We start from the raw sequence: 64,868 nt of genomic DNA, 5'->3' as shown, positions 1-64,868 counted from the left end.
ACAATGTAACTTCAGAGCAGTAAGGAAAATAATACAGAATACTATCAAGAATTGCAAAGGTTGCAGGGATTGGAGCAGAATGAGCTATAATATGAGGACTTCAAGTATTAGTAAAGTCTATATACAAGTTTGCAAAGTCAATAAGTGTTGAAAAACTTTCAGACAAAGTGCAAGTCAGGTTTTATAGCAGAGAGAAATTTTAGACCAAACACAGCTCACTTCAGTGAGACTGCAGAGAGCAGGATGGAGCTGATGGACTTTAACTCGGAGGACATTTTGAAACTCAAATTTGTTCTGAGGTCCAAACTTAAATCCTTTTGGCATTTCCGACCTTTGAGAGAAAGGAGATGTACTCAAGAGTTTGAAGTAATCCTGCTCTGCTGTAGCACTGACTGCTCCACAAAGGAGATTGTTGGCATGTTTATTGGCCAGTCATATCAAAAGGATAAATGATGTTTGCTACTTGGGGTGAGAGCACCGAAGTTTAAACACAATATCGGTGTTTGCAAAGTTAACGTTTTTACGTGTGCCCAATGGCTTCAGCCAAAAACTACGGATTTACAAACGCAGCAGACGTGGCACAGCGTCCATTTGATTGTTGTCATGTTTCTTGCCTCTCAGCCAATGAAAGACTAATATTCAATCCTATTTTAGCTCTGTTTTGGTCTCCAAATGTCTGTCTCTTAGCAGTGAGGTTTCTGGTAATAAGTGGGCGGGCGTAGTGTCCTCTTGCTGTCGGTCAGATCCACCGCTCGCTCCTCCCCAGCTCGTCCAAGTACGGTCACTTCAGGCTCCAACAAAGCAAGACGGCGACGGACAAAAAGAAAACGCCAGACTTCAAACCTTCAGAAGGACAGTTGACAAACCAACGGCTGGTGTCACAATGTGTTGCTGCTCGGTTTGTCACCACTAGCGACCGCTTTACCGTGTCGCCATTTAAATCATTGTTACTATACAATTATTGATTAGCATTGCTTCGAGAAATCACCAGTCCATTTGATTCTTATCATTTATAAATGGACAAGACCAGTACAAATATTAGCGCGCTGTTACATAACTAATTAATGCAACACAAACACCTCAGTAGACGATTTCCATCACAATCCAATCCTTATGAAAGCTCAACCTTTATCTCCTGATAAAGTTTATGGCTCTCATCTATTAAGCATAAGGTAATGAATGGTATCCCATTATGCCCATTTAATTTCACAAGAAGCTCAGTTTCATGAATAAAGCATAAGCTCTTGGTTGAATATTAATATTTATATGCCTGTGCCCTAGCTAATAAAAGTAGAGAGATTTTTACTTTCCAAAGACCATCCTCGGGATTCCCTGTGGAGTATGATTGGCATGTTTTCTTTTACTGTTGTTTTTAAAAGGTTTGCAACTTCAGGCAGGACTTCTTTTTTTTCACAATTTCATTGTAGATTAAAGCAACGCAAGAAGCAAAGGTTGACTGCTAATGCTCCCAAGACTGCAGCTGCATTTGTTATTCAGGCCTTAATGCAGTATTTAATCTCCATTTAAAATCCATTTGATGGTAATTAGTCATCATACACTTTTAGCATCAGCAGTATAATGATGAAAATCGATTGATTACCGAGATAATCAGACTGAAAATGAATGAATGTTGATTTATTAGCCTGATACTTTTGTATGATAATGTGGTGCCCTGGTATCGGAAGCCCTCGATCCCACGGGATCTTCAGAAGATGTCGCGTGTGAGACTGTGGAAACTCCTACCAGTCAAACGAATGGAAATCTGATACAGTACAAGGTTCATTTTGCTGCGTACAATGTCTCAGAACTTTCGCAGCTGAATTTGAATGCAACTCCAACCAGATATATCAAACATGTCCTCTACCATGCTCATGTATAACCATGTCAGTTAAAGCCCGTCCTGGCAGTCCTGTTACAACACTGCAGAACTTAATTTATGACTGACAATTAATCTGAAGGAGCCCAAACACTCCAGCATGGCCGCTGGAGCGTGACGGCGTTGGCAAAAACAGCTCTCGCCCGATTCGTCTCCCAGCCGACAGTCTGGCCCCGTTGCCCAGCATTTATCTGCCTCCATACGCTTCGCCAGAAAAACTCATTAATCTCTAATGACTTAATTCTGTGTTCCCTGTATAGCCTGCGTATGTTCTCTGTAATGGCTTTTCAATCTTATGCTATAGAGCAAATGCAAGATTATAAAATGTCTTAATTTTCACCCCAAAAAAAAGAAAAAAGAGAAAGGCTTAGATTGGAAATAGGAAATGTACGTGTAAGACTTGCAGTTATTTGATGTTGAGTGTGGCAGATAATCAAGTATGAGATCTGGTAGGGATGATGACAGAAAATGAAAATGTATAAAAGCTTCAAGCAAGTCACAGTTCAAACAAAAATTAAGGGCTTGTGAAAGACACTGAAAGACACAGGGCCAACTAACTTTACAGAGGGCAAAGGATTATTCCCTGCAGTGTGGCAGTTTGTTCACAATGCTGAAATATATCCACAGCTGGGGGAAGAACAACCATGTTTAATATTTGTTAAATGAGTAAATGGGGAACCTCAACAAAAAAAGAATTGTCCAGAAGTAGCTCTGCCTTAAAAACTTTGCAAACAAGACACAGAGTTCTGCAGTGTTGCTCTTAACTGTTGTTGGGATTATGGATTCACACACTCCCCCTCTGGGTATTTGCTCTGTGGTGAAATAAACACAGTGTACCATATTTTATTTCACTCTTTCCAATTCAAACTTTCAGTTGTCAAAGCAACCAGAGAGCCTCAAAAAAGAAAGAACGCGTGCACTTGAATAGATCTCTCATGGCTGGTACACAACAGCTCTGAGGCCAATTAGCGAGGGAATTGCTGTTGGGGAAAAGAAAACAAAAAGAAAAAAACTACACAGACAGAATGATGGCTGGAGTGAGCGAGGTGAAGACAAACTTGAATGACATATCGGCTGCCCGCTTCTGTAAAAGTAACTTTGTGTCGTCCAAAAAGAAAAAAAGAAAAAAAAGCAGAAGGCTCTGTACTCGAGCTGGAAGCGTCTCAGTGTTCCCGGCAGTCACCTTTAACAACGGGATTAGTGCCAAGCTGAGCAGCAAAAAAAGAGGGAAAGGGAAGGGAGGATCAAAAAAAGTGCCTGGGATCAGTGCTATCACTGATGGAGCCTGAACCCTGAGGGAGCACTTGTCTTTCTGTTTGATTTGTTCTCCGTCATCTACTGTGTAGCCAGTAGGCTGAGGTCTGTTTGTTTGGCACTGGCCCGGCCCTTTTATCTGCCGATTGAGAGTGAGAAGTAAAGGAAATAGCTCTGCGACCAAAACGCTGAACTGTCCTCGTCCGTCTCCTCGGAGGAAAAGCTGGAGGAAAGAGGCACCGACCTGAGGACACCGGGCCTGGTTACCGCGAACCCGATGCAGGATGCATGCGTCCAATTCTGTGCGATACAACTTGCTCTGAACGAACGCCTCGCCTCAGAACTCTTTGCAAAGATGATGTACCAGCGGTACTTAAGTGAATTTAGATAGAAGTCAATATCCTCATACTCAGACACGTTTTTTTTCTCTCTCTAGCTGATCACTGGTTGTCAGTGTTTGGAAGGGCCTCGAGCACTAATCGATGGGAAAATAAATTACGTCTGGCAGACTCAGCAGAGAGGCCGAGCCACAGCTGCAATTCAACCACAACTGACCCTGTTTCCAAAGAAAGGGCTGAAGAAATATTTGCAGTAATAAAACAGCATCTGGGCGACAGGGACCATATGCAAAAGGTATGACTTTGACTGGATTTTTTTTTTTTTGTGGACTCCCTCTTATTTAGGGGGATTTAGCGAGACAACTAAAGTGTTTGTGATTGGCACTGGGCCCTTCTGCCTCATTTCTCCAGTTGCGGGCTTCTTTCCGAGTCAGCCGAGCGTGTAAACACACATCAGCTTAGCGGGCGCTGGTCCTGCCCTTTGCAGGTGCTCACTGTCAGTCCAGGAGGTGGTAAAGTAAATAAAAGTCCATCTGACAACACAGCTCGGACCATCTGCAACCAGCGCTCTGCAGACTGCAGGTTTAATGTTTTTCCTTGGTCGCTAACATTATAGAAGTCCTACTAGCGAAGTGCAACATTAAAAACAAAAACAGCAGGGTGATTGTTACAAGCTATTAGTCTTTTCATTAAATTTGAGGATTTGCTTCATGCTTACTAGCAGTATTTGATTTGGAAAGGTTGGAAAAAAATAAAATAAATTTTTAAAAAATCAATCAATTTCCTTCATTCAAGAACACATAATCAGTCTTGATTAAACGTGATTCACTTGTTAGTGAATAAAAGGAAAGCTTATCGAGTTTAAGAGGTGGTCGTGATGCCAAGAGAGAAACCTAAACACCAAGTTCAAATTACGAACAAGACGAAGTAACTTTATTTAAACAGGGACCTAACTTTGATCGCAGCACTCTCAGCTCATTTTGATCAACATCAATTTTTAATGAAGCCACATGCAGCCCCCTCACCAGAAACGTGCTTCAGCACTTAGCAATTTGTCACGGCTGGAAATGGACATTCTTGCGAAGATAAAACGAAAGGATTAACGTCTGCATTGCAGTGTGCCATGCTTAATGCTTGCTGATGAGCTTTCATCTATCACCAAGGTATAACAATGCTGTATTCTCATTAGCAAGCATTAAATGTGGCCGATTACAATGCAGCCTCCCAAATGGTCTCCATTACTGTAATTGGACGGGTGGGTTTTTGACTACAAAAGCAACATTTTTTTGTACCATTTCAATTTCCCCCAAAACTTCTCAATGTTTTCTTTTTTTAAAAGATAAGGCTGAGCCTAATTGTGTCTTGCATAAGTAATATGAATATTGATCACAGCATTAAAAATGAACCATTCTAAGGCATTTGCACGTTACATTTTCTGATTGGTACCGTGTGAGAAATATACCGAGCAGAGCCGCTCTCGTGTTACGCCTTTCGTTTGTGTTTTATTTGGGTCAATTTTAGCCGAGCAGACGGAGCAGAGCGCCAGCCGCATTGATGTCTGTGTTAGTGTCTCCTGGCATACAGATGAGAGTGCGTCTGGTCCAAGAGGAGCTCTGGTGAGTTCCACTTAATGAGGTTGAGAAATTGTCCCAGTCCGAGCAGGTTAGGCTCGACTCTGTCGACCTTTAACACCCCATAACTATCAGTCACAAGAGCCTGTCAGATTGCAAGCAACTGACCAAAGCACTGGCCTGGTGATTCATATGACTCACTGTGAGGAGTCTTGAAACTGTCGTCGTGGCGTCAATTCCCAGTTGATTGAAGTTATCAATCCATATCAATTGAAATTTTATACACATAGGAAATGATTGTAAAATGTTAGAATGTAAGGACCCCCGTGATCTCCATCTTTAACAAGACCATAGCAGCCAAAACACAGCCACAGAAAAAAAAAAAAAAAGTGAAAGAGTTTTTCAGTACGGTCTGTGTCATTAGCTGCACTAAAGAGACGATTTGAATCGTCCAAGCAAAGCCAGTACGGCTGTTTCTTTCTACATAAAATTGCTGAGGTGTGCTACGAAAGAAACTTAGAATTTGACTTATCTGCTGAGACCGGACTGCCGATAGCACACGGAGAAGACCACCAATGAGACAGACGGGCTCATTAACAGCTTTATGGTATTTTTTTTTAACAGTCCACCAATGCAGTGGTCCACCGGGATTTGTCCCAATATTCCCAATGGCAAGTGCACCACAAATGTTTTGTCCGTAAAAGCTTTCACAACATAGCAATTGTTAGCAATAACAGCTGTTTATTGACCACTCCAGAAGAAACATTGCGATCAAACGTCATTCTTGTGCTCACCAAGAGCTGCCTCCAGTGGTGGAAAGCAACACCAATGTTAACCCTTGGTTTGCTCTAATTTTTACACGGGGAGAAGCGGAGCGTATTTAACTGTAATTTGGTCCAACGAAGAAAAAAAAAATGCTTAAAAAAAAAAATGCCAAAATTTCTAATTTATTCTCTGAAAAGAAAAGAAGTAACCATAATATACCATAATAATTATAATAATAATAATAATATATTGCAACAAAATGAATTAGTTCATTGACTTTTCTCGAGTCAAACAACGTCAGACGCCCATCTGCAAACCAATCAGTGTCCAAGTATAGGGACGTCATGCACAGTTTTTCAGTGTGCTCACAAAATTGCAATGTAAAACCAAAACAAACCGAATCTAATTCATAAGATTTAACAAAAACATTAACCTTGGTTAATAACTTTGGTGTGAGCTTTCACTTGTGAAAACACCCTAAAATCCATTCCTCTCAGCTGAGGGACTCGTTTTTAATATGCCATTTCCGAATTTTAAATGTAAAAACAAACTGTTGGAAAGCCTCAAACAGCTTTAATCAATAACACTATTCCATGTAACTGCACGGTTATGGTCAGAAGTGCTGCCAAACAATCAATAAGGCATGACCTTCACCGAGGCCACGGTGTGGTCATGGAGGGAACATCAACACAACAATTACCTTGGCTCACCCACCATACTTCCTTGTTTTATTAAAATCGAAATGGCTGAATACAGCCAATGAGAACTCCTGCGTCCAGGGATCGATTGCTGATTAGAGCTCCTCCTGTGGTTTAAACACCTCTCATCACAAGCCAAGTCGGTCCAAGCAAGCACGAGTCGATACAAATGGTTGCAATATTAGAGGCTACATTATCGCTATCATATTAATTCAATGGAGGTTTAAGTTTGAGTTACTGTCTCTCCTACATATGAGCCTATAAAAGAGATGTAAAAAAAAAAAAAAAGAAAGAAATGCTGCCGTTTAGAGAAAGTTTCCTGACGTCAGATATCTTGAGGAAGCGAACGCAGTTCAGAGCAGAGCAACCTCCTTCAACTAGATGTGACATTCATTAGATTTAGGCCATTGCAAAGTTATTAATATTTGAAAGGGGGGGGGGAAACAAAAGGACCACAACAAAGACTTCAAACGTTGCATTGTTCCGTCTCACCCATGGTAAACCTGTGATTTCTCAAGTCGAGAACTCAGCGAAGCTTCAGGATAGTCTCATTATGCAATTGCTGTTATCTAATGCACGCAGTCGGGGCTTCACTCGAAGAGTTTGCTGTGTCTCCTCTTCTTGAAAGGCACCGCTGTGATAAAAAAAAAGGTCTCTTATCAGTTCCTCCACTCGTCCCACAATTTTCTAGAGCATCTCCCTTTCCGCTTTCATAAGCATATTAAAACATGTCAAGACATAAAAATCATTAGCCCTTGTAGTCTGACATTTAAACGCAGCCAATTCTCCGAGTCATCTGGGGACACCGTGCTCCTCTTGTAAAAATGTCAGACTAATAAGGTACAAACAGCCACCGTAATCCGATTCAGTGTACGTCTTTAAGAATAAGATGCAATCAATGTATTCAGCCCTCTGGTATCCCGGCAACATGTCCTTGTCTCTCTGCCCAAGCCTCCAAGTGTTTGCTGCTATTCTACGCATAAGGGAATAGGAGGGGGCAGGCTGGTTACTGGGAGGAATGTATGTTCATTTCTGCCCAGTAAACAGGATGTCGATGTTAAAAGCAGCAGCACATGTATAAAACTCATTTTAACAGGTCATGAGCAGAAAATATGTCAGCCAACCTCCTCTGACGCCCCTCCCTCTGACTTGGAGGCAATTGGTTGACACGTGGGGGCCGTCCGCGGATCTAGTTCACCTGGGCCTCCGGGCTATAAAATGTGGCCCATGTGCTCCCTCTCTCTTGCTTCTAGCAGCTGATTTTCACCCCGTGGCTTCCTCTTTCAGTTTGCACCTGCAACACATCCTTGTATTGCTGTTAATCCCTAACACTGCTGATTTCGACATACTATTTTTTTTTATTTTTTTTGTGTGTTGGCTTGAGTTTTATTAGATTATGCTTGTTTTTAAGATTAATCTTTTAATCGCATTCTTTGAGCCAGTTTGTAACACAGAACAAGAGTCAAAATAGGCTGTATATAAAGGGGGAGGTAGTCGCTGGGTCTGAAACGTGAAGCCAAACCACAAGTGCCTTTAAGTACAATACCACTTAGGGCCACTAGGGGCTAGCTCCAAAAAAAATTTCTCCATTAAAGTCCCAATTTAAACAGAAATAACTTCTCTCATGAAGATCAAAGTTATTATTTTTCTAAAACTCATTATGGTGTCATTGGCTTCCCCTTCAGATAAGTGATCTGCTGGTCCTTAATAAATAATATCATTAGTGAGACATCAGGGTTTCTGCCTTTCCAAATATGGTCATTTCTGGCTCAAAAAACCAAGACGGCGACAGCCTAAACGCCGAGCCTTCAAATCAGCAGCTGTCATTTGGTAAAAAGACTTTGAACTCTTCTCAGCAAAAGGATTCTCTTTTAAGGGTCCAGTCAGTCGTAAAAAGAATTAAATAAATAAATAAAACTATACTGGATATCCTTGCACATATATGGCATTTGGTTTTTAATTTTGACCTTTTTCAGTCTCCTAAGAGTCCCATCCATACCTCTCCTTCGGTGAATGGGGCTGGTTTTGTGCTCCTCATGTTTTAATCCATAGCCCATTAAACGACTGCGGGCAGCTCCTGCAAAGGATGTGAAATAAGAGCCCATTTAGTTGTGCATGAATGCAGGAAACTGGAAAAAAATGCAGCTGAAAACACAATATTGGAGGGAAAAAGGAAAATGCAAAGTGTTGCAGACCCAGAATAAACATCATTTTGAGCTCACACAGCAACCGGATGATTTTGGCTGAGGACAAACGGTTGCTGGGATAAAGTAGAGCAATGCGAGGTTGGGATTTGATGACAGACGACATGTGGGCGGTGGTGTTGCTGGTGTTGCTGGTGGCAGCTATGGCCTTAATGACGAGGCAGTGTTACTGTATGAGTCCGTGAGAGCTCTGTGTTGTACATACTGTAGTAAGGACCTTTTGCAGTGCTGCCCAGATTACAGGATTACTGCCGTCGCGGACTGTTTGACACCTTTAAGTCAGGCGAAAGCTCCAATCCTTTTTCTGGCAATTGGGGATTTATATCTTTCAAATCCTCCCTGTGGCTAAAATAAAATAAAAAAAAAATAAAAAATATATATATATATATAATCTCACAGAATTGTAACTGGCTGAAATCATCCTGATGTGTGCAGCCCCAAGAATGTTAATTAATGCTGATGTCTAAAAGAAAAAGGCCCTATCGGGAGAAGCAGGGCAGATATTTGAACCCGAGTAGCCGCGTCTGATTTATCTGCCTCACACAAATAACCACTACAGCTCTCGTGTATCTTTAAAGCAGCCTCTGTGCTCCGCCATGGTTTTGTCCAGGTCACGACTATCAGCAAATTACGTACATCGCAAACACTTCGATATGTTGTCCTGTGTTTTTATCACTCCCAACAGGAACACATCCAGACAACCGCACACACACACACACACACACACACACACACACACACACACACAGAGAGAAGTTGTAGGGGTCAACGGGGGATTGTGTAGCCGCCATCCAGCAATCCATATCTTACAGTTGCACCAGTATAGAGCCATCGAGGGCGGGGTATCCGTCTCCCACATCAGCTCATAGCGGGCACCATCACGTGGCCGAGGGCCTTTGGGTGTCATACTGGCAGAGCAAGCACATCCATCTGAGCCCTAAAGAGACCCAGGCCTGCCTTCAGTCGATGAAATGAACGGAAGCCCGGGGCCAATTTGTTCCAGGAGAACAAAACCATATATACATGCTTTTGCACAAGTCCCGTAAACTGCGGTTTGAAACGGCAGATACGGTCCGCCGTGATGGGCCCGATGATCACATTTAGCATTCTGTGGGGCTTCGAGCTCAACAGTGTCGCTCTGACTCTTCCACCGCTGAGATCCCTGGCTTCAGCCCCACAGCCAGTCATGTCACGCCACAGCTGATTTGACACATCGATGGTGACAGACGGCTCTGGCCCGAACTGAGCCAAATGACCCACATAGGATGGTCACTGCACGGCCCTCCCGATGCCGCACACAGCCTCGCGGAGCCATCGCAAAGATTCAAGCCTACAATTTTGTGTAATTTGAGATTCGTCTTTATGAAAACTGAAGGAACCAGAGGAATTCCATGACTATCCCGCTTCACTTATTCAAGATGACACAAAATGCTAAGATACAAGAGAAAGTAACAAATAACTCCCAACACAAAGTGATTGTGAGCAATTCCCTGACACGGATACAATTTCCTGACTCCTACACTCCCATTTTTTGATAGCAGAGCAGTGGGGTGGAGGAACGTAATAAAGATTTGGGTCATCGCAGACAGCAGATTCATCCGGCTAAAACAAAATTGTCATCACTCTGCTTTGCTGAGCCAGAGTTTAAAGGGAAGGGAGGGAACCAGGAGGGGAAATGGGTTAGCAAAAAGATGGAGAGAGCAGCTGTGTTGGAGTGTGCTGCCGTGTCCCTGTCAGGCTCGGGCTTATTGAATTGATGTCGCTCCTTTACATTTCAGTGGGTTGGGTTGCTGTGTGCAGGTGTGTGTGTGTGTGTGTGTGTGTGTGTGTGTGTGTGTGTGTGTGTGTGCGTGTGTGTGTGTGCGTGAGAGAGAGAGAGAGAGAGAGAGAGAGAGAGAGAGAGCGAGAGAGAGAGAGTGAAATAACTGAGGTTTTCCTGTGAATCTGGAGGGCCTGGCGACCTTCCAGAGACTCAAGGAGGTTTCTGAGCCCGAGGCTTTCCAGCAGGCTCTCCAATAAGATCAAATTTACCACCAATTCAGTGCACATTTGCGTTTGTGATACTGCCAGGCCGCTTACGTGTGGGTTCTGCTGCATGCACGTTTGGGTGTAGGTGTGTGTGAGCAACATGCAAGTGTGTCTTTTCAGTCAACCCCTCCCACACACCTACGAATACACACTGAAAATAGCTAGCAGGGAAAAGACCTAAACTTTGTTACTCAGATTTCTTTTTTTTTAACTACATCACACATGCCTTGCGGTGTCTGTGTGAGAGCTTGTTGTTAAAAGTTTTTCCGCCATTACCAAGTGGAAAATATCAATAAGTGACCAAAAAAAAAAAAAAAAGGTGAAGACAGGTGTACCTGATCTTTGAGAGTGCCTTGCGCAAGCCCTGGTGAAATTGTGCATTTAATCCAATTTATATGGAGCACTCACTTCATGTGTGAAGGAAAAGATAAAATAAAAGCACCCTCTAATGAAATGGATGGTGCTACAGTATTTCCCTTTGACGATAAAGCTCGCTGCTCATGAGTCACCATGTGAACAGCATGAAAATGGTTCATGCATGCGTCACATTTTAATCTGAAAAGATCAAATATAGCTGTGGCAGAAAGTAGAAGTCAGTTCTGCCCTTGTCCCTCTCGCTCTCTTCCTCTCATCTCACTGGTTTCAATTACAACACAACTAAACTACGAGATTAATCTCATGACGTCTTCACCACACTATCCACTGACTCAGCTGCTGCAATCCTTTTAGACTGCAGAAGTTTCAATATTCAGTGGAATGATATAGTCAAATATAACTGAAGTACGCACACACAAAAAAGCACAGCAGGGCACTTGTGTAGTCATTTAGGATGTTTTGCAAATTGGACATGCCGCAGCTTAAAGTAAAAAAAAAAAAAAAGTAACTTCTAATGTGAGGTGAATTTATGAAGTCAAATGAAGCAAATTCATCCAAAAAGGTGAGAACTGAGGCGAAAACGTTACCGACTACAACTTTAAGCTTTATTACCTCAATTCAGGTACAAATAAAATAAAGAGGCCTGACACAACTTGAATTCCTGATGAGATGAGATCCGTCTGAAAGCCGAGGTCAGCACACGAGTTCACACACACACACACACACACACACAAACACACTATGCAGTTGGGTTTTTCTGATAAATAAATAGTTATCTTTCATGTCAATAAAGTGCAAACACGTTAGGTCCAAACTTGAAGGGTTCAAAACAGAACCGCGTGCTAACAACATGAAGAGCCAATCGTTTCAGCTCATTTTAAAAGTTAATCCATCATTTAAATTCTGTATTTGTATGTTTGCCATCAACCCGCAAAATAAAATGTCTACGTCTCTTTCTCTGCCTTTCAGCCCTCTTCATTCCCTCCTCTTATGGCCTGCAATAACTCACCGGCTTGAGTTCACGTTTTACTGTCCGGCTTAACTGCGTAGAACAGCAGAGTAATAGACTATTGACTTTTTGTCACGTATTTGCAAATAGGCTTGCAAAAGGGTGAGAAAAAAAAAAAATCTAAAAAGTTATGCATTGCTGATCGTGTTTTTTAATGCAAATATTTTATTTTTTATTTTATTTTTGAGCTGAGTTCATCAATACCTTCGGCGACCAGAGCAGTTCATCTCCTGCTGCTTTCGGTGACGTGTGAGACGGGTCCGACTGAGGTCGTCCCTCTTGTTTGTTCATCTGCCTGTCCTCATTAGATGAGGTGAGATTGACACAGACCCCCCCCCCCCCCAGCCCAGATGAAGCTCCTTGAGCACTAGCTGGGTGTGAGCAATAATGAATCACCATTAACCTGGGTCACTGCGGCTGACAACCAATTTACAGGGCAGGAGGCTGCAGACAGCGACGTCCAGGTAAATGTGAGCGTTTAACTGCTTCTTTCAGGAACCATCAAGGTCAGATAAAACCAGAGGATTATATGTCACCACTCCATATTAGTTAGTTTACCTCGAGTCATTCTGGTGCAAAGCAACATGAACTTTGAAGCACGAATGCTGCAGCACAACTTCAATATTTTTTAAGGTACTCAGCTCACCAGCTGAAGACGTTGCCTTCAGTGGGTACATACTGACATCTAGTGGTGTTATACGGTCACAGAAATAGTTGCACACTGGTTTCATTTCAGTATAAAAAGGTGTCAGCTTTTACTGCCCGTTACGTTTGTTATTTAAAAGGAATTAAACTTCCTCCAAAGTAAAAGCAAAAGTGCAACAGGATATGTAAGAAATGACAACAACAAAAAATGAGCAACAGATGATGTGACAAACCCTGGTAGACAATATTTACTTGACATATGGCTCATTGAGAGTCACGAGGGAGCACGAGAGCAAGAATATAAATTAATTTTATAACGCATGGTGTCACACAATTCCACCAGGCACTGAAACCTTCGATCAAACTCAGTATAATTTAAGTAAATCATTAAAAATGCATGTGATAACACAAACAGGCTTGTAAACACATTATCGTGTTTGTGATGTTCTGCACTTAAACAGAAACAAAGTAAATGTTTAAGAGGGCAAGTAAAGTGGAGCTCAGTAGCTACGTCTTAAAAAAAAAAAAAAAAAGTCCTTCCAGGAAGGAAAGTTACAACCAGAACATCTGCGAGAAACTCAAACTCTCCTTTATGGATGACAAACAGACCATCTGTGTTGCCAGTCTGACATCTAAAAAAACAAAAAAAAACAGAAGAAGCATAGTTCCCATGAGTGCCATCAACTGAAGACAATTAATCTGAATTTGTATTACCTTGTTTTTATGGTGACTTTACACAAAAAGGTTTTTCTTGAAGGTGACAGAACGGCCGCCGGCTCCACCAGTCAGAGGTCTCAGAGGTCTCTTTTTATTCTAATCGGCGGATTCACCATCTAGGTCGAGATTAAAATAAGTTCACAAATCGAGAGCTGGTGATGTCAGTCTGCCGCTTGGTTCACCGCTTTGGTCCAAACCTAAATATCTCAACAACTTGCTGCAAACTGGCAAAGAGAGAAACAAAAATTAGGGAGTGTGCGCAAGAGATTTCCCTCAAAACAGGTTCAATTTTGTCAAAGATAAACTAACACAAACCAAGACAGGAGTGCGGAAATCAGCAGTATCAAGCAGTGGATGGATGTGTGTCATGTGCACTGTGGAGTTGTTGAAGGCGCAAACACCAAAGAAAGCTGGTAACAGATGGTAAAAGGAGAGCGATTGAACACTCGGGCCGGCTTTTATAATGCGACAGGCCTTTGAAAGGCCCAAGTGAGCTGCATCATCTGACGACACCCATGTCAGCCAACTGCCCTCGAAATTCTCATAAGTCCCCCGATTGTTTTCATGAAATCTGGCACAGTATATGCATGTCCCCTTCAATCATAACAACATGCTTATCCCTTAACGTCTCATCCACCACAATCAGCTCCTCTTTGTGTTTTCTAGGTAATGCTTCTTTTTTTTTTAGCATGCCGACAGCTTCTGGGCGCGCTGACCTGTTCATCAGTGGTTCCGGCTGAGTTCACTGTTCAAATGAAAATCTAATCAATAACAAATAATAAAACTATGGCATTAACATCATTTCCAGTGTAGCTACAATATAAATGGAATATAAAGGGAGAGAGAAGCAAATGTGCGGTATGGAAATGGTTCAATTCTTTCGCCGTTTCCAAATTAAACCTTTAAAACTTGTAAAGCCAGTTCTCACCTCTTTCATTACATCCCAACTACAAATTCAATATCTATATTTGTGACTGGCACCACAAGCTACATTTCCTCTAAACACCAACTGCAAACTTTTTTTTTCTTTTTTTTATTATTATACTTAATTTGTTTTCTGGCAAACACAAGTAGCCACATGAGACCGTTCATGTCTTCGTTTTCCAGCATTTCTAAAAACAGCTCCTGATTGGCCTCCCATTAAAATGCAGAGTTTAGCAAGTGCTTTGTTGCTCTCCAAAGCGTTCACGAGAACTTGTGGTTCTGACCCGGTGAGAAGCCCAGGCGCTCTAATCAGACACCGGAGAGGGACACCACATGTGCTCACTGATAGCGACGCTTTCAGTTCATCAAGTTACAGTCTCAGAAGCCACGTGGTGATTACAGACGAGTACAACTGGACTCCAATTGGACATGATGGAAAATTAAGATGTGCAGATCCCACGCACTGATGCTCTAAGGTTGCGCAATACATTTATCAAGGAGAAAATAACCCAAGCGAGGAGGCTATTTCTGTCTGTCTATTTGTTTTTGTTGTTAAAAAGAAGCAATAAATACTGTAAAAGCTGTCTGGACAGAGACGGCATACTGTTTTATAGAGGAAGAGTATCACAAAGGACAAACAAACATAATAATAAAATGATAAATCCACACAAGTTTAAATAAAATCAAATTTCCATTAATTGGAAAGAAGTAAACTTTTTTTTTTTTTTTTTTTTTTACATGACTGTTTTGATGATTAACCAATGACTTTCAAAAGAAACTTTTTTTTTTTTCAACTCCATAATATGCTTAGTTGCTGGCATTATTTGTACAGTTAAGGTCAAAGTTTTCCACTAGATAGTGCCACATGTTGGGAGCTGTTTGTAGGGCAGATCACAATCCACCACACACCACCCTGAATGTGCATACCAACACTGCTGCTCCCTTAAGATACCAAAGCTGTGTTTTCAGACTCAGATATCGGTGAAGATGAAGAGAGAGGAAACGTGATAAATACCTTTCATTATAAATTGTCGACTCTGCTGCGATGAATCCAAAAACAAGCCAAGGAGTTCTGTGTTTATCAGTGATTGATCACGTGGGTCGGTTTCTTCTGGAGGAAGTGCAACTGAGGATGCCCAGAAGTTCCTTCAAAAACAAGTGAGGGCATCCTGTGTGCCAGAGAAGATATGATAAATAATCAAGTCTGTTTTTATTAATTTAACATATTCAAATACGAGAAAAGTCTACTGCACAGCATAAAACAGAATAAGGTAGCTTTGAAACACACAATTAGGTCATGTATCATTGGATAAACTGTAAAGCTTCATAAAAAAAAAAAAAAAACAGGTATATTATGTTTACCACGTCTCATCTTAGCCAGCCAAACTAACATTTGTTTTATTCGTCATTTAGAAAGCGCTTAAGTTCCTCTTCCTCCATCGGGAACTATTGCTTCAGATGAGACGTCAAGGGGTCAGTCAGGGGTTAAAAACGCCTGCGCGGTCTCCGAGACTCCGCCTCCTTTGGGTGACTCATCAAAACAGGAAGCAGGAAGCGCCCAGACTCGCGTATCTGTCACAAGACTGTGGAGTGTCAGGTAAACTTTGACTCTTTGGTTTCTCTTACGTAAAACTTGACAGCCAGATTACAATTTGCATGCGCAGGATGATTTATGTTCGGCAGTTTTCACAGGGAGACGTAAACGGGCTATTAGACGAGTGATTTTGAGGGGTGGAGGGGATAAATAATAATAATAATATATATATATAAAAAAAAAAAAAAGAGGCTGTGTATAGTAAATACATGCACCTTTGCCCTACTTTCACTTACAGGGTAAAAAAACCAACAACGTGTCAGGATGGCAGGCAGGCTCTGTCTCCCCGAGCTGGACCTCACCTGTGCCATATGCTGCGACATCTTCAGGGACCCGGTGGTCCTGAAGTGCAGCCACAGCTTCTGCGCCCCTTGCCTGCAGCAGTACTGGTCCCCAAGAGGACACGGCCGGGACTGCCCCCTGTGCAGAACCCAGACCCTGGACGACCCCGTGCCCAGCCTCACCCTGAAGAACCTGTGCGACTCTTACGTGCAGGAGAGCGAGGGCATGGAGGAGACCGCGGGGGACCTGTACTGCGACCCGGGGGAGGAGTGCCCTGTCCACGGGGAGAAGCTGAAGCTCTACTGCCTGCTGGACCAGGAGCCCATCTGCGTGGTTTGCCACACGTCGAGGAAACACAAGCAGCACGATTGTTGCCCCGTCAGCGAGGCGGTGGTGGATGCGAAGGTAAAGTTTAAGCCGTCATTAAAAAAAAATAAGTAAATAAATAAATTAAAATGAAGAATTCGTTCCCTGAGTTCCCCCGTTGTGAGCTATTTAAAGATGTTACAAGACTGAAGTTCTTCCTCTTTTTCAGGAGAAAATGAAGTCCGCCCTCAGCTCATTGCAGGACAAGAAGGCCAGTTTTGACAAAATGAAGAAGAACTACGAGGACACTGCGGCGCACATTCAGGTGTTGTGTCATTTTCTTTTATTTTGGAAACCTATTCCTATAAAAAAAATAAATCCTCCAGGTTAGAGGCTCTGCCGGTCATCTCCAAGCCACACTTACAGCCGTTTTTCTTCCAGGTCCAGGTTCGCTTTGTGGAAAGGCGAACTCGTGAGGAGTATGATAAACTTCACAACTTTCTGCTAGCTGAAGAGAAGGCCAACATGGATGCTCTGAAGAGAGAGGAAGAGCAGAAGAGCGAAGAGATGAGGCAAAAGCTTGAAGAGCTGGAGAGGAACATATCATCCGTGTCCGAGTCCATCAAAGTTTTGGAGGAGGAGATCGCTTTGGAGGGCATCTCTGTCCTTCATGTGAGTTTGAAATATGAATATATACACAGATACTTGCCTGAAAATATATATATATATAAATGGATCAAATATTAAAGAGAATTTGCTTTTTTTTTGCTTTTTTTTTTCAGAAAAGCAAGAAAACACTGGCAAGGTAAAAAAAAATAAATTGTAAACTTCGATTTTTCTTTGCTTTGCTTTCCTAAAATAATATGCAAACTGCTTCTTTTTTTCTGTTTCCTGCAGAGCTAAATGTCCAATCGAAGATCCAGTTATGGCTCCGGGAGCACTCATAGATGTGGCCAAATACGTGGGCTCCTTGACGTTCCGCGTGTGGGAGAAGATGGATAAGATCATCAATAAAGGTTTTAGTTCATCATAATAATAATAATAATAATAATAATTCAGACCAGAAAGAGAAACGTGGTTTACTTTGAAACTTACAGCTGCGGCATTGACTTCTCGGTGGCTTCCCCGCGGCGGAGCGCCGGTCGGGTGATTTTTTTTTTTTTTTTTTTCTTCCGCATGAGCCGCAGTCAAAAGTAACCGCTGCCGTCTTCCCTCAGCCGCAGTCAGCCTGAACCCCAACACCGCCGCCCCGTGGCTCGTCCTGTCCGACGACCTCACCAGCGTCCGCGACAGCGACGAGAAGCAGAAGCTGCCCGACAACCCGGAGAGGTTCGACCCCGACACCGCCGTCCTGGGCTGGGAGGGCTTCAGCTCGGGCAGGCGCGAGTGGGAAGTGAACGTGGGCGATAACACGGCCTGGGTCGTCGGCGTGGCCAAAGAGTCCGTCGCGAGGAAAGAGAAAGTGTCCTCGGTGCTGAAAAACGGCTACCTGTGCGTGTACTTCTACCACAAAATGTACTTCGCCGGCACCTCTCCGCTGACGCGGCTCAACTTGAAAAGGAACCCGCGGCGGCTCCGGGTGCAGCTGGACTGCGACCGGGGCCGGGTGTCTTTCTACGACCCGGAGAACAAGACGCAGATCTACACCTTCAAACACGCCATCGCTGAGAAAGTCTTCCCGTACTTCTGGGTTGGATGTCAGAAGTGTCCTTTGACAGTTGAAGCAGTGATGGATGTTGAGGAATGTTGAAAGTACAACCTGCCAACTCCTGATGTTTTTTTTTTCCTCAGCGCAAAACTTTCAGAAACATTGATTTAAATCAAACTGCATCATTTCTGCACTTTCTCTCCCGATTCAATGCAAAATTGTTGGGTTTTTTTGCATTATTTGCTTTGGAGTTTTTTTGATTTTTAAAAACAGAATTTCAGCATATATTTAGCATTTTGTTGACTGGAAAAAAAATATAGCACCAAAGAAAATTTAAAGCTTCATGTATTTTAGTTTTTAAAAATGATGATGCATGTCAAGGTGTGTCCGAATAATCCTCTTTCTTTGTTTTTTTTGGAGTCCAAGTGGTGTTCATCACTACTAATATATGGAAAACACTTAATATGCTTTATGTGCAAATACGAATGATGTCTGACACCGCTATATAACAAATAAATGATTTGTAAGTAACATGGCTTCCATGTTTGGTGTAAAATGATGAATGTGTGAAGTGGTGCGGGAAGTATTCAGGTCCTTCACCTGAGTAAAAGTAAATATACCACAGTGTAAAAATATTCTGCTTCAAATAAAAAATCCTGCACTCAAAACTTTACATTTGAGTATCAAAAATAAAAGTGCAAAAAGTGAAGACATGTAAGCAGAGGATTAAAATGTCAAATGCCTTATATTTTTCAAAATGTCTTTATTTTGGTTAAAGATTTTACATAGACGGAAATAAATACTTTTGTTTTTCTCTTAAATGTGTTGTGGATCCAATTGACTTCTGTTGTGTTTTACGAAAATAGTGTTTCGCTAAAAACATTCATCTCTCAGTATAATAAAATGACAAACATCGATCATTAGTTATATTTTCACACGTTGAAATACAGCCGTACACCTGGTTTTATAGTCCTCGAAGTGGAATGTTTCAAAGTCTCTTGTATTAAAGGCATAAACAGTATATTTCAAAATATTTTCGATAACTTTGTTTTCTTCAACACTTAATTGCACATTTTAGAGTACAAAATGAATATGCAGATTTTTTTTTTTTTTTTTTTTTTTTTTTTTTTTTAATCAAACTGCGAGCACAGTTACTTTTGTAACATTAATATCTTTAAACAAACTGGATATTTGTAGTTTCACGTATAAAGGAGGGCTGTAACAGATTCATGGTTCTGATTGGGCATTCAAGCGGGAAAATACAACTTGAAATAGTTGGGTCTTTTCCTGAAAAAAAAAAACATTCCCAACTTTTTTTTTGCCACTCCAGAGCAGCCGTGACCTTCAAAATAAGAGCACTACAAAGATATTCTCGGTTCCGTTTCCTCGTGTCCTTCACAAACATACACTACACTCAATGGACAACATATTGAAGGCACGTAAAAGACACTTTCCCTTTTCATTTACATGTATTCCTTATAATTAAGATAATTTTTTTTTTTTTTTTTTTTTTAAGTAAGGAGATGGAGCTGAAGAGTAATAGGCAGTTATAATTTTGAGACGGACTAAAAATGTGAACTGTACAAATCTGGCTCCATCTTAGCTCAAAACTGATGTCACACGTCTTGAATACTCAGTGTAGATACGACAGACTTTTAGGTTTCTTTTCATAAAAAAGTCTTGAGACGAAGCTCTGCTGTATTATAAATGCTAAAATCTTTCAACTGTTATTTTTAAATTCTAAGTGTTGAAATGACATTTCGTATTTTATGTTGTTTGGACTCTGCTGGAACAGATTAAAATAAGAAGGTATTTCTCTTGTATTTTTATGTACAGTATGTTTATCTTTTCTCTTCAAATGTGCAATTCTGCAGTCATGTTTTCTTTTTTTTTTTTTTTATGACAATCCAACTCATCAAGACGAAACGAAATCACAGTCACGAGATAAAAATGACACTTAGTCACGAAGAAAACCACAACACAAAACCCATAAGACAGGTCTGCTTTGAAGAACACCTTCCACATTAGGAGAAAAGAGAGAGGACAACATGATCAGGAAAAGATTGACGTGAAAATGAGTTACACATAGATGGCAGATTAAACCAACATTTAAAGATGTAAACAGATTTTTTTTTTTTTTTTTTTTTTTTTTTTTTTTAAATGTAGCCACACTAGCGCTGAGTCTATGATGCCCATTACTTACCAGAAATGACTGTCAGATGGGTGGAAAATAGAAAAGCTTTTCTCTGCTTCCTAGAAATCTAAAAACAAAACCTAAAGTTTGACCTTCAGGTGGCGCCAGAGAAAAGGCCATGATTATTCAAACTGGTTTAGGCTTTGTGGAGTGATCTCAGCTGACTTTAACATTCTTGGACCCAAAACACTGAGTGAAATCAAATTTAAAGGCAACAGAAGAAACAGAAAATATGCGGTTTCATCGCATATCTTCAAAACAGGGTCATAAATATGACATCAGTTCTTTTTGCACTTGGTGTCTAACAAGAGCACCTGACTCCAGCACGGATGAAGCTCGACTTTTTCCCTTTTTAAGTCTGTGCACTTGCGTACAAACAGTATACACATCGGCACGTTGGGTTAACTGGTATTAAAAAGAACTCCTGCAAAATGGCGTGAGACAAAAAAACAAAACAAAAAAGAAAAGAAAAATAAAAAAGCCAAGCAGGAGCTCCGACACTTCTGATCAAAATTTGATTCCTGATGCAGTCAACTTCCAAAACAGTCCCGTGAAAAGAGAGATTTGACGGAGGACAAGGAGATGTGGTGTCGGAGGTTCAGGCTTACTCACAGGCCAACTTACTGTCAAAGCTCGACAGGCCGATGGCGAAGGCTTGAAGAGCGCACATGGGGTAGTTGTAGTCCAGAGTGAAGGTGTCTTCGGCCACTCTGCCGAACTGCATGACGATGTAGTCGGCTAGAGTTGGGAGAAGTAGAGTGTCAATCAACAGTGTAATCATCACTGATCAGAGTATACTGCATATGTTTGAAACATCCTCGTGATCTCTGCTTCCTGTTAAACGTCAAATTATTACACCGTGACTAAATGAATAAAGAGTTGATATAAAATTGGACTGTCGTTTATGTACAGAGACGGAGACGGAGATACTCACGGTCGTTGTCGTGAACGATTTGAAAGTTTTTGACAGAAGCTTGAGTTACGCGGCCGTGGAAATTCAACACGTAGGACTGGGTGTCGTCGTTCCACACGGGGGCCTTGTTGTGCAGCTCGATCAGGTTATCCAGCGAATGATTCTGCCATCTGCTCAGGAGGCTCTCCTGCTCCTGTAAACGAACACATTCAAGTTCAGCTTTCAGCCTTCGAGCTGACGCTCTTATTTAGAGCGAATCGAAACGACACATTGAGCGCATCCACTTTTAGCTTTGGACTAAAATGACCGGCGGGCCAGACGCTTCGACAACGCCGCGGATGTGAAGCTTCGCGTGACGCCGTGACAGACACACTCACGTTTTGCGGCCTTGCGGGGACTCTCTCGAAGTTCATGTTCATGCCCGGGATGATCACAGTCATTTTACGTGGTCCTTTGAATCCCAGCACGTTGGTTTCCTGCCAAAAAGGTGCGGAGAGTGTGACAATTGTAGCAATGACGCAGCGGATCACACATCGACCAGCCTTTGTCATCCACTCACGTAGCAGATGGCGGCCAGCTCCTGCCGCGTGTTGCTTTCTTCCAGCAGAGCCCCGGGGTTTTTGCAGGGGTTGGTGCCGTTGTCGTACACCGTGAATTTGGTGCCCACGAGGTTGGACCTGAAAGAAAAACACTCCGGTGATGAAATGTTTACACCATGTCATATTTTTTTCAACCGCTGGCAGCATTTTTTTTTTTTTAATATATATATATATATATATTTGAGTCATGGGGAGAGGCCAGTTACTGACAACAGTAATGACTGAGAGAGGCTGCTCAATGTCTGAAAGCACAAACTAAAAGGTTAGCACCTCTTCAACCGCCATGATCATCACATGGTCTAATACAGATGTCAGGACGGCCTGTTAAATGTAACTTCAGCTATGCTGTCAACTAATGCCAGTTTAAAGATGTCGGCATCAGTAGACACAGGTAGGTTGAGGAAGGAGCGCAGTTTTACCTCAGTTTACCGATGAAGCTCTCCGCCTCTCGCGACAGATCAGTGGCATCCACTGAAATAAGGTAGTTGGACGTTTTACTCTTCTTCCTCTTTCTTCCTGCCAGCAAAAACACCTGCAAAAAATAGAAAATGAATTAAAAAAAATTACGTATAAAACATAGGATTCTGTATTTCAAGTCAATACACGTACACTGATTTTTCCTTGACTTTCACCGACTAAAAAGCTGAAATGCCCTGATCCATGATAAACAGAAAAACAGGCCGTGCTACTTTACTCTCAGCCTTTCTCTCATCTATTTATATCACCCAGTCTTTGAAGTCATCCTTTTGTAACCAAAGCTATTGAAATATTGACATCTTCCTGGCAGGTTTGACTGCCCTAAGACACATCGTCAACAAAGTGGCGATCACTTCAGTAAAGAACAGAAAGGGACTAAAACCACTCGAGCAATACGGGAAACAACTGGTACAAGGCTAATACAAAAAGACTAGATGGATGTACGGTATCATAATAATATAATATAATGTTGTTGTTTTTGTATAAATGGCAACTAAAATTGAAACATGCAAACAAAATTCCCTGATATTTCATGACTTGGCTGAAAAAAAAAAGCTCAAATCCCCTGACTTTCCTGGCCTGGAAAAGAGTTGTAAAAATTCATAGATTTTCCATGACTTGTGGGAATCTTGGGAACCATGAAAAAGTTGGATCAAGTCCCTGACATTGTCAGTTTTTTTAGTTTTTTTTTTTTTATGTCTTAAAATCACATTTCATATTTACTTAACAACTCTGTAAAATAACAATTCCTATCCCTAAGTTCAAGGCGCCTGGCTCACAGCTCACCCTCTTGCCATCGTCTCTCTCCAGGTGCATGAAGTAGGTGGGGTAGAGGCCGCGGTCCATCCCCCGCTTGTCCCGGGAGATTCGACATTTAACCGTGAGGCCGCGGGGCGCTGGACGCAAGACAAACTCCTCCAGGTTGGCCACATCCGCCAGTAAGCTGTCTGCCGTGGGCGATCCGGGGGTCACCAGCTCCTGGATAGAGTGAACACGGTGCGTGAACTTTGGTCTGATAGACCAAACGTGTATGGATAAGACGTGTATTGTCACGTGGTCAACGTCAGCGGTGAGTGAACTCACCGAGCCACTCACCGGAATGTCCTTGCCACTAGCGGCCGAGGACGGACTGTTGGTGTCCGTGTGGGAGGGGAGGGAACGCGTCCGCTCTTCCTCCGCGTCTTCCTCGTGCTCGCTGGCTTCGTCGAAGTTCATACTTCCACACAGACCTGGCGGGAGACACGACGCAAAGGTGCGAGAGTGCTCTTAAATGACACATGACGGTCTTAAAGAGGCGCGGGAGGTGAATCCCAGAGGCTCCGTGTGCATTAGACATTTGATTCCCCCCCCCTCCCGGAGGTCTCTTTGGTTTTGGTTCAAAGGTGAATTTAATCATTCTTGGGTTCATCTGTGGCCTTTGATATGCGACAACAAATTTCTCGCAAGACGTGACACAATACTTAGGAAACAGTCGGAGCAAAAAATAGTCCATTACACAGTTAAAAGCACTCCTTTTTTTTTTATTTCTCTGAAATATTCAGGGGGGGGGGGGTTTCTTTTCCACGAGGGAGATTCCTTTCAGCTCTTTAAGACCAAAACGAAACAAATGAAATGAAAGGATGAAGCTTTGTGAGTCGGAGTGTTTTTCCGTAATGTATTTCTTATCAAAACAAGCATCATGATCACTCAGCGTCGCCTCGTCTTCACCCAAGGTGTGACCAGAAGGTCACATGTCTTTAGTAGCCTCAACTGCAGCCCTTCATCTCACAGCCTGTGCATCTCAAGTCAGTTTCTGACAGGGTGATATTAATGTCGAGAGATGAAGCCGTTGCCGCCGTCTGCGGAGACAGCTCGGTGCATTCACGCATTTGGGAAACGGGCCTAGCGGACTGCAGCCGGTCCGGACAGCTCGAGACATCCCGTCTCTTCATTGATAATTGGATTTATCAGCAGCTCTTGGCTGCAGCTATGGTCCACTTTAAATGTGCTGTCAGAGGGAGCCAGTGGCCCACGCGGGTTTGGAAACATCTCAGCGAGCAGAGGAATTTCATGTTATTCATAACTTTGGAGAGTTTTAAGACGAGTTCAAATCTGTTGGGTCGGAACATTTTTAACCGATTAGAATTTAACGTGTAAGTTTCTAAAAAAAAAATGTGGTTGCTATGAATTACGGAGTATGTTACAAAAGTCTTCACTTATGAGGACATATTTTGATCCCAGCACTTGTAAAGCCTGTACAAATAGAGCCTTTTCTGCTTGGCAAACATAAAAGCTCTCTGTCCTCAGAGACTCTGCTAACCTGCTGCTGCTGCTGCTGCTGATCACCTGGACTAACATCCTGGACGGGTTGGAGGAAGTTGGGAAAGCGTTGCAGTATTGAACCAGACGAATAATGCGACGGACAAACACAACATTTAAAGCAGGGTATTTACAAGAGGTGAACCACCGGATGTGCAGCTATTCCTGAGAGGAAAGCCAGAGCCATCGCGAAATACCGACTGCAAATGTTAGCTCCCCTCTAACTGTGACTCCAGGGCTCCAATTAAAACACTGCACAAAGCTGTGTCGGCCAGAGGCTTATAAAGTCAACCATCTGGAAATGTCACTGAGGACTAGCCAACAATCCGCTAAGCAAAACCCAAAACAGACGTGCACACCAAGAAGTCAAGAATATTCAAAGGTGACAGTGATCTGGACTGATATGAACGTGCACATCAAACATGAATGCACCTCAAAATGTCCTTTTCTTGCTTTGGCAGCGGGGTGATACGCGAGGACAGGGAGCCAAAAATACCTGCTGGAACTCCTGAGGACGTACTGCTATGCTAAACTGGGCTGACATTAACAATGAGGCCCCGCATTATTGAGGAGGACAATGACATTTAGTGCCGCGCCATCACGTCCGCACTGCAGCCTCGAAAAAAGATCCGATACCGAGAGCTGCCTTTGAGAAAATTCAATCGGAATCCACCGAAACAATAAATGTTATGTCTCCAGCCTGCAGGGCAAAAAAAATGGCGAGACAACGGCACCGTTGTGACACCTGTAGAACTGTGGGAAACTTTTTCCATTCAGGACAGAGAAACTTTTCTTTTTCTTTTTTTTTTTTTGCTCTACAGCAGCAGCTGCATCTAAAAAGTTCACAACCCGTTCTGAGCTCGATTTTAATACATCTCACGTAAATTTGTATTAAGTCTTGCCAGCTGGCTGGCGAGATAAGTCAGTAGTTTTAATGATGCCGTAGATGAGCACCGCAGTGTGAACAATTGCCCCCGCCTATTATTAAGCGACTCATTTCTCATTGCGCCGCCATCAATCGCAGCACTCACAAGCAGCAGCCGAGTGCTTTCAATTTTAGGGATGTCAAAAAGTCGGACTTTGCTGAACAATACCTGCTGATTTTGGAGTGTCGATTCATTCACAAAAAACAGACGAATACTGAAAACACTCATCAGGGTGACATTTCATATGAATGACTGTCATCCCCACCGTTCCTCCTCTCATGCAAATCTTCTCAGTATCTCACATTTATCTTTCCATATGCAGTATTTTTTCATTCCCAGCTTCTTTTTTTTTGCGATGGACTGTGTTCATTGTTGCCTGTAAAGGCCAGGGACTGTAATAAATACTGTGTCCCAGCAAAAGCACTCAGAGGGGAATCTTTGATGCATCAGGGGACTCGGCAGACGGTATGAAAGATAATAAATAAGCGGCCAAACAATTCGAACCCCAGTGGTCGTTACATTTGACTGTCGGCTTCACCAAGAAAGAAGTATTATATCCTCCCAGTACACTGAATAAAAAGTCGAGATGTTTTAGAAACTTAGCGTCTCTCTAACTCTTTCATGAAATTGAACCAAAAAAAAAGAAGTCAAATTAAGCTCTTCTGGAGCTCACCTTGTTTCTGCAGCAGTTCGTGGATGTCCGTCTTGGGCTCGAGCAGCGTCTCGGTGTCTCCGTCCCTCTCCGGCTCCTCAGCAGCGGGGGACTGGGGCTGAGACTGAGGCTGGAACTGAGACTGGGGGGACTGAGGCTGCGACTGGCTCACTGACAGGATCTGGATTTTCATCCCCAGATCAGGGGCCTCGGAGCCCAGGAAAGCTGCGGGGCCGTCAATACCTGCAATTATGTCTTTAATTAGCACATTAGCAGTACCTGCACAGAATGGATTCAACAGTGTTTCTAGTCTCCCCGTTTAACTGCATTGTGATCAGCTGAACAAAACTTACCTTCATGTAGCATCTGTTTTAAAATATAAATATCATGCATCCCACTTTTTTTTTTTAATGTAAAGGCGGAAAGAGTGTGTGACGGTACCTACTCTACGAGCTTTGAGATAACATAACATTACAAAAATAAATCCTGGGTTACGGAACAAAATATTGCAGCATGACAGGGGCTTTCCTCACCGTCCAGGGTGACATCGTTGGCGACGCTGAGGTGAGAGTCCACCAGCGGGGCCTGCTCCTCGCCGCGCCGCGCCCTGGAACGCCGGGGCCGGACCTCCGTGTTGGGCTGGACCATCAGAGGTTCCTGTCGCTTCCTCCGTTGCTTCTGTTCCAGCAGTGCCCTCTGCGGACCCAAGAGGGGAACAGAAATGAAGCTCATTTTTATCTACAAATACGCATGACTGTCGATGCATGTCAATGGAAGAAAAAAATGTATAAAAAAAAATTTTAAAAAAAATCACACTATATATAATAGAGCAGACATTGAGAAGATTTAGCCGAGCTGGAAAACATCAACTCTGGAAGCATAACATTAGTATGCGTTGCACGATGAGTTACTGCCTGTGTGTCTCAGTAGATATTGCAAAAGTCCCGGACAAAAACATCAAATCTTTGTCAATGAAACAAATGGCTGCTTGACACAGAATTATTCTCAAGGTACAAACTGAGCATGGGAGGGGATTTCTTATTTTAAGAGGTTCCTTGACATAAACTGAAATATTGGCCAAGTTATAAATTTGACTTTCTGGTTGCACACAAATTAAGGAATCCAATAATTTGCTGTATACAATTTCACAGAAAGATATTTTGGTTTGGAGCAAAGTGTTGGACTGACCTTGAGTCAACATGACAACACAGCATACAGTCTTTATGAAGAGGCCTACACTCTGTCTCTGCCTGCTAGGCAGCAGCATACATTTATCAGAGCTACATAACAAAATAAAAGACTGAACTAAAAGTAGGGATCCTTCACATAATAGAAATGTCAACTGTGAAAAACCCTTTCGAGGTGTACAACACTGGAAACTGATGAATTGAGATCATAAGTCTAGTGATGAGCACCCCATGTTGCATGTTCAATGCAAATACACAGTAGAGGTGAAGTGAACACTGGATAGCTCACTCAAAAGAAAAACGGCGTTCCACACTGGAGGTCCCCGTCCCGTGACCCGGCTGTATCTGTTATAATGAGGCACCCGGTGCCATTTTTTTTTTTTTTTTTTTTCAAAGGTTGCTAAGCGAGGCCAACGAGTACTAAGCGTTTGTTTTGCTTCATTTCTGTTGCTCTGAGAATTGCAGTTGAGGTCTTTCAAGAACAGGTTGAATAACGCCTGTGTCACTGAATCATAATTATAATGCTGCTATTTACTCTCTAATTTACAGTTTTTATTTGGAGGAAGTAAAAATCTTAATTTTTGTTTTTCAAATCTCACTCTGGCCTGATGATGAGGTTCAGAAAAATTCTCCCAAATGTCTCCAAAAGTTGCTCATTTTGTCTTTAGGTTTTTGCAGCTGTTACTGACTAAATTTAGGGATTTTTTTATTTATTTTTTCTCCAGGTGAGAATGTAAAATTTTTACAGGGTTTAAGGGGTTAACAATGCAGCCAAGAGAGTGATGGAACAAATAATGAAGCCATAATAAACCCCAACAATCAAGTAGAGGCCCAGATACCTCCGAGTGCACTGATTGGCTGAATAGCCCAAATGGAGGGTGCTGCAGCAGTCTCATTAGCGTTGAGCTGTGTATGGTGTTCTAAATTGAGGAATGGCTAACGTGATCAGATCACAAAAGTTCAGTAAAGTTATGAGTCAATCATTATCCATCAAAATGTGACCAGTGACATTTAACTAAAGCATAACTGGAGCCCGATGACCACACAGAACTGGAGTGTGCTTTAGGTAGTGTGCTTTAGTGCACAGTGATTTGTGCTGCAGTTTTAGGAAAGGTCGTGTTGTATCCGCCCCCTCACCCCCACTAACCGCCCCTCCCACCCCCTCACCCCCAAAACCAAAGGAGTGGTCGGAGCAGCCGATGGATTATGCAAGCACATTAATTAGCGTGCCGAACAACAAGCCCTGTTCAGCGATGCTGTTTAGCGAGCTGGAAGAAACCGGGAAGCCTCGTCTCATATTTGCCAGACCAAAAAGCTTTCATAACTCATCAGTCATTGTGGAATAGCATCTGAGAGAATTCTGAAACGTCTGCTTCACTATTTCTACCCTCTCTGACCAACTATAGCAACATCTGCTGCCACTGTTAACACTCTGCATTTCTTGTATGAAAGGTGCTTTGCAAATAAAGTTTATTATTATTGTTATTATTATTATTACTCAAGTGTGAAAAATGGCTCAATGTGATCTTTTCTTTTACACTTTTTCTGCACTTGGATAATAAATGGAAACTGTAGTCCCATACATACAATGAAATAAGCAACATAGGAGTGTCAAGAAAAGAAATAAGGAAAACGATTTTTTTTTTTTTTTTTTTTTAATGAAATAGATTAAGTTTTACAGAATAAAATCAGTGATTTAATGATTGAGTGTATGAAGAGTCTGGGAGCTTTTTTAACTGGACGTGTTACCATTTCAAAAGAAGACCAGGTTTGCCTGCTCGCTTTGTGTCTATAAATAAAGGCGACAAATGAATAACACATAAAGCCGGATTATCATAATGAATGAATGTTAGTGTAATAAAGGGATGTGGGAATGGTGCCAGATTTCAAGGTACACAACAGGAGTGTAATTCTGCCTTTTATCAACATATTATTGATTGAAGTTATTTGAATGAAAATGTGATCACAACTTTATCAGTAGAAGTTTTAGATGTACTGAGTGCCTAAAATTAGTCTGTGAAACTTGTTTTGTCTCCCAGTGTGAGCTATTTTAAGACGGTCCATTGTAAAAAAAAAAAAAATGCTATTCTTTTGTAAAGACTGCAGCACTTGGCATTTTGAGATCAGGATGTGACTTCATTCAGGCTTTCACACTCCTTCCCGTGTCGGCCAAAGCACTGGAGAAACAGGAGCAAAGTATATGGAATGAAACATACGTTGATTTTAATATAATATATAATCATGGGTGTCCTTTTAAACAATCTGTTTGTATTGATATTTACAAAATGTAAAGGAAAGAAGCCACGCACTATCTATACAGAGAAGTTAAAGCCTGAGCTCTTCTTTCCTGTCAATGACAGAACTGATTGGAAAAGCTTTCAGTCGCAGTCAAAGGCAGTCTCACAACTGTATCCCTCACGCAAGCTCTTGTCCACAAACAGATGAAGAAAACACACCAGAGAAAGAAAAATCTGAAGTTACAAACCCGTTCCATCGACATCATGAAAAAGTGCGCGCCAAACTCGTCAAGTTTCTCTAGAGAACAAACATTACAGATTCCATTTCTCCAGAGACCCGATGAAGATCCGTTCTCCCCCAAAGAGCAGCGCTCCCGCTGGGCATCACTCTGTCTCGCTGTCCCTCGTTCCTCTTCAGGAGCTCAGTTTGAGAATCAATAAACTAGCAGCGTCCTTTGCACGATGCAGTCCTCTGACAGAAAAGGTCTATCTCTCAGCCAAATACCAAGCGTCAGAGAGTGTGTGTGTGTGTGTGTGTACACACGCAGTCACCGTTGCTAACTGAATCAGCAGTCATTTGCGCTCAAGCAGGAGAGAGAGGGAGGAAGGGAGGGAGGGAGGGAGAGAGGGGAGGGAGAGGCTGGGAGGTGGGCTCTGAGTGTGATACGGTCACAGTCACACAGCTCCTGCTACTTTTCTCTGAAAGTTTTTATCTCACTCTTTCAAATGGGAAAACACCAAATTGAGTAGAACTGCAGTATGAAATAGATTTAACTTTTGTGTCTTCAATGATTCCTAACCTGGATCCCCCCCTTCCACACATGCCTGTGTGTTTGTCCTCAACAAGTTACGTAAGGACAGAGGACTCGCCGGAGACGCTGTTTGGGCTCAGCTGAAAGTTTTCAGCACAAGTCAGCCACAGTGGGACCCTGGGACACACACACACACACACACACACACACACACACACACACACACACACACACACACACAAGCCAGGCCCCCCACACTAAATCCTCCTCTCTCTTTGAATTTACCAATCTGGCCCTCCCGTTTTCCCTCTGCCTAATATGTGAGATAGTGGAGTAGAGCTTCCAGCTTAAATCAAAGCTCTACAAGCGCAGCTCAACAGTGAGGTTTGGGATAAAGCGTCTTACAGAGACTCAGGAGGAAAGGATATATATATTTAAAAAAAAAAAAAAAAAAAAGGGAACTGACGTGTGACATACCAGTGTAATGTCTGGATAAAAGGGAACAATTCAGCTTGCGTGAGTAAATTCCAAAGAAACAGGCAAGTTCAAAGAAAAAAAAAAAAAGAGATTTTCAAACCAACAACATGAATTACTGAAATGCACGCTGCATGATGGCGAAGCTGCTCCTGCCAACAGTAGGGACCGCTTGGTGATAAGAGAGCAGAACACAAGGCGGGCCCTTGAATTTACCTTCATAAATCTTCGCAGGTGCTTTCGAATACAACGGCGGTTAGGCCTCGACCTAAAACACCATCTATGTGTGAGTTAGACGGCTTAATCAGACCGATAGTTTGTGCACAAGAGCTGTAAGCTACGCCACACGCTCTAACAGAAACCACAAATGTTAAGATGAAATAAAAAAAATAAAAGCAAGTGTGATCAGTCAAAAAGCATGCTGTTCATTACTGAGGTGAGTTTCTTACCTGTTTTTCCAGTTTCTGTTGCATTAGACTGGAACCGTCATCTTCAATGCCACTGCGAAAAAAAAGGGGAAACAACATGAAAGCACAAATTGATAAAGAGCAGCTGCAGTGAATTTACTTATCAAACCACTAGAGGGCATCACCACAGATGCATTGATACAAGGAAATAAAGACTTTCCATCCTGTATAGTCTTCTATGAAATAACAGAAAAATAAGTTTCGTCACAGCAGTGGAATAAAGCAGTGATGCAGAGAGAATTATAAAAAATGTTCCAGAATATAGTAACTCAATATTAAGTAGAACACAAAACAATATATATATATTTTTTTTTTTAAATCTTTCATCAATCTGAGCTTGTTGATGAAACATGGCATGACTTATTATCTGCAAATGACAGGAAACAAAAAGGAGGCAAGTTGTTTGAAAGAAAGAGAACGGGAACAAGAGAAAGAGGCAGGACAACGCTCCAGCTGAGAGAACCGCCTTGCAGTCTGGGGCCTCTGGGCGTTTACCTTGGACACCTATATGAGGAGACCAGGCCCATGTTGCTTAGCTACAGGGAGGAGAGTGAAGGGCAACAGCAGGCGTCTCCTCTGAGTCAGAGACCTACAGCAGCTCCACTCCTATCTCTCAGTCACATGGGCTGATGTAATGTGTGACTCCATTTCTTATATCTTTGATCTTTTCCTGTCCAGTAGATCTTTAAATATCACATGTTCTGCTTGGCTGATATGACTTTTCCATAGAGGCGGATTAAGGGTATAGGGTAAGACAACTCTCCCCCATTAGGCAACCTCATTAGGTATCTGACTCGCTTCATCTTCAGTCTCTATTTCCATCTCCTTCACTCACTTCTCGCATCCTTTTCCACAGCTGGAAACTCATTTACACCAACAAGCACAGAAATCCTCTAATAAATCTGTTTCACTGGGCTTTAGTCATTATCTGGCCACCCCGGCATCAAAATTGTCATCTCACACCAGCGTGTCATATCATCACTAATGACTCCTTCTCTATGTGCCCCTCACTGTTGACACTGGCGAACAGATGGTTCCCCAGGGAGGCCATTAGGGCACCTGAGAACAGGTGCTGGTGACAGAGAGGAGAGCCGGAGACTGGAGGGTGATAGTAGTTTTTAATTACACATACGAGACTGTCATTTAGGATGGTGAGGACAGGAGGTGGGTGAAACTTCTGCAGGTGAGCTGAGCAGTGATGTCCGGGACGAGTCGGTAGATGGATTTCATCAAAGGACGGCCAGATTTGCAAATTCTCCAACTAATGTAATTATGTCCAGTCATCATCGGTTGGCATAAATAACTCTACTTCAAACATATCTTCATGTTTCTCATTAGACGGTGCCATTAATAATGTTTCCATGCTACAAGGCACGGTGTGCTTAACCCTCCTCATTGCGTTCGATGTTAATTCTGTGTTCCCAGTCCAAAATGACTGCCCCAATACAGCTCATTATAAATCTATAATATTACAAATCACTTATTTTCTTAGGTATTTTTTTTTTATCAATTTAGGTTTCTGTGAACATTGCTGGAAGTTTTGAACTTCCATTTTTGTTCATGGCCTGTAGGCATAATGTATGGATTATTTTGACAATAACAAATACTCTTTCATCTTTCTATTTATCCCACACAATTTTGTTGAAACCATTTTATTCAAAAATGTAAAAAAAAAAAAAATGGCACAAGATAGTGGGAAAGATGGACCAACCAGTATGTTGCAGCTATGAACATTATATTGGCCTATTTTTGCTATTCGACAAAAAAAGGTTTGTGAGTTTCTCAGGTAAAATGTTGAAACTGCTGAAACAACCAAACAACCGATTTCACAAACACAAAAAAGCTGCTGTTCATTCTCTCAATTCATGATTATCTAAAAATTTAAGTAGTTCAGCACCATTCCCCCCCCCCCCTATGTCCATCCCTAATCTTCAGGTAATTTAACAAGGCAGATGTAAAAGAAGAAGGTTTGTGTTGTGAAGTTTGCGTACCTTGCTGTTGAGTTAGACGTGAAGCTGGCAGAGCTGGAGGGTCTTCGGGGGGAAAAATGGCCCAGCCAGAAGCACAGGACATGCGGAAAGTAAAATAGCGAAACAAGTTCAGCAACAAGATATCAACAAAAACTCACCGGGATATAAATAATACTCCGTCTTCCTGTGTGGTGTTTCATTTGAGGGTTTATCATGAGACGAAAGCTACGTATGAACAGAGGTTTTACTTTTAAGTGGACAGTAATCAGCTAATAAAAGTTACACAAGCTGATAATAGTACAGCTGCAGACCAGGTGCGATGTAAAATACAAGGCAAGCCTCATAGTATTACGATAAATACTGTAATCTGCTGAGGTTTGAGTGAATGACCTCTACCGCAAATGTTCTTGGAAAACACGCACACGCACGCACGCACACACACACACACACACACACACACACACACACACACACACACACACACAGTTACAGGGTGCCTCATCACAGCTGTGCGTGATCAATGTTTCATTAATCCGTCACAGCTTGGGTGACAAGAGAAGGACACGGCCACTGTTGTCCCTTCCATGTGTGTCAGACCAAGGTTACCATGGAGATTGTGGCTCCGTCAACAGCACACCTCCACTAGCATTGATTAAAAACCTGCAGCCACTTCTTGAGCTCCGATGTAATCGGAGGCGTTTAGCACTGTGCTGCAAAGATTCACAGACTGACTGACGGACGGAGGGAGGAAGGGAGTGAGGGAGGGAAGGAGGGAAGGAGGAAGGGAGGAAAAGAGGGGGGGAGGGAGGGGTCCAAGATGTGGAATTGTTGTTGAACGGCAAAATATAGCTAAATATTTACTCAGACAGTATGTCTTTGTGAGGCAAATATTGAATGTGCGATACAATGTGATGGATAGATGGACCTGATATGAGTTTACTTCTATGAATAATGTCATGGGGACGACTGTCTTTAACTTCTCTATTGGTTCAGGGGACAAAAGAGGATATGTTGACCAGAAACTTGCCTCCAGCTGACAAGATCAAAGCTATTAAAAACTGCACGAGATTAACCGCTGGAATCTTAAACATCATCAGTCCGCTGTCCGTTTTGTCCGTTGTTCTTTTTTAATTAAAAGCTTTCCACTTTACCACATCAAAAAATAATTTGAAAGTTGAACGAGCGTAACTTAATTTCTGCCACTGGCAACACGGCTTCCAATTAAAGAGAGGATACAGAATAAAATGAGAGCTGATGAGATTAAATGCTTAATTCCCTGTGTGTCAGCACTTGGGGACTAGGGTGAAAAAATGATAGCAAATTGAGTGAAAAACAACCAGAATATGCCCTCCCTCAGCATTAAGCTAGAAAGTCTCTGGTGGCCTTTAGCTTTCTGCCTTAATAGCTCACTTGTGTAAAACTAATCATTTAGACCGTCCACATTGAGGAAGTTAAATTGTTCAGTTTATCCATCTGCCCATTATTTCTGAGCAGTGTTTGCAGATATAGCGCAGGTTACCAGACATGGTAACATTCAAAGCAGCACACAGTAACTGCACCCAGCTGATGTTTGAAAAAAAAAAAAGGTACAACAGATAAACACTCCTAAAACCGCAAATAGTACATTTTACGTTTATTTATGAGCAGAGCAAATTCAAACAAGATTAAACTTCACAATACACCATGAGCATTTCAAAATGAACAAAAGTTATCTCAACTAATCACATGTGAATCACCACAGGCAAAAAAAACAAACTGAGAATGAGTTACGTCAGTGCTACTGTCATCACAACACAATCTCGATGCCAATAAGACACATTCAACGGTCACAGTCATTTCAGCTATAACAGAAACTGGCTGAATGAATATTCTGAGACCATCGATAGATAGAAGTGCTCCAATCAAGCAGCCAACAACACCACACACACACACACACACACACACACACACACACACACACACACAAGGTTGAATAGACACACGTAAATCACCAACTCTGGTTACATCACACAGTCACAGCCTGATGCTCTGAATAAGTAACGACATGGTGGCAGAAACATGATCGAGAGGCGCATCTTGACTGCAAGATAGTCATTCAGCGGGCCACAAGGCTGTGACAGTGACTGGAGGAAACATTATCGTAATGCTGACCACCCCCTCCTCCCTCCCACCTCCCCCGTCCTGACACAGGCCACTCTGTAATTCTTCACTCTAAAACGCTAACAGAGCTGAGAACTTTCAGCAAAAAAAAAAAAAAAAAAAAAAGCATTTGTCTGTGTCACTGTTAATGTAGAAGCCAAACAATAAATCCTGAAGCGCACACAAGAAAGCCGACTCTCAAAAACACTATCTTTAGTACCAAGATCATAGTATGTGTGCCTGTGCAGCTACCTGTACGACCAGCGACTGTAGACGGGCTGAGATCCTTCAGTCTTTACAGTGTCCATGGATGCAGCTGCAGGAATGCTAGTCCACTCCACGGGTCTCCTACAGTATCACAAAAATCTTTATTTACACTCGTGCTCAGTTTGTCTGCAGTCCTACCCGAACGGTAAGCCCCCGCAGGCTCCAGGATCTCTGCTATTATGTCACTGAGAAAGAGTAGCTATGTCCCACCCAGGGGAGTGACAGCTACCAGCGCTGAGGTGGACTGAGGATCGTGAGGCTTAATGCTGTTACCATGACTTCACACTTAAGGCAAACGCACAAGGATCCAGCTGGGGACGGGGATGAAAGAAGCCGTCCTAAATGCCAGTGTGTTGCAAAGATCAGCCCAGGAGCGCAGCGGGGCAAGAAAGTCTGACATTTCTATAAACGTCAGCAAAATTCTTTAAGCAGGACTGGAATCATTACATCAGTCGGAAATATTGCTCAAAATATCAGCTGCTATCACCCAGGTTCCCTTAATTTACAGCCCGGCTACTTTCCAGCCACTTTCTGAGACTCAGAAAGTCACAGCTCGTTTCCTCTGACTCACAGCAAGTTACCACATCAAACCACGGATGCACATTCTGTCTGGCGCCTCAGTTATATGCAACAAGTGGGAATTTATTGAGCTTTAAATAGACCAAATCTCCTCTAAAACTTTGTGCCGACTCAACATTACTGAATTATTCTGTCTGCATATGAGTATAATATTCTCGTCTGTATTTGTCATCTTAATACTGAACACCACGTGGGCTGTTTTAAAAAAAGGTTACTCGATAAAATGAAACCTATATATTACCCTTTCTAAAAACAGACACGGTGTGCGGACTTCAATCTAGTTGCTAGGAGACCAGAGGCTCCAATTCGGGGGTTTTCTGCGCCTATCTGCAAGAGTGAGAGAGAAAAAAATAAATCAGAATGAAAATGAGGAGTAAGATGTTTATGTTTGTCCTAAAAGAGATGGCGGTAAAATGGCATACACTCTTAAGTCAACCGAAGATAAGCAGGGGAATCGTTCACCAGAGGGAGTAATTATTGAGCTCAAAACAAATGATGGAAATAAGCAGCAAGAGTTCATAATAATAGCATTTCCCTCGGGGGACTCCCAAGGGAAATGCTATACGTTATAGACACCTTTAAAGAAATGTAAGCTGCTGTCTATTGGCACTGATCATATTTAACGCGCTGCTGAAACACCGAATCGTCGTGGAAACACAGCAAAAACTTCAGTTAGATTTATGCAGAGCTGTAGCATCCAACAAGGGGTGGGGGGGGGAAGCATACGCATTACAAATACCAGAAATGTTGCTTCAGCCTCTAAGTGCATGAGAAACAGAGAGGACTCTGCTGGCCAGCTGAGCCATACGTGTTTGGAATCCACTGGACAACTACAGTAAATCACAACTCCACCACAAGCAGGGCTTTTCGTCCCAGAGGTCGACCGCTATCCCCGTAGGGAATTTTATTTTTTAGAATTGACTGATTTATAGCAATAGTGTTCAACGAAGATGACTTGCTGATTTCAATGTCATGCCAATTCCATTTCGGTGCTGGACACATTATTACAGTTAATAAATTCGGGCCAAACACTCGTCCGTTAACTACATGTTTGAACTGGGCTGACAAACACAGTCAAATACTGATAAAAAGAAATCTTTGGTGGTTAAATATTCTAGCAAAGAAAACACTCCACTTATGGTTTGTGTCAAACAGCCTTGGCAGAGCAAGCTGAAGTTGCCAGCAATGGCAACCCAGAAAATAGTTAACTATCATCAGATTTCCAGTGAGGTCTTCAGGCTGACACGTATGTTTCTTTTAAATACTATTTCCCTTTCATGTTACATGTGACAGTCTAACCCGTAACCCTGGCCATATTAGTACAGTGCAACAAACAACCATAAACCATCACCAGCCTCCCACTTTCAAACACTACACTCATGTAACAAGTCTTCGTACCAGTACATTGGGGATGCTGTTATGAAAACTGTCGCTCCTCAAGCGTGTCATCTCAGCAAGCAAACTCTGGGATTCGTAACGGCTTCACGCTGGCAAGTGTCTCAACAGTCACTAGTTAAAAAAGAAAGAGAGTAAATATGTGGTGAATATAAAACACAAAAAGAAAAATCTGCAGTGACTCATTGCTCCAAGGAATAATAGTAATAACAATACATTTGTGGGAGATTAATTAAAAGCAGAACGAAGCAAAATAAAGCCCCTCATTCAATTTGCTTTCAGGCTTGATCGTTTACAAGTTCTGAAACAGCCGTCTGGGAACTTGAAGACAAACTGGGCTGGTTGAGGCTACAGAGCAGCTTGTTTACTGATCAGGTGTGGTTCACATTCATAAAGTCACACAGTTGCCCAAGAGTTCCCCAAGATCACAGTGTTGTTTATCCCGACATCTGGGGGGAAAAAAATAAAATAAATATGCCAACTCATTCAGGTTCATGAACCAAAATGACCAACACTAACTGACCCCACTCACATTATGGATTTCATGTAGCACAGAGACGTGATTATTCCTGGACGAAGCAAGCCGCACACGTGTTCGTAGCACAACGGGCAATTTATAAAAACTCTATAACAAAATGTATTTTCCATTATGTGTCTAAGCCTTGGGTGACAGCCCTTGTCTACAATCTGATAAAAATCAAATAAACAGACTGGCTCTGTAACAGGAAAGGGTGGGAGCTACTTTGATTTTTATCTCCCTGGAAAATGAAAGCTCTGGACTCCAGCTTTTGAAATTGTGCAAGTCAGTTTCTATTAGGCAACCAGACACATACGAAACCATTTCACCAACACATAAAAAAAACCAACAAAAAAAACCAACGCCCTGCAAAGCACTATGGTGCATTATAATTTGGGAAATTCTGCACTGATGTGTGTAAATGTCAGGAAAAAAAAAAAAAATACATGTTGTGTATTAAGTATGTATTAGTTATTAGCTCTATAGCTTTACTCATCTGGGAGGAGACTATGAATCCTGGCTTCCATGAAGGCTTGAACACACACACACACACACATAAAGAGTATCTAAAGGCATGCTCAGACATGACCTGCAAACATTTTGTTTTGTTTTTCCTTTACGCCACACACTTCCAGCGTACTCAAACATAAACCAAACAGGACGAAGTATGCGCACACGTGTCGAAGTGAGTGAATAATGTTGTCCCCCCTTTTCTCGTGAAAACCACAGTAATTTGTGACATCACGACCGTCCGCTCACGCCAGCGTCGTCAAAACGTGTGAATTACACGCGACGGCCGTCATTGGTGTTTTGACACGCCAGCTGAGGAATGTTGTCGCGAGCTCGTAACCGTTAGAAGCTAACGCTAGCTGAGCGCCGGGGGGGAGCGGGGGGGGGAGCCTTTTACCCCCTCCAACAAAAAAAAAAACAACAAAAAAAAAGTTGTGGCCGACAGTTAAAAGTTTTTCCGGGCTCTGGTTAGCTTCTCATTCCACGGTTGAGCAGACCGAAAAAAATTGGGAACACGACGTGCGAGCCGCGGTACGTTTTTTTGTTTTGTTTTGCTCACCTTATGCTGTAGGAACTCATGTTTATCCACGGTTGCTAAGGAAGATCCTCGTGAGGTAGAGCACTTTTGAAAACTCAGCTCAGTCCTTAGTTACCGAGCACACTAAGAACGACGGTCGCTATTGGCCCGCCGTTTATTTAGGTGGAATCTGATTGGAGGATATTCTGCAGCGGTGGAGTGGGCGGCTTGCTCGTAAAAGGGGCTCTTGATTTTTATTTTTTATTTTTTTATGCTTTAATATGAAGATGCTTCACTGGCTTGAACAGCAAACCTATTGTCACCGAAAATATTAATATAAAAGGAGGTGATCCGTTACGGTTTCCAGACTGACAATGAATAGTTCAATAAACTCAATTAATCCATCATGATTGCAATTATTCTGCATGTTACACTTGTTGCTCCCCTTCCTCTCGGAAATGGTCACAACATATTTAATTTCTTAAACTATTTAAAGAAATTCTTCACCTAGAATGTGTACAAAGCCGTATATTAGGTCTGGGAAAAATACTGCTGTTATATCGTATTGTGATAGAAGACTAGACATCATCTTGTACTTTGGACATCATAATATGGCATAATTGTTTTTTTCCTAGTTTAAAAAGCTGTATTACAGTAATGTGACGCCATTTTCTGAACATACCTTTCGCTTTTCAGATCATGTTCTCACTATAAAGACAAGTTTAAAAACCACAGTTAACCATCTGGTTTCTTCAAATTTTCTCTCAGGAGCAAAAATCAGCCTTTAAACTCAAACAAAATCAGGGTTTGACATTTATCGTGATAATTATTGATACAGACTGACACGAAAATTTACATCATAACATTTTGGCCATATTGTCCAGCTACTTTTTTGTGTGTTTTTACTTATGATTGTGGAGAAATATTTGCTGTCTCCTGTTCGAGTTTCGACACTCTGCCATCCCATCACTAACTGTAGCGATAATAAATCCAAAAATGTGTTTCCTCCTTCCACTTATAGATTTATTTCATATCTCTTCAGACATAGTTGACAGACAAGTTTTGTTTTTGTTTTTTTAATTACACACCACATTTATGAAAAGAAAAGATGAAATGATATTTCAGCACATCCATTGTTTTATCACACTAGTGTCTCAAGCATTTATACAGTATGGTGTTTGCTCATGTTATATTAATTTCCCAACATATGGATTCAACCTTCTTCGTTATATCTCCTATCAAAATGCAAAAGCAAAAAACCTGACTTCTATTTCTAGAGGTCAGGATTGGATCAGAAATAAGGAGTGGCTCTGATTTACAACATGATCTGTAACAATACAGTATAATATGAAGCTGTCTTGCTATTAAATATCGTCACCACTGAACTGCAATGTTGAGTCTTTTTTTTTACTTGATTCCTGAACTCTAATAATCATAAACTCCAGCGCTGTGCAGGATGTTTGTGTGAAAGAGAAAGTCATCTCTTAGGGTCAGTTGGCACGGTTCATTGGGAGGTTTACAGCAGCGAGAATTGGTCAATTGATCAATAAACAAAAAAAATGTATTTATTTGGAAAATCAAAACAAAAAATGTGAACAGAAATTCGATCATCACTTTAGAAGAGCTCCGTTCAGTGAGCAATAAAAATAGTTCTCAGAAAGAATTGGTCCAAATACGTAATCAGTGTCTCTTCCCTGTTGACATCACCGTCTAATCCTCTTTTCACAGACTCTCTGCATCAGCTATGAATTTGCGCGTCTGCCTCCGAGAGATCGCCCCTCTCTTTTAACAACAACATCAAACCCTTCCTTCTCCTCCACGTCACCTTCACCCCGTAATCCTCCTCCGGTGTGTCAGCCACCAAAATGTCGGGCGTCCGATTACGCGGTGGCGTGCGCGGCCGACCCAGTAGCAGATGGGGGTACGAGGGAGAACCGTTCCCACCCTGTACTGCTTTTGGAGTGTCCACGTCGGGCGGGGGGAGCCACACCGCTGTCCTCGGCGGTGCTGAACTCGTCGGGGGCCGGCGTCGCAGCACCGTCCGCTGGAATATGGCATCTCTCCGTCACGCGAATAGATGGCGTTTCAGGTTGATCCGAACATCTGCTGCGGGATGCGGCACCGTCAGAAAATGCTTCGGCCTTCCTTTTTCTGACCGTGTCCAAACGTCTCTTCGGTGTGTCCGAGTGCTGTGCGCTTGAAACTGTCCTTTTGTCTCGGCCTGATGCCCGTGGTTGATTTCCCACGTCGGACACAACGGTAGCAGCTTTCTTTGCGCACGTACTCCTCGTTTGAAGACCTCGGTCTCTCGACCCGGTCTTAAAGGATAACGAGGGGTATTTACACATACTGTTTTTCCTGTGCGGCTGATTGCAGCTGTCAAGGATGCTCGTGGCAGACTGGCATTTTCTCCTCCCTCGCCTCACCGGAAGCGCAGCTGCAGCTGAGCTGTCAAATTGTGGCCTTACCTGAAATAGTGAAAGAAAAGTGTGGGGGGGGGGGGGGGGGGGGGGGGGGGGGGGGGACAACATATATGACATTATTAAAAAGGTTTAGTAGTGGACTGTGTTTCATAATGACTGTGTTTCCATCCATAGTGGATGTTCAGGATAATTTAATTTACCCAGGAATTATTAATGAAAAAAAAATAAATGAGAAATGTACCCAGGAATTACGATCTGAGCTGCTTTGCTCTTGTGTCTCTGTGAAATAATCTCTGGGATTGAGCGCTGCTCGGACTTCAGGCACATTTTGGAGTTTGGCGCCACACACAGGCCGCTCCAGGAAGAGCAGGGGAGGCTTCTCAGTCTTTGTAACTTTGCGGGGCATTAATAGAAATCATTCCTGAACACCTGGTGGGAAAAAACAAAAACGCCACCAATTTTTTTTTTTTTTTTTTAAATTAATCTCGTTCAAATATCTGAACCGTTTCTGTTGCCAGACCCGGACTGATTAGATAACAACTTCCAGCTGTGTACCTTTAAATGTTTGCACTCGTAGCTACTACCCAACTATTATACTCACCTTTGTGTTGTTCTTGACGTAAGACATAATCATCGCTGCAATACAATGACAACATGCATTAAAAGGCCATCCCGTTCTCATTGCACGCTCTTAACTTTTTTCTTTCCTGTCTTCTTACTGTTATTTCCCGGTTTTCACCCTTCTCTTCTGTGATTGGTTGAGTCGTCATCTTTGGTCTTGCCTGTTATTGGTGCATTTTTTTTTTCTCAGTCACGTGATCATAGTGACGGAAGCTGCACCCGCAGCGCCAAAATTCAAAATCGTTTCTCAATCGCCGAGACGGGAATGTAAACAACACAACAAAAAATAAAAGGAGTGTTGCAGACATCACGGATTCTTTGATTTACGATTGACTATAAAAAAAAAAAGCAAGGGTTTCAATTTGTGGCCGCGGTCCAGGCAAGCGAAATCGTCCGAAACGTCGCCGTAACATGAAGGTCTGGCTTTTATTTGTCTTTGCCGTTCGTTACAATAGCGCCATCAGCTAACTAGCCACCTAACTAGCTTAGCTTTAGCATTCCACTTCAGAGGAGCGAGACGTCAGCCGAGAGAAAGTTAGCTCGGCTCGGCAGGTGCGAGACTGTATTTTTTTTATTTTTTTTTATTGAGGCTTAACGAGACAAAGCAGACGTTGCCCTGCTTGCGCTCCACCAAACGGTTATAATTTCAGTCATTTCTAAGCCCGACGCACGTCGTCCTCGTGTGCGTGTCAACTCATTCAAAGCAACGTGGCTTTGTAACATTTCATCGTATATATGCTGTTTTAAGAAGGAGGGGGCTGCCTAGTGGATTATCAACCCCCAACTTTCTCAAGTGTCGTGACGAGTTTGTTATTATTTATTACATGTGAATACGTCGGGTATTAGCGCTGAATGTGCGCCGATTAAAACCAGCGGCAAACTGTTGACATGTAACGACTGTTGTTCCAGAAGTCGCTGGTCGCCTGGCAACATCAGCAACAGTTCAAACTGAACAGCTGTTGAGCTCTCTTCCCCCCCCCCCCACCCCAAAATAAAAAAAACAAAACAAAACAAACGGACACACGGAGGATGTGGACCTGATTTCATCCGGAGGACAGCTCGCTCGTCTCAACAGTGTGTTTCTGACTGCTTTGTGATGTTGTTTTCTTCCTTGTCGATCTAAATTGATTAGCTGTGATTGTTTTTTTTTGTTGTTGTTGTTGGTTTTTTTAATCCAGCCTGGTTTAACTGTTTGACTTGCTCATTTAACGTTTGCAATTTGGCACCCAACTTCATAACTACCTTCTAGCCAGGTCGTTAATCTGCCGGTAAGACAAGTTAGCACGATTAGTTGATATAAAACACTTGGTAGTGATACAAGTGAAATACTTACCCTCTGTTTAACAGGTATTAGACCAATATATGTTGTTCAGTCGCCAATATTTGTTAGGGCTGGGGAATATATCAATATTTTATGACATCATGTCTTGGATTTTGGATATTGAAATATTATGATATGGCATAAATGTTGTCTTTTCCTGGTTTTAAAGGCTGCATTACAGTCAAGTGGTTGCATTGTTTTTTTTTGTTTAACTTACCAGACTGTTAGCAATTCTTTTCATTATTATTATTTATTCATATTGATACAGAGGTATTTGGTCAAAGTTATCATAATATTTACTATTTTTGACAAACCCTAATATTTGTACTTTTCTTTGTGTTTCAGAATACCAGTGAACCTCAAGGGGCTTTTCTATGATTTCACCATGAGACGGAGCCCACGGAGACCCCTGATCCTCAAAAGAAGAAAACTGCCCTTTCAGCAAAATGAAGCGCCAGCCGCTGAATCTCAAAGCCAGTCTGGAGCACCGGGCTCCAAAGATGCGCCGAGATCAGCCGACAGTCAGTGCTTCCCCGACGGTATCCGTATTATGGACCACCCCTCCATGTCTGACACCCAGGTGGTTGTCATTCCCAAAACAGCAGACCTGCAAAGTGTCATCGGGGCCCTCACCGCTAAAGGCAAAGAGTGCGGTGTCCAGGGTCCGAACAAATTCATCCTCCTGAGCGGGAACGTCAGCCGGAACAATGAACCTTCATGTCAGGATGCTGCTGACGGGGAATGCGATTCCACGAGGAGTACAGTCGGACAGCAGAAAGCAGAAACTATACACAACTCTCCGGATGCTAAACCTCTCACTGGAATTAAACCATGTATGAATTTTGGATTTTTTTGTTTTGTTTTGTTTTGTCTCTAATCTTATCTTTAATCCTTCAATTTTTTTTCAAGCAGTAACATCTCTTCCCTTTTTCTTCACTAGTAAATAAGGACGTAAACTGCGGTCCATTAGATGACAGCCTCACCAATATCCAGTGGCTGGGCAAAATGAGCACATGCGCCTTGGAACCAGATCCTGCCAAGCAGATGGCCAACAAGGAGAACCAAAACCCTTCACAGACCCTCCAGGTCAGCTGATCCTTCCTGTCACCTCCTTGTGATTTTTGGCTGTTGATGTGCAAACAGATATTTGTGTGACGGGACTAGTGATCTCAGACACGTCTCAGCATGTCCCCTGAACAGCATTCAGATGACAGAAAGCGGTCGTGTTGCTGGGTTTGAGGGTGAATTGATGACCCGAAGGTTCAATTTAAAGTTTAGATTTTGAGGATAATTGGAAATGTGGATTTTTGTCTCGTACAAGAGTAAATAGTCTGTTTTTATTCAAACTCCTTTCGTGTTTGTGTGTACAGGCACAGAATACACATATGGATGCCGAACCTGCTCAGCAGCCCACATCAGAGAGGCCTCCGTACTCCTACATGGCCATGATCCAGTTTGCGATCAACAGCCGGAGGAACAGGAGGATGACGCTGAAAGAGATTTACATGTGGATAGAGGACCATTTCCCTTATTACAGAGATGTGGCCAAACCAGGATGGAAGGTACATCAACAGCCAATTAAATAATCGTCTAAAGGAAAACCCCGCTTTTGCTTTTGAGTATTAAATGACGAGATGTGGATGAAAGCTCTTTTGCTCGTTTATAATTGCAGAATTCCATCCGCCATAATCTCTCTCTACACGACATGTTCTGCCGCGAGACTTCCCAAGATGGTAAAATCTCTTTCTGGACCATCCGGCCTGAGGCCAATCGATGCCTCACTCTGGATCAGGTGTACAAGGTGAGCACGATGGTGGTGTCACTTTGTGCTGTTTCTGGGATTTTTGGGACGACCATGTTCGTTGACACTTTTACTGCCCTTTTCATGTCCTTGTTTTTTCCATTTGCAGTTTTGTGTGTGCTTTGCGATTCATTTGGGATTTCCTCTCCATGTTTTTATCCCCCCTCTCACTCCGCACCCCTCTCTTTAGCCCGGTTGTGACCCGATGACCGCTCCCGTTCCTGTGCCCATGCTTGTATTTCCTCACCAAGTAAGACTGATTTACGCTCATTTCAGTTCCTGTAGGAACTGTCTTGACCTCGCTGTCAGGCGGCAAGAAAGCTGACAAGGGACCGAAAAGTCAGACGCCTCGTAGTTTCACTTGCGTGCTCTGTCTCGGATCCAAAGAGTGACGCTGCAGCTGGAGGTCTGAAGGTCTAGGCATGTGTTTCTGTTGCAGCAGGGAAGCAGAGAGGATGAAGTCACACTGAAACACAAGTGTGCTTTATGATGAATATGTACACTCATCAGATATATTTTCTCCATAAAGAGTAGGAACAGTCAGAGAAGGTGAAGTAATGGACAGAAGTGACAGGTTGCTGCTGATGTGTTGTCAGGAATGACAGCGCAGTAAGGCTACTGAGGTGGTGTACTCTGACTGTATAAAGTGATGTCACATCTTGTGTTTCATAGCAACAAAAGAGGATGCTCCCCGATGCAAGGAAAACACCAAATGGCTCTGGTGAGTTCAGAGAGATGTAAGGACTTTTTGGTGGAGTTGAATTGGAAGAAAACGCACCTAACTGTTGTATTTAGTTTGAATATTGGTCATTTGGATGCCCTGCTATGAGCTGTTGTCTTTTCTACGTTCAGAGAGAAGAATGAAACCTCTCCTCCCTCGCACGGATTCCTACTTGGTTCCCATCCAGCTCCCCGTCACCTCCTCCGTCTATCTGCCATCCTCGTCCGCCTCCTTTCCCCTCACCTGCTCCCAGCAGAAACACAACACTTCACGTGGAGCCAAGAGAGTCCGCATAGCTCCTAAGGTAAAGACTGTCATGGATAGCAGTTGTTTTATTTTTCTGTTTAAGAAACAAAGTAAAGAAGGTATATTTGTTAGATCTGGCTACGTGATCCGTGTGGGATCCAGGGTATGTAAAACAAAGCGGCCATTACATTTTTTTAAAGGTTGTGGTTGTATGTCTGACAGGTGACACAAAGCGACACCCCAGCTGCAGTTATATGTCCTCAGATGAACACCGAGCTAAAGTCAGAGGTGAAGGAGGAGCCGGTCTGCGTTCCACTTAAATGCGAGACTCCCAAAGCCGCTCCAAAGAGACAGGCCAGCAGCTCTCGGCGCAAACAGCGCTTGGTTCACTCCCTGCACGAGGAGCCCGTCCTCCTCTGCCCCGAGAACACATTGTTTGACTCCGGCGTGGCCTCCGATGCCTCGACATTCCACGACATCCGAGACACCGAGCTCGACGAGCACCGGCCCGAGCAGGACAGCCCCGACCGGGAGTTCTCCTTCAAGACCCCCATAAAAGGCAGCAGCCACCTGACGTCCTCCACCCCCAGCAAGCCCCCTTCTAACGTCGTGCTCGAGCCCTGGAAAGTGACCCCCGTGGGCAAAGGGAGCCAAAATGTTCTGGACTTCAGCCCCATTCGCACACCGGGCGGTCCCGCCGTCACGCCGCGGCACGACTACACCACCTTCAGCTTCAGCAGCACTCCCTTCAAAGACTGGCAGCTGTTCAGCTCCCCCAGAGAGCTGCTGGCGTCCGCTCCCTCCAGAGCGCCCGGACCGACGGAGTCGCCCATCGAGTGCCTCCGACGGAGCAGCTGCTCCAGAGAGCTGCTGCAGGCGGGAGGCGCCACGCCGCCCAACCGCTCCATCACAGAGGGCCTCGTCCTGGACACCATGAACGACAGCCTCAGCAAGATACTGGTGGACATTAGCTTCTCCGGGCTGGATGACGAGGACCTGGGCATGGCCAACATCAGCTGGTCCGAGTTCATTCCTCTGTTTAAGTAGCCCGAGGGCCAAAACACATCACATGACATCTGTCGTTGTTTTTTTTTTAAAAACACTACAGGTGAGAAACGCCACACTGAAACAGCAAAGCAGATGCAAACACACGATCAAACCATCCGACATGCAGCTCAGACAGAGTTTAAATTTCAAAATGATTAGCCTCGTTTTGTTTTGCTTTCTTTTTGGATCTGCTTTGCTTTCTCCTCGATGTTTCTCGCTGCCATGTGGAATAACGTAACATTTGAATTAAAAATGATAGGGACACTTTAACTTTACCATATCAAATTAACAAGCTGCTCACTTGTTGTCCCCTCCAATTGGATGTTTCTGTCCATTTTTGGCTTATTTTTTTGTTGAATTACTGATTGACTGCCTTAGTGTCACTTCCGTTTCTATCTGTAAAATTCTTCCCACGTTTTCTTTGTTTGTTTTATCATTCATCCTGCATTTCAGATTTGTCTGCCTTCTCGATGGAAATGCATGAGTGTATATGCCTGTTGATTTGCACATTTTAATATATGATTTAGCTTTTACACCTGTAAATGGGAAAGAAATTGTTTCGTCCACCTGTGTGCCGGAAGGTTCAGTCGGCCTCGGGAGGGGGGGGGGGGGACTGAATTAGTCTCGTAGATTGTGCTGCATGATTGATAGTAATGAGCAATGACAAAGTATTACAAATAGCACTAACAGCAATAGGATTGTGTCTGTATGTTAATTGTAGAGTTGTGTCCATCACCTGACTTTATAAATCCTCAGCAGTAGTTCTTTAGCGTGCCAGTATCTACTTCCGTGTGTAGCTGCACGGAGGCACATTTTGCATGCAGCGACGACATCTTTGGGAACAAAATACGGATTATTTTGTGTCTGTTTATCACAGATTGTATCTACTGCCTTTTCGTCTTTAAGCGCAAACAGGGAAGTAGTGAGAAATATTTGAGCGGCATTAGAAGCACCATCTTTGGAGAATAGCACGAGGCATGCACCTGCTGTTGAAGGTGTTTGACTTCAATGAGTCTGTCAGGTTTGTTTACGTGTAATTACATGCGAGGTTCATCTGGTGCTGAATGACATGCGAGAGCGACATGCTCCTAACTGTTCTCCGAGGTTGGTGTTTCTACGACTGCACAATAGATCTCAACATGGTGGCTCTTATTAAGTCATGTTTTTGACTTTGATCGGTCTTTAGTCAGTGTAAATAGACGAGGTGCAATTTCTATAATCTGGCATGTGCTACAGTACAGTAAATGTTGAAACCCCTGTACAGTGTATTGTATCTGAAAAACTACATAGCAAGACTGCTTTTGTGTATTTATATTTGAATAAAGGTGAAAATAATTTATAGATGGACTCTGATTCAAAAAGGGCTTTATTGCTTCTTGGTAAAAATATGACTTTTTCAAGAAGTACTTCCTCTACCAGTGAAGATAAGCAACGTATCTGCAGCTAATTTCCTTTTAAAATCCCCTTTTTCTAATTAAGATTCTACAATAAAGTTTCCTCTTTCCAGCAAAGTTGCACTTGTTTCAAGTATTTTCTCTAAACACTATTTTATTATTTCAGTATAAAATGAATTATTCACACACACATAGGTTTAAGCTGCTAAAAAAAAAAGGGTTCTAGAACTTGTCCTGCTGGTATCAACGAAGTCCGATCAGTAGAAAGCGGGGTGTCTGCGGGGTCCTTAGTAGGTCTGGACTTCCTGTTGAGCCACTTCCAGAAGGATCTGCAGCTGCTTGCTGATATAGTCTGGGAATATCAGAGAGAGTGAATTATGCAAGAGTTGAGAAGCTGTTTCATGCTTTTCTGAAGCTTGGTCTGACTCAAACTCTGGGCTCCAGAAGCTGTAAGAGACTGAGGTTGAAATAGTCCAGGATTAATATAACCAACAAACTGCATTGTTTTGATTTTGGAGCACATTTCCAAGAAGGCTTGTGCTTTTATTGTCTGCCTTTGGGTTTAACAAATGCAAAATAATTCCAAGACAATAGGCTCTTTGTCCCGTACTAATTCTAGAGTGAGCGTGTTTCCTTTTAAGTGTTACAAACAAACCTGAGTTTTCATTCTCTCCAAATAGCTGACTTTTCAATTTCACCTCTTCCGCATGGAGTATATTAAAAGTGGAGCTACACATTTCCCTCCATGTTGGATACATGAAATGGCCGGTTGATATATTTCATTGTAAAACTGCAATGACAAATTGGCAGGTATTGGCAGGACTTACCGAAGACGCGTCTCCATTTGTGGGGCAGGCGGAAGCGGTAGATGGTCACATAGTAAACTGGGACCCCGGTCAGCGTGAGAGCGCAGCTTTGCCCCGTGTTCCAGGGGTCCGAGTACAGAGACAGACCCACGATGAAGAAGCACACCACGGTGAAGGTGACTGCGATGGCCAAGGGCACCTTTAGGTTGTCGACCGGAGCAAAGAAAATCAGCAGCTGGTTTAGTTTAGTGTGCAGAAGGAAAAAAAAATGCTCTGCAGTTCAGCACAACATTGCTAACCTTGAAAGGTCTCGGGTGCAGAGGGAAACGATATCGATGGATGAGCATCCCTAAGGTTGCCAAGGCGATGAAGAACCAGCGAGAAAAGGAGGCAAAGTTGATGAGCTGGTAGATCTCTCCATTGATCATCATCACCACCACCAATGGGTACTGGAGACACACAGACAATACAGCTTCAACAACATCATCTTTTGTGACTGTTGATACATTATTAAAGCACCCTTCATCAGTACAATTTCACATAGTATATCAAACAGTAGGGTTCCAGTACCACCACCATAACTAATAACAAAGTTTTAAAACAATATGCTAAATAGTCATATTAATACCGTAAGAAATTTCAGCGTAAGAAATTAAATCAAATATATCGGTTTGCTGCATAACTGATATTTCTGAATATTCATATTTTAATTGAAGCCATAAAGATATGAAATTTGACCTTTTTTAATATTTCAAATATAAAATTCCCAGAATTTAGTTTCTGTCTGTGATTAGATTTTTTTTTTGTGGAAGGCTAAAACTCTCCCCAGACACCCACTTCATAACACAGATAGATTTACTTTTCAATTTAAATGAATGGAATGTTCAATTTAAAGGTATTTCACATTATATTCTTCATGGACTTTTATTTCGAAGGATTTTGTTGCCTCCCCACCATCATCTCCACCTTGTCCCATAAACATAGTTAAAATAATTTGTTTAGATAATGTGATGGAAGTTTTTTTTGTTTTTTTTACCAGGAGCAGCACTGCAGGTAAAGGTGTGTGTCTCCGGATGTGAATCATGGAGAAGATGGGGGGCCAGTGGCCCTCCCTGGCTCCCACAAACAGCATCCTGGGCACCGCAAAGAAGCCGCCGTTCAGCGCTCCGAGGCACGACAAGGCCACAAGAACGGGAATCAAAGAGGACAGTCCCTGAAGGGCACGGTTGGCAAACGTCTACAGAGAAACAGACACCAGATTAGATCAACACTGTGCTGACACATTCCCTCTAATTATTCCTTTTTAATTGTACAATACGGCACTGACCACAGCCACGGCATCCGACAGCAGCAGCTCGGCGGGGGTCATCACGGTGTAGTAGGCCACATTAACGAGCACATAAAAGACTGTCACAGTCACCATGGAGAAGATTATTGCCAGCGGGATGTTTCTAACGAGACGGGACGCACACAGAGACAAAAAGCAGCATTTTAAAGGGAACTTTTTTTTTTTAAATGGATCGACTGGAGAGCAGATGTCACATGCAAAAAATACCTGTTTGGGTTGGTGACCTCTTCTGTGATAAAGTTCAGATAAAACCTAAAGGAAAGAGGAAACGCTTGGACACACAAGCACACAGTTCTGATTGATGTGCGTATTTATCAGCAAATTATCAGATCTCATTGTATTAACATCTGTATTAACGTTAATTGTTTAATATTCAAATATAAATGAAAGCGTTCCATTTGTGGTAAAAAATACACAACAAAATGCTTTTTGTTTTATGCTTGCTTACCAGCCACCGTAGGCATACAGGCCATTATAGAAGGCCAACGGCAACTTATCCAGTGTTAATGACTCAACCTCAAAACCATTCTGGAAATTTTCTGTCTTTCCTGAAAACAGAAAAGGAAGAGAAGCTGAGCTGAACACCGATTGGCTGGACCGGATCAGCACTTCGAAAACCACCTGCCTCTTCACGATCCAGTATCACAGCAAAGCGTGAAATAGACACGCCCGCCACGTTTTGCCATAAACAATCCGTGCACGCTTTTTAGGCGTGAAACTTACACGCACGTAAACGTCACGTGACGATGGGTTATCACAGGTCTTGAGGTCAAGGTTCAAAGGTCTTTTTTTTTTCTGTAACGGGAAGCAAGAGGGGTGGATTGGGGGCATTAATCACAGATTGCCACAGAGCATGATTGGGTTTGAATCCAGGAGGTGATAAGGTTGTTTGTTTGTTGTTGTTGTTGTTGTTTTTCCTAATCCCAAACATGTGCATGTAACAGACATCCAATGTCCAACACAGCAAAACAGGAGTAACATTTAAATTGTCCCACCTTTAGCCAGTGCAATGACACCGGGGATGATGATGAGCACCAGAGCAAACATCTTAATGAAAGTCAAGGTGACCTGAGTGCGAGAGGCCAAGCTCACACTCCAGCAGTTGATTGCCACGACAAACGCTGCGGGGACACAAAGACAAATAACCGGTAAAAGAAATGTTTATGGCTCTCAGGAGCAGCACTGCAGATTTAATAAAAAAGAGGAGGTCTAAAACCACTTACTCACTCCGAGGATACCGACAAGTTTGATCAGCGCCGTGGGAGCCACACAAGGTGCAAAGAATGGCTCCACCACGTAACGGCCGAAAGCCAGGCACACGTAAGAAGCCACAGCTGGTCTGGAGATGGAGAATATGTTCGTTTGGGTACGTGATGGGATTTTGTGAGACAGTTTAACAAAAACATCCCCCTACCTGATGAATAAGAACTCGACCCAGAGTCGTAGGAAAGCGGGTAGGGGCCCCAGGGTCTCCAGTAGATAAGTGTAGTGACCCCCTGATTTTGTAAAACTGGTACCCAGCTCAGCATAACACAGGGCCCCTAACAGAGCAGAGACAGAGCGGACCAGGGATTCAAACAAAAACAAATTTAAAGAGTTTATTGTCCTCAAGTTTACGGACAAAATCAGAGTAGCACTACATGATATGATGGATCAGTAGGTCTTCTTACTTTTGCAAACATTGGCATAATTCATGTCAACGGCTAATGTATGTTAAGATATTGTATGAAACATATCCAGATTTGGATTACATTTCTGTTACTCTTTTTTTCACTTTTGTAATTTTTGTGAAGTCATGGTGATCCGTAGAGTCTTACATGATACAGCCGATATGATTTAATAATACCTTTTATTTGTATAGTGCTACTCAAAGACACTTTACAGGAACACAATACAAGTATAAATCACATATCTTCACAATAAAACCCACTGATGAAAGTAAAACAACATGAAACACAAAATTGTGTAGAAAAATGATCGCGTTTAATGTTGGGTATTTAAAACAATTCATGCAGTAATTGATCAATTGTCTGTTTTACTCCAAAAACAAAACAAATAAACTAGTAAAAATATTTTAAAAAATGATCTCAAAATTATGATTAAGTTGTGAATTTTTAAAGGAAAAAATAGCTTCCATAATTTCAGGAGTCATTTTTTTTTTTTTTTTATTTAAAAAAAGCTTTTCGTTTATTCTCTTGCATCTAACACTTCTTACTTATTTTATTGTTAAATATTATTATTGTCATACTTCTGCCTGATTTAATTTACCTCAGCTTTGTAATATTTTAATCCTGGAAATACCACGTACAACGCTTTGTTTTTGAAAAGTGCTGCATGAATAAAGTTTACGATTATGATATGATTATTATGATTGAATTTTGCCTTTTGTCAATATGCACACGTTGCATCTGATACTTGACACATAAATGCATGAAGAACCCACTTTAAGAAAAGCAGGGTAAGTTTTTGACCGTGACAGCAGAGAGAATCTGTGATATCAACCACCTTACCAAACAGGGAGAGGACGCCACACAGCGCCCACACCACTAGAGACATCCCCACGCTGCCACTGTTCATCAGGACTCCCTTGGGTGCGATGAAGATCCCACTGCCCACCACCGTCCCGATGATGAAGGACACCGCTGGCAGCAGCCCGATCTTCCTCCGAAGGTGCACCACCTCCCCATCCGTCTTCGCCTTTCTGTTATCTTCCTCTTTCTTCATCTGGGTTCCCTCCATTTCCTCCGTGGCTGCGTGGGTCCACAGACTAAAAAGTGCTTGAAGCTGTGGTAGTAAGAAACAACACTTCCCCTCCTCCTCCCCTCCCTCCCCCCCTTCATCAAGCATGTTTTTCTCCCCTCATTGGCTCTCACCCCTGTCCGCCCAGCTTGAGGGGGGAACAAAGCCAGCACTCTTCCAGGCTTCAGCAAGTAATCACAGCAGTTTGGAGGCTCGACACTTTCCTGCATTGTGCCGTTTTGTGTGTGAGCTCTTATGTGTGTGCACAGCTTGGCGGAGGCCTTTTTGGTGCTTCGGGGGGGTGAAAAGGGGTCACAGCGTTGTAGAAGCAGCTGCATCGACTGCAGGAGGGCTGCTTGGAACACAGTGTAACATTTTCATCTTGTGCAGCTCTGTTTTACATATTGGAAGTGTTTTAACTGATTGTTTCAGCTTTCACAAACACACGTGGCTTCAACTGAAGCTGAAACTAAATTTGTGATTTTTTTATGGCAATAATAAACAGGTCTTTAGAAATAGCTCAGTACAACAGAGCAGAAAAAAAATGACAGAGGCCACTTTACTGGATTGTTTTCCTTTATTTCCGCTTAACTGACCGCTGTATGGATGTCAGCTTCACTTCATCGGCAGGAGTTCTGCTTGTTAAAATTCCTCCACACACAGTACATACCGAGGGGTTCCCTTGGCCCAGATTTATGAAGTGTGAATGATTGTATCTGCAGTTAGACCTCCACAGATGTCAAAGGATGATATTTTTTTTTAGCCAAAAAGCACATATTTTAAGATATTGTCAGACTTGTGGAAGAGTATTTTTGGTGTTGTATGGCACTCGTGTCCAGAGTTCAGAATGAACAGTTTTTGTTAGAAGTAGTAGAGAGATGTCGAAATGGGGGGAGGGGGGGGGGTTGTTTGTGAGGAATTAAAATTTTACATGTTGTTGCTTCATGCACACGCAGTTATGACTCAATATTTAATGGGCAGTATGATGGAAGGGTTAGAAAATATATTTCAACATGCAAAAGGGTGTAATTTTTTTTCCAAATCCTGAAGGGGATACATCATGGCCTCAGAGAAGATGCACCAGATGCATATTTCATGCTATCCATGTGCATTGCATTTACCATCTCTCTTACGTTTGACACTTGACATGGCATATTTAGATTAAAAGGAAAACTAAAAAATTTGGCCTTCCATGTAGGCTATATATTTTCTTTTTCCAAAGATTTCACAATATAAATTTGGATTTATGGACCATATTTCAATCTGACTTTCTGCTTTTGTTTAGCTGGTTCAGTGAAAAGATTGTGGTTTTGGACTTTCCACCTTTCTGCTTCTTTTTTTTTTTTTTACCTATCTCTCTATCGTTGCTCAGTCTTCTGTCGACGACGCCCACCTCACCTGTTTCCAATTCCCAATCGGCCTCACCTGATGCTACGCTCGCTAATCAGTCTGCCAATATCTGTTCTCCCGGTCTCTTCACTCAGATGGTCAGACCTTACTGTTGAGGTTGGAAGTCAGGGGGGATCCAAATGCATGACAGGAATGCGAAAGATGTACAAAAACAAATAAATCCAAGCAACAGGAATGTGAGCAGAGTGAAGAACGTTGACGGTCTGACAATCTGAGGCAGAAGAATTTCTTCCCTAGACTCCTCTAATAAACAGCAGGCTTAGCGTTTGCCAAAGTCCTCACACTCACTCTACATACTAACACCAAATACTTTATTCACAGTGAGTTTATCACATAGCTTCAATGAAGATTTAAAAATAAGTTGCAGATATCAAACAGCCTGAAAGCTAAATCTGATTCAATGGATAAAAATAGGATTATTACAGAGTAGGATTCATGTCATTGAAAAACTCTGAAGATGTAGTAAGACCGTTAAACGACATTAAACATGTTGTATGTTTGTGTTATGTCCAGTGAAATCACAGCTGTTTACTCTCCTGTTTTTCTCCCTGTGGCCAGTAGATGGAGCTAAACTTCTTGCTAAATGTTGCTCTACACTACACGGATCTACCAGAAGATGACGATCTAATCTCACACTCGAGGTTTACTGTCTATCACTGAGATTCAGGGCTCTCATTTACCTGGATTTTCATTTGAAAGTACTTTCAGGAACAAAAGGCAGCAGTTCAATCCATATAAAAACTGAAATGTGTCTCATTACATCACTGCTGGCTAACTTTAGTTCTGTGCTTCTCTGAGTTGTGGCTCCTGCAGTGGAAGGAAAAAGGCTATAATTATAATTCTCTCCCTGGTATGGCCTGGAGACGCCTTGAGCATCACAGTGTGAAATCCCATGGGTAGGTCTGAGTTTAGCCCCTCTCTCTCTGCGGGTGAACCTGCTGAAAACCGCAGTGGGAGACGGGCTCTCGTCTCCCACTGCGGTTTTCCACCTGACCTCCCAGCATCCCCGCCCAGTCAAGCAAGGGGCCAAAGCAGCTTCCGTCCCGAACCATTTCTCCCATAGGCTCATCTCACATGGAGCAGAATACAAAGGGAATGTGCCCCGACCTTTCCCATGAGCCATTCACACAAGGGAGCTTTTTTTTTCTTTCTTTCAATCAAGAGATCAACAGCTGTTACAGTAAAGTTTAAAGATGTAAAATTGCAAAAGGAGTTTCACAGTTTCCGTCCTCCCTCAGTGGACATCCCTATATAACAAAACAAACGCACCAATTGATATTACCCCCCCCCCCCAAGGTAAACAAGGGAGAGAGAAGTTGTTCTGCCCTCATGGAAACGTCGCCCTTGGCAACCAGCTGAGGTTGCATGCATGGGACAAGTTCTTGGCTGTTTGAATCCCCCAAATACAATCCCTATTATCACGTGATATCCGTGTCTGTGTGTGTGCGTACATCTGTCCAGGGAATGAATTAACCTTGACACACAGATGCACACATGCACCATACTATACATATGAGTGTGGTGAACAGGCATGCACACAAACAGAACTCGTGGGATTTCACTGATGCGGAAACACCCAGAAATAGATGCTCACACGCAGGTGAGACTATTTTTGTGGAATCAAACATGAAAAGTGACTTTACTGAAGAAGATTAAAGGGTGTGGTTGAGACTTCCTGCAGGAGGGGAAAGACAACAGAAGGACAAATTTAATGAGTTTTTTTTTTTTTTACCTTGGTTTCTCTTGTCTTATTTTGATATGTGCGAGTCAGCCATCACCACTTAGCGTTCTGCAGCACGACACAAACAGTTATAGATTTCCACATCTCTAGAAATCGCTACAAAAAAAATATGTTTAAGTTCATTGTCAATGTGGGGAAACAGCAATTGAGTAAACAGTGAAAATGCATCTGCTGATGAAGATCATGTAACATAATTGAAAGCCAAACAGAGCTGATGTTAATCTTTTTGCCCAGCTATATATTTTTTACGGTGTGTTTTAGTTCAGCGTTTGCATCATTTATTCTGACAATTTCTAGGCAGCATTTAGGTGTTTATGGTTGCTGCTGGAGTATTTCTGCTTGTAGTTGTGGGGTAATCTGGGATTCAGGGTGGTAATATGAGTGCATCATGTCGCAATAATGGTTGCTGAAATAATGAGGATCTTAATATTTGACACATGTCTCTTCTAACGGTAGGGCCTTGAGATCAGGTGGTAAATACGACCCTATAAGTAACCTTATGGAAAATGACTTGTTTGCTCTCTGGAAGTATTTGCGTGTAAGAAAATGTTCCCTTGAATCATTTTTCTCCATTCATCAATACCAAAAAATAAACTTTCATGACTTTAATTTTATGTCCAACAAAATCTCAAAGTGGGATTTGAAATTGTCGGCGCTCAGAGTCACGGATGCTGGTTTTTAGCATTCTGGTCACACCTGACAGTCCATCCATCTCTGCTGACACTGGCACACCTCACGTCTAATGTTTCAAATATGAACGGTGCAGCATGTGTCAAACACGATCATTTCACTAGATACGTGCATTACACATGATGGATGGTACGATGTGGATGAAACCAAACGACAGGTTGCAGAAGAGTGACATTTGATTAAGTGGTTTACGGTGCATTCTCAAATTATAGCCCAGAGAGGAAGACATACAGAGACAGAGGTGAAGAAATGTATGTGTGTGTGTGTGTGTGTGTGTGTGTGTGTGTGTGTGTGTGTGTGTGTGTGTGTGTGTGTGTGTGTGTGTGTGTGTGTGTGTGTGTGTGTGTGCGTGTGTGCGTGTGTGCGTGTGTATATGTATGTGTTGCTCAAGGCTGCATTTTGTGCTGCTTCAATTCAAATTTGATGGCATTGCTTCTTCTTTTTTAGCCTGCACACAAACAAGAAAGCCTGCGATTCAAAGCCTTTCCTGGGATTTTGAGGTCTTCCCAGGATCTGAAGTGTAAATAAACACCACTGGCTCTGTAGCTGGCTGATACAGACCCTCACTGTCCAGAAGCCAAGACGCAAAGAAAGAATCCAGGTTTTTTTTAGTTTTTTTTTTATAATAAAAGAACAATACATCATCCTGGTCTGACTCACAGGCTCCCAGAAGTAAATCTCTCTCCTCCGTCTCCTGCTTTAAACTCTTCTTTTTTTTTTTTTTGTATCATCCTCTATTCATCTCTCCCTTTTACAGCCTTACTCAGACACATCCTGTGTGTTTCATGTCCTGGATAGACATTTATCTTTGTGATCTTGTCCAGTAACGATAGAAAGTGTGTGTGTGTGTGTGTGTGTGTGTATGTGTATCTTGTCCAGTAAATTTGCTTTGTGTGTATGCATATTGAAGATTGTGCCATTTGTTAACTGACAGCTAACATTTTTCCTGCCACATAATGCAGTGACACATCAGGATGGAATTGATGGAGCTATAAAATCTGGGAATTTTTTTTGCCAAAAATCACGATTCTTTCAGCATGCGTGAAATAGACATGCCCATCCACTACAGCGAGACGTGAGATAGCTACACGTAGGGCTGCCTAGGCGTGACAGTTACACATTTTCCTGTAGTTTTTGAGAAAACCAACTGCAAAACAAAACTATAAACAAACACATGGTTGGGGTAAGAAAATAAAAAAACAACAACTCAAAAACATCTTTGTTACCTCCTGGATTAGAACCTCATTGTCCTGCTGACACTGGGTTCGCCCGTGTGTCTCATATAGTACAGTCATAGTTCTGTTAGTGTACGTAAGGTAAAACCCTCTTAATTATGATGACACCCGCTGTAACTTTATTTGGAATACATTAAAAAAAGAATTGACCTTTTTTGTCTTTATTATGTTGCAGAGATGCATCCGTAAATCACTCCACAACCACCGTGAAGAATGTGATTAAAGTTCACTGTAATGACTGTTAATCACAAATAATGAATACAAACAACAATTTATCATTTTCACAATGCAACGGCTGGCGCTGACCAAAGTAATTTCTTATGAACCATGCACCATCAATTATGGATGTAACGTCTAAATGTTTGCACTGTTTTGAATCATATCAGCACTTTTAGCTTATATTAGTGTCATCAGTCATTACAATGAACGCTTGACAACACACTATGACTTACTTGTAGTTAATTAATCTAAACCAGCTTTCAAATGGGATGTTCATGAGTATGAAATAGAAATGAATGCTGTACAAAGCAGCCCTCTGAATTGTTCAGGGCTTAAAATCACACGATCTTCATCAGCTGCTGCGGCCAACATGCTTGAGGAATCATCAAAGTGCTGTCCATGAAATCCCTCCAAACATCCATGTCATCATCTTCATTTGCAGGGAAGGCCATCCATTCATGAAGACCATGTCATATGAGTGAAAACTCTTTTTCCTGAAGTCAGAAATCAGTACAGAATTTCACCATTTGGCTTTGAAATACCCCAAATAATGTACAGATCTGCAGAAACTGTTTTCAATCTGCTGAGGACCATTATGACCTTTAAATTCAGCCTTTGTTCATTATTACTTTATTTTCTTTGTATTCTTAATGTGCATAGAATATGACTTCGCTTTGATATTTCTTTGTGACCGTGCCATGTAAAATGTTCCTCGTTTTATTTGGGTTCCTTTTACATATGAAGAAAACTTACATCCTCCACATTATTTCTCAGGGGACGACTTTATGAATTTACAAGAGCATTAAAAGCAGCAATGAACCCGCAGCGTCCGTTTCATTGCAACACATTAAATTGCTCATCAAAGCTAATTCTCATTCAACGGATATTGATTCGGTCTGAGTAACACTGTAATTACGATGTATTACTTTCACTGCCATGGACTACGTGGCACAGAGACTGTAAAACACTATAATAAAAATTGACTCGCAGTGCTTTGATAAGCTGTTTGTTCACAGAGAGGATGGATAAAATCCGGCCGTGCAAACAAACTCAAAACTTTGTTCAGGCTTCTATCTTTTTACACAGAAGCAGTTTCCATTTCTGTTCATACAGTTTTATCCACTTTGTGACTGTCTCACCCGGGAGCTGATTCATTTCAAGAATACAAAGTGAGATGGACCAAAGACCGTGAAATCTCTTTTGGATCTGGCATCTTTAGTGTCACTCTTTTGCATTGCATGTACCAGAGTTCATTTGCCAGTTAAACAGCAGAGAGGAGTGAACCTGAGAGGAGCAGAAGTGATGGAGGAAGAGGTCTGAAGTGTAAAGGGCCAGACCTGATAATTATTTTGACTGCTGTGACCACTGACAGACAACCTGGGTCCACAGTCAATCATTCATCACTCACAAACATAGACAATATATAAAAGTGGACGTAGCTTCGGGCCTGAAAAATGAGGCAGACAAGGAAGTGCCTTAAACTGCAATACCACCGAGGGCCTCTAGGGTTTCACTCCAAAAAGCTTCCAGCTCCATAGAGTCCCATTCAACTTCTCTAATAAAATACAAAGTCAATATGTTTTTTCCACAAGTTCTTATGATGTAGTTAGCTAAAGTCGATCCTTTGTGTTTGTTTTCTGGCAATCCATCTGAAAATAATCTGTCATTAATTCAAAAATAGGCCTCAAAAAGATGTGTTTTTGGGGGCGTATCTGTTTGATTGACAGGCCTGTGGTGCAGTCAGGTTTCCACTGTAAGTGGGCGGGACGTAATATCGCCGGGTTTCCAATCAGATCAGTCAGATCCACCGCTTGCTCCCCCCCAGCTCGTCCAAATATGGTCACTTCTGGCTCCAAACAGCTCCAAACTAGCAAGATGGCGGCGGCCAAAATCCGAACCCGAGGCTTCGTTACGGCCGTTCATAAACCAGAACTGGAAGCAGGAAGATTTGTTGGTATTTCAAGCTGGAGTTCAATCCTCTATTTAATTTTCCTCTAACATTTGCCTTAATGATGTAAATGCCGCTTCCTTCAGTATCATTTAACTGCGATACATAAAGAAACACTGAGGTAATTCATTTAAACATCAAGTTTAAGCACGTCTGAAAACCACAGAATCAAATTACATAACACTGTGTCTGGATTTCTGCTGATTTTCCCTGCTGCATACATTAAAAATAAAAGCCACACTGATGCACTGGAGTGGTTGTAACCATTTTACAGCGGGTACATGTCCAGTATGTGGTTTGGTGATAAATGCCCACTCGGAGGTGCGTGTGAAGAGCCGAGACACCGTATATATGTCAGAAACGTCTATGGCTAGATGGTGGCTGTTATATGTGCAAACATGATATAATGCGTTTCAGGGAGCTATAAAACATATCAGGTCCGTTCAACCTTGCAAATACTAAAGGCAGCACAAGTGTGACAAACAACTTAAAAAAAAAAACAGGATCAGAGTTGCTTACATGAAGTGAAAACCTTCTTTGAAACCTTTTTGTGCCTTAAACTTTACGAATAATTACACTAAAAGCCTAGAGGATCCTGACCTTTGACCTCAGAGACAATTAATTATCGTGTCATTCTGAAAAGTTGGGCTTCAGGAATAAAAGAGGTCACCATGCTGATGGGGCTTTTTTTTTTTTTTTTTGTCGCATAAAGTTACAAGTTATAAAACTTTTCCCTTTTTGGTCTAACGAGCTGACGAATAAAACTGACTCCACGCCGCACAGAGCAGCACAACGATGTCCCGCCCGAAGAAGGACTGATCTATGAGCCGCCCCGTTGCGGAGGCGGATGCATGAGAGCGCTCTTATCGCGTTCATCTGGAATGCAGCAGACACAGCAGATCACATCGATGGACGACGATTGCGGTACATCTCTGTCTGTCTCTCTCTCTGTCTCTCTCTCTCCGGCTCAGAGGGAGAGAACAACCTCCACTGGAACTGTCTGCTCTATTAGTGCTCATGACCGGCCTCATCTACCCAGGTAGATCACACAGGCCGGCGCTGCTGGAGATGGGCTGCCGCTGAGAGAGAGAGAGACGGAGAAGGAGAGGCAGTCTGGAGAGTTTTGGCTCCCGTGAATGTATCCCTCAAGACAGGGATGGTTCTTTCGCGCCGAATTGGATCCAGATAACACGCTGAACACAGTGTTCAGAATCTCAATGGGCTGACACCTTTTTAAAGACCTTTTCTTTTGCAAAAATCGACCCTGACACCTCCTGAGAAAAGCTCATTTAATGGGAGGAAATTAACCGATTGCTTTCGCATGATCAAAGCCAAAATTTTCTCATGAGATTTTAGTTACAGACAAGATGTTGCCCTTTTCAAACCAACCACTATATTGGTAAATGTGAATGTTATGAGATTTCATGTCCTTATGTGTCCTTGTGTTACCTCTATCTTTAGTTCAATGGCCTCGTTGTCTTGGCCCTCCATGTAAGGTACTTTGTTTTGTCAAAAAAACACAACCCTGTATCTCGGCAAAGCTTGAAATAGACATGTCGGTCCACTACAGCGAAACGTGAGATAGCCACGCTTTGAGCTGTCTATGCGTGGAAGTTACACGTTTTGTAAGCGTGAAACTTGCAAGCACAGAAATGTCACGTCGCAAAGGAACATGTGACCAAGGTACCGCAAGAGATATACTGAGACCAAGTACAAAGGACATTTTTCAGTCAGTAGAGTTGTCCCGGTGTGGGACGATGAGGTATGAACCCAGAAGGTGACAATGTTATTCTTCAGGTTTTGTTTTTAGTTTCCTAACCCCCAAACCATGTTTTTTGTCACTTTATTGAATGTTCCTGTAAATCGCGTGGCTCGAAGCATGCAGTCGGTTTCATTTTCGTCCAACAAACGTGTAACTTTCATGCTTACACAGCACCAAGCGTAGCTATCTCACGTTTTTGCTGTAGTGGAGGGGCGTGTCTATGTCACGCTTTTCCGTGATACCGGTGTTGCAAAAACACACACACGTGCAGAAATAGGTGATTTTCTGTGAAATGTCATCGAAATAATTGCTTGGATAAACCAAACGACTGCAGACAGTAGACATCGTTTTCTGCAGGACTGCTTTGTGAAATCCTGCATCCTGTTTTCTGCTTACGGAGATCAATTTCACCAACCTCAAAGTTTGCTCCCTCCAGGCTTTGTATTCCTCTCAGTTCACACAGGCCCCCCCACATATTGCTGGACAGCTTGTGGAGGAACTTGCCCGTCAGGCCGCGTTGGCAGGGATACAGCTGTGATGTGAGTCTGATGGGTGATTGACTGTGGCACTTTATTACCTAAAGGGGTGTGTTCCGCTCATCTCACTGTGCTCAATCAATGTAAATCTGTCCAGCGGGGGATTTTATGTCCTACACGATGAAGCGCTTTGCTTTACTGCATTAATTTGACAAGGCTGTGATGTAATCAGCGGCACCATTTCCACTCATCGCCAAGACTAATATGTAAGACGTAATTCATTCAAAACAGTGCAATTTGTTCAGTCTGTCGATGGCTTTGTTGGCTTTTATTGCTTTGTGTTTCCTGGTTTAAATTTAACAATCTTTCTTTTTCTTTTCTTTTTTTTTTTTGCCCCCCTCGCATGTGTTGAATTAATCTCAGTTCATCAGACCCACCACAGTGCTGTGCCAGTGTACTCTGCTCCAGAAAAAAAAAAAAGCTGGCTGGCCAAATGCTTTATCTGAGAACCAGTTGCTAGGAGACAGCTCCTCCCTGGCCAGTGGATGTCTGAGTAGACCATTGTAAAAGTGTGGGTTTGTGTGTGCGTGCGTGTGTGTGTGTGTGTGTGTGTGTGTGTGTGTGTGTGTGTGTGTGTGTGTGTGTGTGTGTGTGTGTGTGTGTGAGAGAGAGAGAGTATGTAACAATAAAACAGACTTGGTTTATATACAAGTACTTTATACTGTAAACCCCTTTTTGTATAAATATTATTTATCGATCATTTTCAGTATTTCATTTCCGCTTTTATTTTGGTGACTCATTCTCCGTCTCGTTTCAGAAGTCTTCACTTCCTGCCCTCGTGTGTTTCCCGTCTGTGATTGCATCGCCCCACCCTGATTATGTGCACCTTCATCCAAATGTCTGCCCGCCCTCGTGTATATAATCTGTGAGCTTCATCCCCTGTAAGTTTTTCAGTTTTTTCGTTCCTTGTTTGCTTTCAGTTTTTTTTAACTATTGCTTTCTCTAATGAGTCTGGCATTTTGGCCGTCTCGGTTTTCGGAGCCAATATCTTTAATTCCGGAATTATTTTCAGAAGGGCCACCATACATAAATCCCATCGCTTGCGTGTCTCTGTGAGCTTGTACACACTTTCCTCTATCGCCACGCTGTGGTGTGAAGTGGAGGTTTACTCTATCTGCTGGCTTAACTGCAGTCAAAAGCTCTTCCTGCAGTTTTCTTGGTCTGAAGTCAACTCGCCCAAAGAGTGCATTTGGGCAGTAGGGGAAGATGCACAAGTGGGCTGTTGTTGTCGTCATGTATGCGACCTCTCGATTCAGTCGTCACCCTGCAAAGACACTGTTTCCCAACACCACCCTTCTGCTGTGGTTCGCTGGTAATTCAACTTATATGTTTTTCTGTGTTTCCTTGCATTTCTTTACCACGGTTTTACTGCTGTGTGGCTCGCACAGTGGAGATCGAATGACATCCAACCACGTTAGAGCTAGACGGGACAATTGATCTTCGAGCGTGGTGTGCAGTATAGATCATATTTATTAACACCATATTCCCACCGCAGCCCCTTATCTTGATCACACTGACGGGCGACAGGGGCTGAATCATTTTTTACGTGGACGAGA

General features: G+C 42.5%; 5 protein-coding genes across 11 annotated transcripts; 2 read left to right on the top strand and 3 right to left on the bottom strand.

The window, feature by feature from the left end:
- The first annotated feature begins 15,945 nt into the window (after positions 1–15,945).
- On the top strand, positions 15,946–19,055 carry trim35-14 (tripartite motif containing 35-14). Of its 2 annotated transcripts, XM_069164840.1 has the most exons (7): positions 15,946–16,001; positions 16,237–16,685; positions 16,816–16,911; positions 17,028–17,258; positions 17,369–17,391; positions 17,484–17,602; positions 17,804–19,055. In XM_069164840.1, exons 2-7 carry the CDS (start codon positions 16,263–16,265, stop codon positions 18,334–18,336), a joined length of 1,425 nt encoding a protein of 474 aa, XP_069020941.1. In that variant the 5' UTR covers positions 15,946–16,001; positions 16,237–16,262; the 3' UTR covers positions 18,337–19,055. The 2 variants fall into 2 exon arrangements, with proteins under 2 accessions (XP_069020941.1, XP_069020940.1); XM_069164839.1 differs by lacking the exon at positions 15,946–16,001 and having other exon boundaries at positions 16,008–16,685.
- A 278-nt stretch (positions 19,056–19,333) lies between these two features.
- Positions 19,334–39,397, bottom strand: tulp3 (TUB like protein 3). 4 transcript variants are annotated; one of them, XM_069164836.1, is made up of 12 exons: positions 39,347–39,397; positions 33,402–33,443; positions 31,393–31,444; positions 26,827–26,989; positions 26,315–26,536; positions 23,501–23,646; positions 23,204–23,395; positions 22,360–22,472; positions 21,901–22,018; positions 21,719–21,817; positions 21,363–21,534; positions 19,334–21,166 (listed from the first exon to the last, which is right to left on the bottom strand). In XM_069164836.1, exons 1-12 carry the CDS (start codon positions 39,364–39,366, stop codon positions 21,033–21,035), a joined length of 1,473 nt encoding a protein of 490 aa, XP_069020937.1. In that variant the 5' UTR covers positions 39,367–39,397; the 3' UTR covers positions 19,334–21,032. The 4 variants fall into 4 exon arrangements, with proteins under 4 accessions (XP_069020937.1, XP_069020938.1, XP_069020936.1 ...); XM_069164837.1 differs by lacking the exon at positions 39,347–39,397 and adding an exon at positions 37,764–37,783; XM_069164835.1 differs by lacking the exon at positions 39,347–39,397 and adding an exon at positions 35,772–36,060 and having other exon boundaries at positions 23,513–23,646.
- Positions 39,398–40,314: 917 nt separating this feature from the next.
- Positions 40,315–42,187, bottom strand: rhno1 (RAD9-HUS1-RAD1 interacting nuclear orphan 1). The gene is given in 3 exon segments (XM_069164873.1): positions 40,315–41,285; positions 41,287–41,772; positions 41,969–42,187. Coding segments are annotated over 3 exon segments (894 nt in total). The 5' UTR covers positions 42,134–42,187; the 3' UTR covers positions 40,315–41,042.
- Positions 42,188–42,213: 26 nt separating this feature from the next.
- On the top strand, positions 42,214–48,082 carry foxm1 (forkhead box M1). Of its 3 annotated transcripts, none has more exons than XM_069164869.1 (9): positions 42,216–42,765; positions 44,015–44,502; positions 44,610–44,755; positions 45,040–45,231; positions 45,342–45,470; positions 45,661–45,720; positions 46,143–46,191; positions 46,323–46,495; positions 46,660–48,082. In XM_069164869.1, the coding sequence occupies exons 2-9, from the start codon at positions 44,055–44,057 to the stop codon at positions 47,482–47,484; spliced, it is 2,022 nt and encodes a 673-aa protein (XP_069020970.1). In that variant the 5' UTR covers positions 42,216–42,765; positions 44,015–44,054; the 3' UTR covers positions 47,485–48,082. The 3 variants fall into 3 exon arrangements, with proteins under 3 accessions (XP_069020972.1, XP_069020970.1, XP_069020971.1); XM_069164870.1 differs by lacking the exon at positions 42,216–42,765 and adding an exon at positions 43,326–43,422; XM_069164871.1 differs by lacking the exon at positions 45,661–45,720 and having other exon boundaries at positions 42,214–42,765.
- Positions 48,083–48,832: 750 nt separating this feature from the next.
- Positions 48,833–53,819, bottom strand: LOC138207560 (cystine/glutamate transporter). Its single transcript, XM_069164872.1, has 11 exons — positions 53,543–53,819; positions 52,447–52,573; positions 52,256–52,371; positions 52,028–52,153; positions 51,481–51,580; positions 51,240–51,284; positions 51,012–51,135; positions 50,721–50,921; positions 49,984–50,133; positions 49,706–49,883; positions 48,833–49,230 (listed from the first exon to the last, which is right to left on the bottom strand). The coding sequence occupies exons 1-11, from the start codon at positions 53,769–53,771 to the stop codon at positions 49,166–49,168; spliced, it is 1,461 nt and encodes a 486-aa protein (XP_069020973.1). The 5' UTR covers positions 53,772–53,819; the 3' UTR covers positions 48,833–49,165.
- Between the last annotated feature and the right edge of the window lie 11,049 nt (positions 53,820–64,868).

This window comes from Embiotoca jacksoni, unplaced genomic scaffold, assembly GCF_022577435.1.
Source record: "Embiotoca jacksoni isolate LCO1_2020_lvr unplaced genomic scaffold, fEmbJac1.0.p SCAF_32, whole genome shotgun sequence".
NCBI classification, from domain to species: domain Eukaryota; kingdom Metazoa; phylum Chordata; class Actinopteri; family Embiotocidae; genus Embiotoca; species Embiotoca jacksoni.
Note: the sequence above shows the minus strand (reverse complement) of the source record. Positions and strands in the feature narration are given on the sequence as shown.

What these genes read in the sequence shown, in the direction of transcription:
- foxm1 (XM_069164869.1), top strand. Translation starts at nt 44,055, where the DNA reads ATGAGACGGAGCCCACGGAGACCCCTGATCCTCAAAAGAAGAAAACTG. An exon ending in TGCTTGTATTTCCTCACCAA is followed by an intron (nt 45,721 to 46,142) that starts GTAAGACTGATT and finishes TGTGTTTCATAG; the next exon opens with CAACAAAAGAGGATGCTCCC. An exon ending in GAGTCCGCATAGCTCCTAAG is followed by an intron (nt 46,496 to 46,659) that starts GTAAAGACTGTC and finishes TATGTCTGACAG; the next exon opens with GTGACACAAAGCGACACCCC.
- trim35-14 (XM_069164840.1), top strand. Translation starts at nt 16,263, where the DNA reads ATGGCAGGCAGGCTCTGTCTCCCCGAGCTGGACCTCACCTGTGCCATA. An exon ending in ACACTGCGGCGCACATTCAG is followed by an intron (nt 16,912 to 17,027) that starts GTGTTGTGTCAT and finishes TTTTTCTTCCAG; the next exon opens with GTCCAGGTTCGCTTTGTGGA. An exon ending in AGGGCATCTCTGTCCTTCAT is followed by an intron (nt 17,259 to 17,368) that starts GTGAGTTTGAAA and finishes TTTTTTTTTCAG; the next exon opens with AAAAGCAAGAAAACACTGGC.
- tulp3 (XM_069164835.1), bottom strand. Translation starts at nt 35,827, where the DNA reads ATGGACACTGTAAAGACTGAAGGATCTCAGCCCGTCTACAGTCGCTGG. An exon ending in CAACGATGTCACCCTGGACG is followed by an intron (nt 26,537 to 26,826) that starts GTGAGGAAAGCC and finishes ACATAATTGCAG; the next exon opens with GTATTGACGGCCCCGCAGCT. An exon ending in AGCTTCATCGGTAAACTGAG is followed by an intron (nt 22,019 to 22,359) that starts GTAAAACTGCGC and finishes TTTTTCTTTCAG; the next exon opens with GTCCAACCTCGTGGGCACCA.
- LOC138207560 (XM_069164872.1), bottom strand. Translation starts at nt 53,771, where the DNA reads ATGGAGGGAACCCAGATGAAGAAAGAGGAAGATAACAGAAAGGCGAAG. An exon ending in TGTCGGTATCCTCGGAGTGA is followed by an intron (nt 52,154 to 52,255) that starts GTAAGTGGTTTT and finishes GTGTCCCCGCAG; the next exon opens with CGTTTGTCGTGGCAATCAAC. An exon ending in CAAATGGAGACGCGTCTTCG is followed by an intron (nt 49,231 to 49,705) that starts GTAAGTCCTGCC and finishes TGATATTCCCAG; the next exon opens with ACTATATCAGCAAGCAGCTG.